The sequence below is a fragment of the Theobroma cacao genome, chromosome 7 (assembly GCF_000208745.1).
Source record: "Theobroma cacao cultivar B97-61/B2 chromosome 7, Criollo_cocoa_genome_V2, whole genome shotgun sequence".
Lineage (NCBI taxonomy): Eukaryota > Viridiplantae > Streptophyta > Magnoliopsida > Malvales > Malvaceae > Theobroma > Theobroma cacao.
The window spans coordinates 5,293,369-5,365,457 of record NC_030856.1 but is presented as its reverse complement, the minus strand read 5'-3'; the positions used below and the strand labels follow the sequence as shown (position 1 = coordinate 5,365,457).

At 33.8% G+C, this 72,089-nt stretch overlaps 5 protein-coding genes, 1 long non-coding RNA gene and 2 pseudogenes across 7 annotated transcripts in view; 6 read left to right on the top strand and 2 right to left on the bottom strand.

The window, feature by feature from the left end:
* The window catches only part of LOC18594005 (probable bifunctional methylthioribulose-1-phosphate dehydratase/enolase-phosphatase E1), an 11,660-nt gene extending 4,801 nt beyond the window's left edge, over positions 1 to 6,859 (top strand). The window contains exons 3-12 of the mRNA XM_007021446.2: positions 2,721 to 2,816; positions 2,959 to 3,078; positions 3,487 to 3,576; positions 3,862 to 4,044; positions 4,277 to 4,432; positions 4,918 to 5,067; positions 5,146 to 5,247; positions 5,799 to 5,908; positions 6,015 to 6,133; positions 6,618 to 6,859. Coding sequence (XP_007021508.2) covers positions 2,721 to 2,816; positions 2,959 to 3,078; positions 3,487 to 3,576; positions 3,862 to 4,044; positions 4,277 to 4,432; positions 4,918 to 5,067; positions 5,146 to 5,247; positions 5,799 to 5,908; positions 6,015 to 6,133; positions 6,618 to 6,709 — 1,218 coding nt within the window. The 3' untranslated portion in view covers positions 6,710 to 6,859. The remainder of the gene's footprint in view (positions 1 to 2,720; positions 2,817 to 2,958; positions 3,079 to 3,486; positions 3,577 to 3,861; positions 4,045 to 4,276; positions 4,433 to 4,917; positions 5,068 to 5,145; positions 5,248 to 5,798; positions 5,909 to 6,014; positions 6,134 to 6,617) is intronic.
* LOC18594004 (VQ motif-containing protein 4) lies at positions 9,357 to 10,846 on the bottom strand. The gene has a single exon (XM_007021445.2). The coding sequence runs from the start codon at positions 10,523 to 10,525 to the stop codon at positions 9,797 to 9,799; it is 729 nt and encodes a 242-aa protein (XP_007021507.2). The 5' UTR covers positions 10,526 to 10,846; the 3' UTR covers positions 9,357 to 9,796.
* On the bottom strand, positions 18,407 to 23,396 carry LOC18594003 (dynamin-related protein 5A). Its single transcript, XM_007021443.2, has 8 exons — positions 23,024 to 23,396; positions 22,337 to 22,528; positions 22,021 to 22,227; positions 21,319 to 21,747; positions 20,781 to 21,008; positions 20,484 to 20,679; positions 19,248 to 19,941; positions 18,407 to 18,889 (listed from the first exon to the last, which is right to left on the bottom strand). Exons 1-8 carry the CDS (start codon positions 23,354 to 23,356, stop codon positions 18,703 to 18,705), a joined length of 2,466 nt encoding a protein of 821 aa, XP_007021505.2. The 5' UTR covers positions 23,357 to 23,396; the 3' UTR covers positions 18,407 to 18,702.
* Positions 26,090 to 26,581, top strand: LOC18594002 (protein GRIM REAPER). Its single transcript, XM_007021442.2, has one exon. The coding sequence runs from the start codon at positions 26,090 to 26,092 to the stop codon at positions 26,579 to 26,581; it is 492 nt and encodes a 163-aa protein (XP_007021504.2).
* On the top strand, positions 33,211 to 36,274 carry LOC108662731 (annotated as a pseudogene).
* On the top strand, positions 41,195 to 44,086 carry LOC18594001 (annotated as a pseudogene).
* On the top strand, positions 54,207 to 59,356 carry LOC108662973 (probable disease resistance protein At4g14610). 2 transcript variants are annotated; one of them, XM_018125151.1, is made up of 4 exons: positions 54,207 to 54,556; positions 55,359 to 55,492; positions 55,997 to 58,952; positions 59,076 to 59,356. In XM_018125151.1, exon 3 carries the CDS (start codon positions 56,011 to 56,013, stop codon positions 58,927 to 58,929), a length of 2,919 nt encoding a protein of 972 aa, XP_017980640.1. In that variant the 5' UTR covers positions 54,207 to 54,556; positions 55,359 to 55,492; positions 55,997 to 56,010; the 3' UTR covers positions 58,930 to 58,952; positions 59,076 to 59,356. The 2 variants fall into 2 exon arrangements, with proteins under 2 accessions (XP_017980640.1, XP_017980639.1); XM_018125150.1 differs by lacking the exon at positions 54,207 to 54,556 and having other exon boundaries at positions 55,254 to 55,492.
* Positions 66,558 to 68,374, top strand: LOC108662975. Its single transcript, XR_001928879.1, has 3 exons — positions 66,558 to 66,597; positions 66,900 to 66,958; positions 67,958 to 68,374. It is a non-coding gene; the product is annotated as an uncharacterized LOC108662975 (long non-coding RNA).

Genomic DNA, 72,089 nt, shown 5'->3' with positions numbered 1-72,089 from the left:
CCAAAATTCCTTTGGCAAATCTTTCTCAAATAACAAACAGCGTGTCATCTCCATCACTGTCCTATTTTTATGCTCACAAACTCCATTTTGTTGAGGGTTATAGGCAACCATCAACTTGTGTTTGATTCCTTTTCGAGCGAGAAACTCTTTAAACTCGGTTGAGTTGAATTCTCCTCCATTATCTGTCCTAAGAATCATTAAATTGCTCCCAGACTCATTTTCCACTGCTGCAACAAACTTGGTAAACAAATTGAACACATCATACTTGTGTTTCATAAAAAAAATCCAACTGTACCTTGTATAATCATCTACAAAAATCAGATAATATAAACTCCCATTCAATGATAGAGTCTTCATAGGACCTTCCACATCTGAGTGCACTAATTGAAGCTTTTGTTTTGCTCTCCAATTTCTAGATTTTGGAAAAGAGACTCGGCATTGCTTACCATATTGACAAGTGCTACAGATTCTATCTGTTTGAGTCAAACTAGGGAGTCCTTCAACCAAGTTGTTGGATATCATATGCATTAAAGACCGGTAATTTACTTGCCCCAATCTACGGTGCCAAATTTCAGAATTAGTGGACAAGCATTGGTAAGCTTTATGCTTAACCTTCATCCAATCTACAGAGAAACACTTATTTCTCATTTCAACAGAGAAAAGTTCCTTGCCTGAGGCATCAAGGATAGTGCAAGCATTGGTTTTAAACAACAAAATATATCCATCCTCAATCAATTGCCTCACACTAAGTAGATTTTGAGCAACTTCAGGTACAAACATTACATTGGAAATTGATTTCATACCTGCAAGTGTATGCACCGCAACTGTTCCTATCCCTTGAATCTGCAAATTAAGTCCATTTCCAATCTCAACCTGAGATTTATAACTCGTCCAAGGTAATAAAATTTTCTTCCTTCCCGATCATATGATTCGAACAAGCGCTATCAATCAGCCATGTGTGCTTCTTGTTTGAAACTTCAGATTTCCTTACCATGAATAAAAATTCATCAACTATTTCCTGATGTTCTGCAACAGTAGCCTTCTCCTTAGGTCTGTTTCCCTTCGATTTGCAAACTCTCTCCACATGTCCTAATTGATGGCATGACCTGCATTTAACATTTGGACGATATCAACAATATTTTTCAAGATGTGTTCTCTTTTTGCAATGAGAACAAACAGGATACTTAGCTCTCGGCTTGCCTTGTTTTCCATCTCCAGATGTCCTGTCCTTGTCTCTCTTCTCTGAATCATTCTTTCTGTTGTTGTCACTCCATTTCTCCTTTGTTCGAGTTATGAAGGCTCCTTCTACCGTGTTTTCTTGCCTAAGAGCTCGTCTTTGTTCTTGTGCTTGGAGAGCATTAACAAGCTCTGTGACAGTAAGGCGTGAGATATCCTTGGACTCTTCAAGTGAGGATATCTTAGCTTCAAACTTATCCGGTAGGCTTACTAGGACTTATTCACAATCCTTTTATCTGGAAGGTCTTCCCCAAGTAGCCTCAGTTGATTCACAACTTTTATTACTTTATCAGAATACTCCTAATAGTCTCATTGTCTTTCTTTTTTAAAACTTCAAATTCCCTCAACAAATTAAGAACTTGCATCTGTCGAGTCCTATCACTTCCATGGAATTCCTCTTGCAACTTGTCCCAAGCATCTTTAGGATTCTCGCAAGCCATAATCCTAGTGAATATGGAGTCAGATATAGCAGAGTGGATACATGAAAGGGCCTTGTATCTCTTAGCAACCTCTTCACTATGCTGCTTCAATTGTGCCATTGTAGGATTGGCATGCCTTTGAACTGGAGGATCTCCACCCACCTCCACAACTTCCCAGAGGTCAAATACACGGAGATAAGCTTTCATCTTCACTGCCCAAATTGGGTAGTTATCTCCGTTAAACACTGGTGGAGCTACAACATTGAAACTGGTGGAAGCCATAGGTTAAGTATTCTAATGGAAGATATGAGACAGCAAGATTAAGTATTCTAAAAAAAAAAAATTGCTTTCATAGGTCCCTTAAGAACACATGAAATGCTCTGATACCATGTTCAAAAAAGGAATGAGTTATACAAGCATTGAGACTTAATCAGGCCAAGAGAAAATTATGAAGACAAAGACACTTGCTGTTCTGTTTTTCATTGAATATATATATATGCAGTAGTTACAGAACCGAGAGAGAGAAAATACAAAACAAAAAACCAGTACATAACTAAGCAATTAAACCACCAATAACTGTTTAGCTGTAGCATGATATTAGTGGCTGACATCCTAACAAACACAACTCAACATGGTAAATCCATGTTGCTAAATTGACATAATTCTGAAGACAAAAAACTGAAAATAACCAACACATAAACTGCTACTTTAGACTAGTCACATGCTGCTGCTCGTGACCTCATCTCCACCTATTCAAACCATCATCAAGTCACCCTCCATTGAAGCTGAGATATATTCCAGTTTTAACAGTATTGACCCATCTGGAGTACAACTATTGATTCTTTTACCCAAATGTTTAGCTGCAGATCACTTGGTTTATTTAAGCAGTCAAACTAGTACTTTATTTGTCTCCATGTTATAAATGTCTAATTTGTGGAGATTATGTTAATGAATTATCTATGACAGTTGTCACTGAATCAGTCTTAACCAGAATGCCCCCTTTCCACTTAATATTTTTTTGGCTCTATCTTTATCTCTAAAAGGCTTTCTCCCCTCATAATTCAGGCATATCACATCCGTAATGCCGGAGCTGTTATCCATAGTCATGGGATGGAATCTTGTCTGGTAACGATGATCAATCCACTTTCAAAAGAGTTTCGTGTAAGTTTTTGTTTTGACTGTCAAATATTATTCTAAAGTGTGGTTCTATCTTTCTCCCACTTTTATTTTCCTTCTTCACTGCTCCACATCTCTCTTGCTATTTCAATGATTGATTCACTTGTTCTCTTTTCGATGTTTGCAGATCACTCATATGGAGATGATAAAGGGAATTCAAGGGCATGGTTACTATGATGAACTTGTAATCCCAATCATCGAGAACACAGCCTATGAAAATGAGCTCACGGATTCTCTTGCCAAAGCTGTATGTTTCTTTTGTGTTCATCTTGTCATAGAGATTATGAGATTGCCTTTCATGTTGATCATAGTTCATGTAGCTGAGTAAGATTAATGAATATTACTTTAGCAATGAGGAGTATGTCTATTTTCTTGTGCCACTTTGCTAAATTAAAGCGAATGATGTGTCTATTGCCTGTTACCACTTTGTTAAGGTTGATAATTTGCTGCCAAAAGGTAATGGAGGAATGGAAAGGTTTCCTTGGACCAGAAAGATTGGCCTTTCAGTGTGAAGGAGTATCATCCCATCGAATGGATGATGTTGCAACTCTCTACAGAAATTTATTCTGCTTTTGTCAATCCATTATATTTTGGTTGAATCTATCCATGTAAATATTTCCTTCACTCAATTGAAGTTGGCTTTAATGTTATTCAGATAGAAGCCTATCCTAAAACAACTGCTGTGCTTGTTCGCAATCATGGCATATATGTATGGGGAGACTCATGGATCAGTGCTAAAACTCAGGTTTGTAAAACTTATGGAAATGTTTGAATCCAAACTGGTGAAATTTTTAGAATGTCACTGGAGCTTCTTTTTCTTATGGCTTAACTATGGCTTATAGATGTCTAAAGTTTACTGCTGTTGACATGCATACAGTATGATAAATTTTGCATTCATGTGAATGAGAACGTGAAAAGAATAATGAAAAACTTTATTAAAAGTTTAATTGTCTCCTAGTAATATAGAGGTTCTTACATGTTTTATTGCTCATATTGTGTTTCTTACTTCGGCACTGACACACTATTTCAGGCTGAATCTTACCATTACCTCTTTGATGCTGCTATTAAACTTCATCAACTAGGCTTAGACTGGTCTACTCCGGATCATGGCCCTATTCAGAATGTTAAAGGAGTTTCAGGCATCAATGGCAGGATAAATGTGTCTACGAAGGCTGGGACTGTGGATTCAAATTACAAACTTGGGTCATTTCCAGTAAGAAATTTACATATTTTCCCTTCCATTGGTAAATTCAGGTTTACACATAATAGTATTTCCCTTTTAGCAGATATAGTGGATTGTTAAAATGGGTAATCTGTTTCTTTACTCTTTAATGTGAATGGGTGAATGATGTTCTGGTAGACTCTGACTGTTTAAATGGGAAAGAAGATTGGTCCATTCAATTGTCAGGAATACCTTCTTACTCTTCAATTTTATTTTGTTGCAGCATTGCATTGTGCTTGACATTGAAGGAACGACAACTCCTATTTCATTTGTAACAGATGTTCTCTTTCCCTATGCCCGAAACAATGTTGGGAGGCATTTGTCTGCAACATATGCTACTGCCGAAACCCAAGATGATATAAATTTGTTACGTTCTCAAGTAAGATTTTTATTTGGACTTTTGAACCTTTTGTGATGTTGTACTGGCATCATGATACAAAATTGCTTGCTTGGCTTTCTCAGGGCAATTACTTTCTAATATCTAGATGAAAGAATTAACTTTAAGAGTTAGGTTGCAAGTTGACTGTCAAATAAATAAGAAATCTTACATTCTTCCCGAGATGCTTACTGACTTGGATACAAATCATAATTTAGACTCCTGTATTTTGGTACTGGAAACTAAAGAATTTGGACTTGCACGTATGTTTCACTGGGATCACTATTTCTGATAGATGCTTCTTACTGAAATTATATGCTTGCTTCTTTGGTATGCTCTAGCTAGGCAAACAAAACTTCTTCACCTCTTTTCCTGTAGTTAAGGCGGTGGGATTGTTGGCCTCATAAATTAGCAACCATGGTAGTCCAGAACTCAAGATTGACTCCTAAATGATATGTCTATATTGAATCACAACATGCTTTCCGCAGGTTGTAGATGACTTGAAGCAAGGTGTTCTTGGCGCTGTGCCTATCCCTTTGGAGGATGTGGGAAAAGAGGAGGTGATTGCAGCTTTGGTTGCTAATGTGGAAGCAATGATAAAAGCTGATCGAAAAATCACCGCCTTAAAGCAATTGCAAGTAAGCAGATACGAATTATAAAGAAGATACATTTTTGGAGCTTATCTTTGGGATTAGAGCTAATATGAGGTTAAATAGGGTCATATATGGCGAACTGGATTTGAGAACAATGAGCTGGAAGGTGTAGTTTTTGATGATGTACCAGAAGCTCTTCAAAAGTGGCACAGTTTGGGCGTAAAGGTGATCTTGCATTTTTCCTTCACTCTTCACTTTTTTATTCATTATACATTTTCATTTTCTGAATGTAGTTCTGGATACTATATTTCTCTATCTTTTGAGTAGGTTTTAATGCATTTGCTCCCAAACTCAGTATGATTGCAGTCCGTTTTTGGAAAAGAAAATAACTGTTTACGTCTGGAGTTAATATATGAATTGTGGACATCTATATCTGGTCATTCTGCCAAACTGAAGCCAAATTTCTTAGTAGATAGGTGTCCACTTGGAGACTGATCTGGACCTAAGTTCAAGTTAATGTATGTTCATGACCATCTGAGTGGTTGAAAAGTTGTATCGCTTATCAGCATAGTACCAGATACTTTCTCTTTTTTCTGAGAAGACAGACATATCCATTAGGAAAAATTGAAGCATCTTTGGGATGAGAGTGTTTCACCTTTTAGACATCTCTCAACTCTCCCCTCCCTTTGCAAAAGGATCCTTACTCCCTAACTTCCTGACTACGGATAGACAATTCCATTTTCAATGTTAATCACTCCTTTCTCATTTCACCACAGGTATATATATATTCTAGTGGTAGCAGGTTGGCTCAAAGGCTTATATTTGGAAACTCCAACTTTGGCGATTTGAGGAAGTATTTATCTGGATTTTTTGACACCGCAGTGGGGTAAGTTTGTTACTTTCACAGATATTTCAGTACTTAAAATAGATTTTCACTTAACACTTAATTTTAATTCAAAGTAACAATCCGTTTCCCCTTCTTTTGCTTGCAGAAACAAAAGAGAAACACGCAGTTATGTTGAAATATTTGAGTCATTGGGAGTTGATGAGCCATCTGAGATACTATTTGTGACTGATGTCTATCAAGAAGCTACCGCTGCAAAAGCTGCAGGTGCTTTTCTGCCCATAATTTATTTTAACAGTGACTGCCAGATAGCAATAATAATTTGGTTCTACTTTTTCGTTTACTCTATTGTCCAAATTCTAGACTTGTTGGCACCTGGCTTATATTGTTTAGAACTTACTTCTGCAAAATAAGTGATACTGTTTTTCATATTCTTTCTTTCTTTTTCTCTTTTGTTTGTTTGTTTGTTCTTTATCTTTTCCCCCTTAGACATGCTAGACTGTTAAAAGAAAATATCAGAATCCTTTTCCATGTGCAACAAGTTAGCATAAGAAAAATAGTAAATTACTCTGCTTATCCTTGCATAAGTTGTCAATTGAGGCCTGTGCCTTTAATGTTCAGTGGATTCGTAGACCACCTTCTGGTTTCAGTGTTACTCCAACTAGAAATTTAAGGCAATAAATACTTTGTCAGGTAGGAATAAATAAATACCATTTCTTCATTAATATTTTCATCATCATCCTTGTCGTAGGTTTGGAGGTGGTAATCTCTGTCCGGCCAGGAAATGGTCCTCTTCCCGATAACCATGGATTCAAGACTATCAACTCTTTCTTGGAGATCTGATACAAGTTCTGTAACTCCGTATTAATATCAACTGTAATAGTTTCTACACATAATAAATCACTTTTGGATGCAATAAATCTTGGTTTTGTTACAACCATTTCTCAATCTGTTGCTGTCGATTTTGTTTCGTATCATCATTCAAGAGAGTTATTTGCTTGTTCATTCTCTAAATATACTCTATAAGCTATGTGAATAATTTCTATCCTGTGGGCGACCACTAATGCTTAGGTAGGTAGCCTTGTTGAAGCAAACAACTTATAAGGTTTGGTGTCAAAAATCTCTAAACATGCATGTGTGGGCACATTTGTCACTCCATAAAGGATCGGAGGGGACCTCTACCAAGCATTGTATGCCATTTAGCTCTGTATGGGCAGTGATGCGGATGTGTAACGTTTTGAAAGGATGATGGTGATAAACTTGCAGAAGATGAAGCCTCAGATGTCTGCTGTGAAATGCACTAGAAAGTTCCAAACATTCCTCAACCAATACTGGTATAAAGAAGTCTTAACTTATTGTAGAGCAACCAAAGCCTAACATTAATTCTTCGACATGCAATTGTAGGGACCTCTGCCACACAATAAAGGGTCTGTTTAGATGTCTACCAAACTTCGTGTCCGAGTTATACTTTGCAGATGGGCAATGATGTTGATGTTTAAGATCTGGAAGAATGATGGTCGGTGTTAATATGCTAAACATGAATTCAGATGTCTGGTTCCAAACTTAATGTCCCTTACATCCCTTCTTGTTTCGTTTTTTAACCAATTTGCTTCGTCCCATTTTCCCTTCTTTAATACCAATAGTTGCAAGAAAAAAAAATCTTGAGAAGCAAAGGTGATTCGGAAGCTAGAGTTATTTCAAAATCTTGAATAGGGTCAACTAACATCTAATACAGCTGGGAAGGGTATGTATTTCTCTGAGCATTTGGTTCAGCTTTGCAAATAAAAAGCACTAAATGTGCTTGGCTACTCACTGACGAATGAGGTAGTTGAAGTTGCATGCATGCAGATACCGTACAAAAGTACAGACCAGATAACACAGCTCGTTTATTGATTACCAAATGTTTTTTCTCAGTACAACAGGAAAGATATTTAATTTTATTTTTGCTGCTTTGGCAATGAATGGACTTGGTTTCCAAACTCTATTAACCACACAAAAATTTGCTGGATTTTGCATAGCTTTTCCATTATTCAAAGTCCTTTTTAAGGGAAAAAATTAGCTTCAGACAATATAAAGTTCTATACATAGAAACAAAGCTTAGCCCCGTTAAGGAAGTGAAACAGCTAACCAAAAGCTATCTCCACTTGCATCTCAACTGGTACAAAGAAATGAACAGGTTGCAGGTCTTTGTCCAGTGACAAAACTGTTGGCATTCAAGCAATGACAAAGTAAAAACTTTGAAAGGGCGCAAAAAAGAAAAAGAAGAAGTCTTTACATTTACTTAGCATGGTCTTTTGTTCTTTTGTTTTCTTTTAACTTCATTTTCAATCATAATCATAATAGAAGTCCTACTTTTCCACTTTAGCCTGCTTAGTGTGTTCCCATTTCTTAAGTACTCTGATGAGTGATGTCTCAAAGTCAAGAAAAAGACTGTATTTAAAAGAAAAAAGAAAAAAAAAGATAAATAAGCCAAGCTGCATGATTGCATACTAAATCAAATTTAAATGACAAAGACTGCTCCTTCCATCTTGACAGAAGTAACAGATGTGGGTCATTAATCTCTGTTCTCCACAGTTTCTTACCTACCTTGCCTAGCCTTACATACCTAAAACCAATTTTTATAGTATACCTCAACTGCACTTTCAGTACTGCTAAGACAGATCAACCAGACTAAAACTGGTGGAGGTAGTTAAGGAAAGCAATTAAAGAAGAAGGGTTTTAGTTAGGGAAATGTAGAAGAACAACAGTAAAGCAATATACCAAGAAAAAAGAAGAAGCTGCATTGACATTTGCTGTTGATATTTCTTTTAACTTGCCTTCCACTTGAGTTTTGGGGTAGAAAAAAGTGAAAAGATTAGAGGATCCAATATGGTCACATCCTGTTTGATCCCTTTTTCATTTTCCTTCTTATTATGATCTCTTTTTGTGGGCCATTTTTATGAAAGGAAAGCTTGTTTGTCATACTATTAATTAACAACTGCCTAAGTTGGATACTTGAATGAATAAAGTTACAAAGACAAAGCAGCACTACTACATGGTACAAGAACTGGCAAAATTTCCAAAACCCAATTTTTCTTTTAAAAAAAATAAATAAAATGCACCAAAATTTCCATTAAATTGGACTCAACAAGGATACCCTTCTTACAATATGGTGGTCCATTCTTAAAAATGCAGCCAAAAAGTCTTCATTGTGCTGTGACCTTCCCTTACTTTCTGAAAAAAAGTCTTCCCCTTTCTCTTTTGCCATTAACTCAATCACAAAGAAAGAAATGAACATCCTTACAACAACTGCAATGGTTGTACTATATCTAGAGGTTAAAGATTTTAATTATTACGTTGATAGTTTGAAGGTACTGAGAGACAAGGTTTCCATCTCTGATATGTTTTCCCTTTTATCAGAAAGAACTAACAAGCTGACTTGCTTTTGATTGTACACAGAAATGAATCGCTATTGCATTTACATAAAACGAAAGGCAGGACAACCAAAAGATTAGGTTCATGTAAGTCAAATTATGCAAAGGAAAAGAAAGGTAGAAGTAAATGACCTGCTTCTTTCCTAGGCCAACACAACCGCCCAAAGAAAAAAAAAAGAAAGAAATTGACTTGTTCAATATGCTAAACAGAAAAGAAGAACTAGAGAAAATTAGTCATTTTTCTCATAGCATCTACGGAGAATTAATCTAGTTTTAATAGTTTTAAGTACGAAACCAAAATTAAGGAAAAACAAAAAAAGAAAGAAGATTTTGAAAAGAAGGTAAAAAAAAAGAAAGAGCTTTACCATAATCAAAGAGAGATCAAATCATACAATTGAAGAAAGATCATCCACCTCTTTTTTTCACTCAAATTCAGCCAAAACCCATTAAACCTCTTGATAAATCACTCTCGAATTACATAACCACCTTCTTCTTCTTCGTCCTCTTCTTTCAATTCTTAAGAAGAACCTGAAACTTTTGGTGAAGTAACTGGAAACAGAGGCAAAAGCTGAGGCTCAGTGTCTCTGGGAGTTGACATAGGTGATGGATGCAAGTAAAAACCTTTCTCAGCTATAGCTTTCTCTTCCTCTGACGAATTCCCCAAAGAAGGTGAAGACTTGTTGAAAGGGTCCATATTTAATGGCGTGACTGGGCTAAGAGCTAGCTTTGGGAAGTCAAGCAAGCTTGGAGAGAGGATCTCCGTATTCCTCGGTGAAGAAAAACTGCTGCTGTTTGTAACACTAGAAGGGAATAAAGTGTTGATCATGAGGGTGTTTTTGAGGTTACTGTTTCTTCTCTCATAAAGTTTGAAATTTTGTTTCTTGGGAGAGTTGGTTTTGATGGGAGGTATAGGAAAGGATGATTTTGATGGTAATGGTGGATCTTGCTGCTGCTGCTGATGATGATGTTGGTTTTGTTGTTGTGTTGGAGTTTTAGAGGAGGCCTGTTTAGCAGTTTCTGATGAGCCAGTGAGCATTTGGACAACCTGTTTGAAAGTAGTTGTGTCAGCTTGGACAAAGGTTGTTGGGTAAGGGTTGGTTTCAGATCTGGAGATTGGAATTGGAGTGAGGGGTGGGGTGTGGATTTGGACAACACCATTGCTGTTGTTTCCATTGCCATGTGGGGAGTTTAAAGGAGATGGGAGATTGTTCCTGTTCTCTTGTACTAGCCTTGTTGAATTCTCCATTGATAGGTCTCTCCAGCAAGCTAGCACCCCCACAATCAAAGACAGAGAGAGAGAGAGAAGGAAGGAAAGAAAGCAGGAAACTTTTGGGGTTAGTTTGGTTGGAGGAGAAGAAGAGATGATGAGTGAAAAACAAGGCTTGATTGATGAGGAGAGGGAGAGGGAGAGGGAGGGGGAGAAGGTTGCTTATTTGTTTTGTTTTCTTGTGTTGTGGCAGCAACAAGGGGTTAGCGTATTCTCTTTCCCTCTCTCTCTCTTGTTAGTCGCCTTTTCTCTTTACTGCTCTCTCTCTCTCTCTCTCCCTCTCTCTATTGAACTTCCATGCTTCATTTGGGGTTACTGAATTTAGCTTAGTTTAATATTAAAAAAAAAGAAAAAAAATACCCAATTGGGTTTTGGGATTATATAAAGATGAAAGGGTATTGGTTGAACATGGAATTTCTTTTGGCCATTAGCATCTATGCCACCTGTGGCAAAGTATTGGAAAAGATATGAAAAATATGTAAAAATGATAGTTTTTTAGATATAAAAATAGATTAATAAATCTATAAATATAGAGAGCATTGGGCATTGACTTCAGAGCCCTGAACTACATAGTAAGTGTTGATGGGATTGGAGATGATGGGAACATTTTTGATAGAACACCACACCACCACCACCACCACCACCACCACCACCAGCAGGAAGAACAAATTTTGTAGTTCATGGCACTTGAGGCGCGTGTATTACACTCCCCAATATAAATTCAACATCCTTTTTAGTGGATGTGGCTCCTTTTTTATGATTGATTCTGTCAAAATGTGAGTTTAGGGCCTTCCTTCAAGAGTTTCCCTCTTCCTTTCTTTGCTAACATTATGCCCTTAGTGAACCCAAATTTCAACATGGAAAGGTTATATGAAGAACAACAAAAGGTATTACTACTTTTATATTTTGCAAAGTAAATGTTAATATTTGACATAATCATTTCAAAGCACTTGAAATTATTCTTATCAATTTTTGACTTATCGATAAACGGAGGTGTTTTCTATCCAAAAATTCAAATTCGAATATCTTTTTTTTAAAGTCAAACCATACTCAAGAGTATCAAAAGAGCATGTATTACAAATTCACATCATAAGAACGAAGAGACGATCTTTGTATAGTGGAGAGGGAATAGGATCAATGCTTGTTTCTTAATCCCATCACAATATTTTGTAATAACTTGCAATGCACAATTATCAAAAGCATATATCTTGAACTAATGTCAAAGACCAACCTTGAAGTAGTACATACCTACCTTGATCCTTGGTTTTGGTACTTTTTACGATAAGTTTCACATTAATGAAGAGTTACATGAAGTATGATATCACTTGTTACGAGTTTATACTTTTAATTAAAAAAATATACTCATTAGGTGAAAAAATTTTTTTATTTATAAATTCGAGACTCATCTCTCATCTTTTACTGACATAAAATTTATGACATTTGCTGTTATCATTTTTGCTTGAAAGGTGAAACATAATTTACCAAGAGAACCAAGAGATGGGACATGTAACAAAGTGGACCAAAACTAAAAATTCTCTCGTGACATCATTTCATGACTTCTACCACTTGTCTTTTGAAATAAAAAAAGAAAAATGTGCTATGTTGTAAACTCAAAAAAAAAAAAAGACTTTTTTTTATCACTTTTTTTTGGCTTGAAAATACTAAACTTTCCCTGAATGAATCTGTTCGGATTCTCACTTTTATCATGGAATCCCAATTTCCAAATTGTTGCATCCATGTTAGCATGAGGTTCTTGCTTGAATTAGCAGAAAAAATTATTATTTTATTTTACGATAATAGAGTTCTTAAATTTCGTAAGTAGATTTATAAGATCTCACATGTCGATCAAATACATAGTTAGTGACATTATCACGATAGAGTTTTTAGATTTTGATAACACGGATAGAAGTGTTATATTAGGTTTATTTATATAAAATTAATAATTAATTAAATTAATTATAAACACGTGTCAATTTTTTAATATCCCTTGCGAGTTAATTTAGGAAATTTTCTAAACCCGTTTGCGAAAAGTCTCTGGATAAAATAATTTTTCTCAAAAAAAAATTATAAAATGAAAAAAGAAAGAGAAGAGAGAATCGAATTCTCATTTATAATGGGAAAGATAAGAAAATATATATATATCTGTCTGGAGAGGGGGAAAGGAAGGGTGGGGGATCAAAGTTCCATTATACCACTGCCTCTTTCTTCTTGAAAAGGGATCACATTCTTTCTTTCACAGCCAAAATCATTGTTGTCTGGATATTGTGGAGTGCCCTTACAGACCCCATTTATATATATAAAAAAGAAAGCGTTGGATTAATTAGCTTAAAGTAGTACAATCCTCAATTAAAGCACAAGCAACAAGCCTCAAAAAAGTTGGTCTCCTCCATCATATAATATCATTAGGGCATCATGCTCACACCTTCATACCATATCCAGCAAATTCTTCCCATCCATCCTAAGTTTCTATTTGAGATTTTTCACTATCTTGTTATAATGAAAGCTGCTTCACTAATTGTCGATTAATTTTAAATTAAATACCCATCTTAAAAATTTAACATAATATTAGGACAGACACGTGTTAGGTCCCTGCAAGTGGAAAGGAATATTAAATTTTAAGTTAGATATCCGTATAACAAATTCAACAATATCAACCTTCATATATTACTTTTTATCAATTAACTTAAATTAGCAGATATATATCACATAAACATAGAAAGGGGCAGATAAAGTTATAGATGAAACCAACCATGATATGTCCATAGAATCAGTCTGCGAAACTATTTCATAGCTTAAAAGTCAAAGAGAAACATTAAGGAAAAGAAAAAAAAAAAAAAGAAAAGAAGTCCTCTTAGTAGGTTTATGAAATGACATGGATTTCAATGAGCACCAAGCAAAATTGTTAAGTTGTGAGATCTTTCTTTCAACTCAGTCCAGATGTATTGAAAGTTATAATTGCATGAGAATGATTGGTTTTTGCTTATTCTGAGCGTTGAGAAAGTTTATCAGTGTCAAATCCTTGTCAATGCAGTTGAAGTATATATAGGGCTAGAAAAACTTGTCATCTTGTTGGTACCTAGCTACACTTTATGTTCCTTTTTCTCTCTGTCCCTCTCAACGCCCAATGGTTTTTTTTTTTTTACCAGAATTTGTTAATGTATTCGAAATTTATTATCTGAATTGTTTAAACTAATTCAAGTAAATTTTTATTTTTTAATTATATTTAATTAAATTTTATTAATCAAAACGTTACATATCATTTTATATCACACGATACTGATATACTATTAACATATCATGCTGCTTTGTTTTTCAACAACAAACTTGTTATAATCCAAAGAAAATTATCTTATAACCTTAAAGCTAACTTTGTTAATTATTACGTTCAATTAAATTTCATTCAATTAAATCATTATTTATGATTTTATATTACATTATATTGATTATTATTTATTAATTTATATTATATTATATTAACGTAACATGTTTACGTGCCATACTATTTTTCATTTTTTGACAAACTTGCTACGATCCAAAATAATATCCATCCAAGTTCAAAGCTGGCTTTGTTGATGATTACAGCAAAGGGACAAGACCAACTTCGGTCCAAAAATCAAACCAGTAGTAATTACTTAGCAAGTCAAATTCATAAATCTCAAACTAACAACTCATCCAACATTCAAACCAAGGAAAATTCCAAGAAAGCTAGCAATTATCAACCTGTCCCAGCATAATTTAAGGCTTGAGTCGATAAGCTGTTGACTTGAATTCACTGAAATTTCCAGGAAGAAGCATATATATGTACAAAGGCGACTTAAATAAAAAAGATTGATTATCAAATTTGATTATTAATTATGAATAAGTCGTAGGTCGTAAAGCATAGGAAACTTAATAAAATAGGGGAAATTTTAAAAAAAAATGTTGGGGTTTCTTCGGCCGGCTTGACTAGAATGCATAAAAAAGGGTAAGAAATAGGTGTGAATTAGGTTGCGGATTGATATGTTGGAATAGTACCGACCTTTTTGTTTTGGTTGGGAATCCTACTTTTGATTTAATTTTGCTTGCACTTTGTTGGGACCGCTAGACTTGGTCTACTTGTCTCTCACCCTCACACTCAACTCAAGCCTTTCGTTTTTTAGCTAAGAAACCGGCTACTTTAATTCCTGCATAAGTATTTCACACTTTGTTTTTATATTAATTAATAATATAATACATGTCATACTAAATAATAATGTGATACATTGATATAACATGACATTTTTAATATCCAAATCAACACCATGTGTATAAAAATCTATTTGATGAAAAATAAAAATATAAGAATTTAATTGAATGTAATTAATAAAAGAGTTTATTTGAATTTTTATAAACGGTTCAAGAGTTTTTTAAAGTATTATATATGCTTTGATTAATCGATTATTGTTGTTGACATTGAATTGATTATAACATAAGGACATGGCTGTGCCTAGCAATTAAATAATTGTGAATTTAGGAAAAAGTTGTACTTTCTTGTCACATTTTGGCATATATTTTTCTTGTTTAGATATTTTTGAATGAAGGGTCGTAATCTAAATTGTGGGTTTCTTTTTTTTTTTTTTCTTTTCAAAAGAAGGTTTCTTTGTTTTTTTTTTTAAATAAAGTTTCAATATAAAATTTATAAGTTTTAAATTCAAACTTAATTTCAGAATCACAAGGAGGGTTTGTATATATGTGCTTGATGATATGATAACTCCCCTTTAATTTTTTTAACTTAATCCCAGTAATTCTACTTATATTCTACAAAAATATTATTCTTCGTTGTCCAAATTTAGATATTTTTAATTTTTTTTTGAACAAGAAGCTTTAGAAGAAAAAGACATTTGACTTCAGTAGAATTAAAATTTTTTATGATTTCTAATAATAATAAAAAAAGAAATGTCAAAGTTCAATATTTTGGATCATATTAAATATTGAATACACCATTCCATATAAAATAAGGATAAAATGAAGAAGTTAACTTCCTTAATATATATAATTAAGCACCCGCTTAGTTTGGTCATCTAGAAAGTGATATGCCATTTATAGTCTAAGTAAAGGGTGTGAGAGTTCAATGGAAATCATTGAACAAGGATAGAATTTAATATTAGTTATTGTTATGTGAAAATTACAAAGGATGATGATACTGATAATGAAAGATGATAATATATATAGAAAATGGGGTTTGAAGAGAACAAAGGAAGAAAGTTTCTTGGTGGGTGTGTGTCTTGGTTGGATCTATAAAACATTTTGATTGACAAGAGAAATGGTAGGGAGAGAGGGGGGACCTTGACATTTGTGTCATTCCTTCCCCTTCCTTGATTACAAGAGATGAAAGAAAACACAACGGAAAACTGAGAGATAGAGAAAGGGGATTTGTCCATGACTTACGTGGCTGTAAGTCAAAGCTGCATGGTCCTACTGCCTACAACTATTTTTTGCCTTCTTTGAGTTTGCTCTCGACCATGACAAAAATGGGTTATCAACAGTTCTTGAGAAAGATAAAGAGAGGAAAAAAAAAGAAAATATTAAGAAAAAAAGAGAATGAAAAGTAAGGAATGAAAGAAAAACAAAAGCATTTGTTTCTTTTAGTAGTAGTAAATTTCCACTTGCTTAATGATTTGCATCATTGTATCTTCCATAAGCTTTAATTAAAATTTCTTCTCTTTTTATTGTTAGGCAGTTTCACATTAAAGGGTATTTGCAGACATCACATTTAAAACATAATCTAATCGTTAATCATGTTGCATTACATCTTTATGGTATTATTACCTTTAATAATTTTTGTATCACTGAATTATTGAATTTATACAATTATCTTCACTTAATGAGAAGTGTTTCCCTTTTTCTTTTTTTTTTTCTTTTGGGTTATTGGAATTCAATGCCACCGACTGGAATATGTCTATTCTAGAATAGAATCCTAATTGTGATACAATTGGTTTAGCTCAAGTACCTAGAGTTGCCCCTAGGCTTCCATAATGCAGCCAAATTGAGTTTCAGCTGGTCAATGGCAATTGGCAAAACAAGAACACATGCACGGTTGTTTACATTGAAGTACTTCTTTATCTAGGAGTTCCATTCAAACTCAACTTAGTCTGTGCTGACCTAATATATGCACTAGGAAAGTGGGTGGGGAGGTAAGTAACCCAAAATTTTCCACACAATCCATAAATAGAAGTCAAGTATTAGCAAAAGAAACTTCTTTGCTACACCCAATTGTTGGCAAGTATCTTTCATTCAACAAGGACATGAGTTATTTTCACTTGCAAACAAGATTGATATTTTTAAGGAAATTTCTTTCCTCTTTCTTGTTTATTGAAATAGAAAGGTTGGGTTTCAATCATATAAATTTTTTTAAAGTCAAAATTTGGACCAAACCGGCCTTTTTTGAAGATATTGTTTAGCCCTTTTCAGAAAACAAATTCAGCTGACAAAAGCACTAACCAATTCTTCTGTTTAGATGATTGCAGCAATGCACGAAGTACACCAAAAAAGAAAAAGAAATCTTGGGTTAAAGGCATGAAGCTTATGGAAACAAAATACAAAATAATTTATTTTTATTCTGAACAATTTTATTTATTAATTTCGAGAATTAGGTATCAGATTTTTAAATTGAAATCTCAAAATTTAACGACGAAAAATGATATTTTCTTTTACTATATTTTCAATATGATTATTGTAATTAATCCAAAATCTTATGATATGGGAGCAGTGATTATCAGTTTTGAGAGTAGGGATAATGTTGTAAACTTGCTTATGAAATTGTCTAAATGTTATCCTGTTGGAACAGGTCTCTTCTCTTAGGGACATTAGAGACAACAGTGGGAGGGGACCACTTGTAATCCATGTTACAAGGTTCATGAATATTTGACACAGTGCTGACACTATAGCTGTCTTTCTTTAATTTTATGTTCTTCTTCTGTTTTTCTTTAAAGTCAAAAAATTTAATCATCATTCATCATGAGTAACATCTAAGACATCACTACTGTTTGAAAATTCCATTTAAGTGGGCTATACTTTACAACTTTTTGATTCTCTGTTCAATTTTCAAACTTAGTTCATTTTTTTAATGAACATTTAAAATTTGAGTTTAATGTTATTAAATGGTTTAAAATTTATTTCATTTATTTTTTATATGAAATCGGTAACATTTTATCTCACTCAATTGTGTAATTTTATTGTTACTCATTTTAGTTCGGGTCTACCTTGACCTTACTATCTTTCCAACATCCTCGTTACTCATTTTAATTCGAATCTAACTTGACCCTACTATCTCTCATGAGAGATTTAATGTTAATGAGAAATTGAGTATGTTCTAATATTATTTTTCATGTGTATATATTTTTAATCTAAAAAACATGTCTATTAAGTAAAGGAAAACTTTACGTATAAATCCAAAACTCATCAAATCTCTTTCTTATATATAATTTTTGATTTGAGACTAAGGGATTCTGAATTCAAGTCTTATTAACAGCTTCTTTGTTGGTTTCTTCTTGACGTATGATTATTATGAAATACGACATACCTTATCCTCACTATCTTCTTCTGAAATTTTGCACTTTTTATGGTACATAAATCCAAAGAGTTCATGCAAGCTTGGTTAAAGGATCCTAATGAAGAATCTTTATAGAAAAGCAAAGAACCTTTTATGCTAAAGTTTCTTTAGATAGTTGATATTTCTTGTCCTAACTGCTCATTTTATCCACTCAGTAAACCATGGCCCATGGCCCATGGCCATGTACCTTCCCCTTAGCAGGGCTGTATATGCTTAGTGGCAGCAAGCTACTGACCCAGGTCCTATTGTATCGGGGGAAAAGGGTTAAAAAGTGTTAAGAACATACAAAATTGTGTTCTATCACTCAAATGCATTTCATTTGTAGTAACAGTATTCATTGGTTTTAGTACCTAGTTACCAATTCATCATTGAAGGAATCATAAGAGCAAGGTGTGTTCATGACAAATTAGAATAATAGACAACCGCTGTAAACAAAAATGGTTGCTATATTATCAAACAGCACTAAAGAGAAAATACATGAAAGGAGGGCTTTTCTTGATGTTCACTAGATGTGAAAACCCTTTGCTTGGAACACCATTTTGGATTGGACTGGTCACAGTTTTCATGGAGATGTTTTAGTGTCTCATCAAAGTGCTCGAGCAACATTCTTGAATTCGTTTAAGCAAGATTGGAGTATCTTCTGGCGCTTTTGAAGAGATTGTCGTTCGTTCTGCAGCACATCAATGGCGCCAGGAGCAACAAACATGTCCATGAACTTGTCATCATTCACTGCAAAGAGATCCAAGCCAAGTGCCACCACAAGCCTATCACGACTATCCAAATAAAGCAAAGAATAAACAAACTTTATTAGTTCCTTAGTGAAGTGAATAATACGATATGAGGGTACTCACTTCCTTAATAAATTGAAAAATGAACAAGAAAGTTTGAATGCCTACTTACTTGACCATTATACCAACATATTATTGTTATGAAATATTGGAAATCATTTATAAAGTTATATGCAGTTAAAATATAAGTTTCATGCAAAAGTTGGTTGGATCTGACATTAATCCGGTCCTTATGGTGCTTTACTGTTGTCAGGAAACCACCAACCCTTTATCCTTTTCAGCTTAAGGTATATATGTACTACCTACATGAATAATGATAAAAAGTAGAAATTGAAGAACTTACCATGGGGTTAAAAATCCAGAGTTCAATGTTGATGTCACACCGCGCTCAACAAGAACTTCACGTATCCGTGCAAAATGTTGTGCTGCTGATGAGCAGATTTCAGAGTAAGCTGAACTTGATCTTGAGCCACTATCACCATTACCAAATAAAAGACTACCGCCATTATGAACTTTCAATTGTTCAGTATTTCTGTTGCCTGTCATTCTTGCTATACGTTTTCTAGGTCCAACTTCAATGCAATTTCCAAGCTCCTTCTTAACTCCAGCATAGACCACTTCACATGGCTGGTCAGGAGATGGGGTCTCAGGCACAGTCAGTTGGCATTCTCGGAGAGCTTCTCTGGCTTCTGTGCCCTTTCCTGGAGTAGTTTGCTGTACATTCTTCCCTGGATTTATGTTCTCCTGATCTTTCATTGTCGCATCACAGGATTCTTGCCCACCATCGGACAACTCGAGACAAAAGGAAGCAGCTGAAGCTTGGTTATGTTTGTAATATGAGGTTGCACTTGAGCTAAAGCCTCCTTGAAAGTCATTCTCATAACAAACCTGAGAATATGGGCTTGTAACTGAATCAAGATGATGTCGAACTAGTTGCTTGCACTGTTTGGCCAAATCCTTTATAAAGCGATTGTATGCATGCCTTAAGGCAGCATGAAACCCAACATAACCATCCATGTTTCCAGTTTTCCTCCCATCTGTGCAGTCAAAAGAAATAGGGTAAATGATTAATTAAGGCATAGTTCACCAATCAATTTGGAACAATCAACATTCCAAAATCCACAAAGTCCAAAGAACAGCAAGATGTTACATATTGATCATAGATTTATTGAACAAATGTCATCAGTTTTCTCCCATTTGCCTTTTCCTTAATGAGATGTATAAAGACCACAGAAAAAATTATGATGGCTAAATATCTAATGTGATTTGGTCTAGAGTGAATATACACCCCAAAAACTTCTGATGTCTAAATTTGAGAGCTTATACTCTTTAAGGAGACACAATAACCTTACGTTATAAGGAAATCATAAAGGAGTTGGGTAAGGGATAAAATGCTCCATGCATATCATGCACTTGTTCATAGGAGTGGGATAACTAATACATTTTCTTTCGTGTCAGTAAATACCAACTTTTGGAGGATAATTACTCTCCAAAAATGATGGCTATAAAATTCTGTAAATGAAGGGAAAATGGCTATCAACAACCATTATTAAAAAAGGAAACTTCAAGTGCTTCTTACATTCTGATTCCCGGCTGATGTTCCTCTCTAGAGCAATGTCAAAAAGATTGCCTAAAACAAAGGCAAGCCGATCACAAGCAGTATCAAGAAGAGGAGCAAGCCATGATCGTGCAGCTGTGCGTGCAATTTCTGCAGCAGCCTCCGTAACTCCTCTACCCCCGCCTCGGCCAGCATGTGCAAGTAAGATATTTGCAACCTGTTTCAGGAAAATAAAACTATTTACCAGTTCATCGGTTATCAAACCCAAATGCTCAAACATCATATCCTGGGGTAAATTTCAAATTGTGAAATACCTACCTTCTCTCGTGATACCGGGGGACATTCAATGGAATATGCAGCACAGCGAAATTCATGCATTACTCTTTCAAAAGCAGCTCCGCCGTAAAGACGAAGAATAGCATTGGCAGGTTTTATATCAACAGTAACACCTGGCCAACTCCCAATCCCACTCTCTGATCTTTCCTCCTCTGTTGTTTTCCCCCACTGCTCTGGGGCAGGATCTGCTGCTCCATCAATCAAAACTCCCTTAAGCAGCAAAGTAGGATGAGTTTCTTGTTAGTTGAAACCACAGGCTTTATGACAAAAGCAACAGGTAAATTCTAACAACCCAAATCTCGCATGATGACTCAGGTTGAGAAACTGCTACATATTAACCTTAGCTGAAGAACAAACAGGGAAATCTGATGCTACCAGAAGTTGGACCAATAATGTAAGTGGTCCAATTGCAAAATGATAATTCATTACAAGAAGTGCAAATGATTTTCTCAAGTTGCTAAAATATCTTATGACACTGTTTATCTGCACCAATGAAAAACGTTTCAGAGGGATGTCTAACCACGTGATTGCTGATAGAAGCCGCATGCATCATAGCTGATCTTCGAAGATGGGCAACATCAGAAGTGGCTTGTATTTTGGAGTCCATTCTTGCCAGCTCAATGTTGACTTCACTGCAGCGCTGCTCAAGCAATGCCAGAGTTGCTGGAGCAGCCTCTTTGTACCTCTTCTGAAGTTCTGATTCTAAATACTCCCTCAAAGAAGAAAAACCAATATAGGGCCTGAACTTTTCTTCATCATAACCTCCCTTGATTCCATCATTCAGATGACGTAAAACTTCAGCATCCACTTGGGATATTTGCCTTCGGAATTCATCATTTGAGATTGTGTTCCTGTCCTTTGGCAACGCTACAAAAAATGGCCTAGTATTGTCTCCAAGATATCCACTTGCACTCAAATAACGATCCACTTCCCATCTGTCACTAAACTCCTGTGTTTATTGAATTATATCACAATTAAATGCCGCAATTTCAGATACAGATTTAAATTACCAACACAGAGTCGTATTATATCAAGCAACAAGCAATGCTTATTTTTTTCAAGCATGTCTAACTTCCAAGTTGTACTGCATATCTCAATCAGTCAATCCAATAAGTTTTAGGTAATATGTCAATGTAGTATCAGTGTGTGTGTGTGTGCATGGCCAGCTCAAGGTTACATCTCATGGATGAAAAAGCCAAAAAGGAAAGCAAGAAATCTGTACCTTTAGTCTGTTATCAAACTTGGAGACCACAATTACTGTTCTTCTAAAGGTTGGATCAATTTCACGAATGGCATCCAACCACAATGATGAGCACCATTCCACACTACTCTGCTGAAGGAACAACAGAATACGATGAGGAGGACTAGCTAGTGACTTCACCATGGAAAGAATTTCCTCAGGCGTGTTCTCTGGTTCTCCCTTCTTTGCCTGCCAAAAAGTTTTCAACCAGACATTTTAATTCATAACTAAAATTCTTATATTACAAAATTTCAAACAATCTAATTTTAATAGTTTTTCAAATGAATTGACAATCTACCTTTAAAACAAATCCTGGGGTATCGATGATGGTGAGGTTCGGACAATGTGCAAATTCAGCTCTCATTACAATTGGCTTAGGAGAAACTGAAGTTTTCGTCTTTTTCAACAGTGCCTCAGTTCTTGACTTAATGATATCTGCAATTGTTGATGCAGAAACAACTGGGCTTCCATACTCCTCAGAATCTTCTTCCTGTTTTCAGTTGTCAACTTCAAGTATCAATGAAAAAGAGAAAGAGAAAGAGAAAACAAGGCAAAAATATCAAACTGCAGAAATGGAGCATTTATTCAATGAAAAACACCCAGAAGCTAAAGAGAAAAACTTTTTGCTAGCAAAATAATTACAGTAATAAATCAAGACTCTTCACATCCAAAACATTAGAAATCCTTGGTAAATGGCTACATTCTTCAGAAAGGCTCTGTTGGTTGTTATTTTCACTACTTGCTCTTTGCTTTCTACAAGATTGTTATAATGTAAAAGCAAAATCGTAATTGATTGAAAACTCAACACCAATTTTAACAAACGAATTCTGTCTACATTCCATTTTAAAGAAATGCTTGCATTTGCAATTATTAATCCTCCAAATTCATAGTATTTCTTTTTATTATCCAATTTGCACTTATTCCATCCAAAATTCAACTATTCAATTCCTATAAATAAAACAAAATGGAAAAAAGAAAAAACTACCTGGAAGCGACAACGAGGCTCATGGGCAGAAGGGTCATGAACCATCTGCAAAATGAGAGGACGACGAGTACCCATCTCGACTTCGCGCACATTGAAACGAAACCCAAGCAAAGCTTCAAGGAGAGAGCTTTTTCCATCGGATTGACCACCGAGAGCTACAATCTCCGGGATCGGAAGCTTCTCCCCGAAGGCCACCGCCGCGGCTTGAAGGCGGTTGTAGGCCTCGAAACGGGAGAGAGAGGAGGAGGAGGAGGAAGAGTCATGTGAATGGTGGTGGGGTTGGGATCTTTTGGATTTGTCTGCTGGGGTTTTTGTTGCATTCGGGGTCGCCATCGAAGAGAGAAAAGAGAAGAAGAGGAATTGGAAAAACAAAGACAAGGCGCTCGGAATTTGAATTTAAAATTTTGATGGAATATGTACGTTAAAGCATTGTAGAGGGATATGGATGGGCTTGGGTTGGATTTTGTACTGGGTGGTAATGGTCTTGAGTGGCCCATTAAGTTTGGCCTTGGGCTTAACATGGATCAGGTTTTGTGACATTATGAGTTATTTTTTATTTTTTATTTTGTAAAAGGTTTTTGATAATATACCAATAATTTGTTTCTTTTCATTTAAAAATTGAATATTCACCTTTCGGTATGTTTAAGAAAATTTTTTTGGTTTTAGTTTTTTCTTATTTTGGAAATTTAATTTTCTTATATTTTAATATTTAGTAATGTTTAATGTAAAAAAATTAAAAAATATTCTTAAGTCGGAATTGTAGACATTTGATAAAATGAAAGAAGATAACTTATTAGTCCTTTTTTGGTTTAACGTTTTAAAAACTTCTTATATTATTTTAAAAAATATAAGTAAATTCTTATTTTTTTTATTAGATTCAATCAAACTTAGGTTCTTTTATTTTGAAACAAATAGATTCTTATGATTAATATTTGAATAATTGCCATTAGTGAAACACAATTTATTATTTTATACTCACATGACATTGACATGGTGTTGATGCAAACATTCAAATGTTATGTGGTCACGTTACCATTCACTATGTTAAGTCTGTATGTCACATTAATATCATGTGACATTAAAAAATTAGTGATGTTTTAAAAAATAGTAATAAATTCGTTAATTATAAGAGTTTATTTATTTCAAAATAAAAGTATATGAGTTGACTGAACGTAATAAAAGTATAGCTACCTCACTGTCTTCCTATATATCTGTAATTGAAGTAATTATAGAGAAAATTAACATGCTTGATGAAAGACATAATATTTAAAAAAAAAACTCTTAAATTATTTAAGAAAGTTCAAATGAACCCATATTTTTCTATTACGTTCAATCAAGACTTTGTATTTTTGTTTTGTATCAAAAAAGCCTTTATAACTATCATCAATTAAAATCTCACTTATTATATTTTATATCACGTGGTACTGACGTAATATATTAATATGTCATAACAGATGATGATATGATATAATGATAAAACTATATAATATTTTTTACGCTTTACGTCAACGTTATATGTGTATAAAATAATAAGTGATATTTTGATCAATGATAATTAATTAATTATGAATTATAAAAACTTATTTAATTCAAAATAAAAATATAAAAATTTAATTAAATGTAATAAAAAATAAAAAATTATTTAAATTTTTTAAAATAATACAGTGACTTTTCAGAACAATATGCCTTTACGAAACTAGCAACAACAAAACCCATGAATTTATGGCATGGTCAATGCTAACATGTCACAGGTAGCAAAATCTCATTTCATTGATTTTTCCATCAAGTTAGAGAAAAAATTTGAAAAGCCAAGCACGGGAAAGAGAACAAGGCAACGTATGGAAGTGAACTGTAAACCCCACAATAGAGGTCCAGGTGTCTCTCTGTGTGTGGATTAGCAACTGATATTACAAAGAGTCAACCGATTCCTCTACCCACAAAAATTGGTACTCATTAGGTGCGGTCGTGATTTGTTTTTGGAAGACTTTCCTGATGGGGGTTTGACATTCATTCACGACGAGGGAAAGCCAGCCCGCCCATGAGATTCAATGCCTGGTGAAAGAGTGAAGGGGGAGGGATTGTGAGTTTTGCACGCATTTCATGGCGGAAAAGAGGATCAGCTGCACGTGTTACAACTCCCATGTCTCCAGCAATTCTTGCCTGCTTTAAGCTTTGACTCTTCACACCTTTCCATTAGATCAAAGGCTGCCTGCTTTTTGCTAAATTTCAGCATTAAAAAACCCTTTCCTTCTTTGTTTTTTCAATTTGAAATGTACCCTTTCGTATATCTCAATCCTCAAAGATTATAGAGTCCCCTACTTCACAAATTCTTACCATTTCTTCATTCCCCACTTGATGTGGGCATCATGTAATGTCAACACTTTAACTACAATTATTTGCTCTACCCTTTGTTGCATGATGGAATACATGTGTATGATTAACGTGAACACTTATCACATGATACGATAAACAAATGTGATTAAAATATATTTGATAGGAGGTCTACCATATATATAAATGTTTTTAATTTATTTTTGACATTCTAAAATTATAATGTTTTACCAACGGAATCAATTTCGTCGGAAAAATTTATATTTTATTTTTTATAATAATGTCAAGGGAAATTATAAGTTACATTTCTTTTTGATAAAAAAAACTCCATTTGAAAGGTATTTTTGGATGCTAAAGTTGTGTCTGATTAATTCAAAACTTTGAACTATAATGTTTACTTTCATAATTATGTGCACGTAGGCTATTTAATTAGGACCTGTTGGATGCAGAGCAATATTACTATTTGATCAATACAAAGAACATTTATTAAGGCCAAATTTTCCCCATTTTATCGGTCAAACATTTAATTTGGTCCTACCTAGAATATAGATCACCAATTATTTTTATGCACTTAATTAACTCATTAAACAAGAAATTGCCCTGTCTTTAAATCTAGTGAAGACAGCATTTCCCTTCCCTTATATTATGGAATAATTTATCACAAACTGGCAGCTTAAATAACCCTCTTAGCTTAGCTTACACTCTTGTGCAAAACCTTCACCTCCATTTGGAAGAATGGCTACCACCATTCTCAAGCTCACAGCCATTCTCTCCCTTACTGTTTCTCTCCTCCTATCTTTGCATCCTCAAGCAACCTTCTCGTTCAGAATCGAAGATGATGGAGATGATGGAGGAGAATACTACGTGCTCGATCAACCTCTTATCGTCCCTAACCTCCGATCAAAAAGCCGGTTCCTGTCACATACATTGAAGAAAGATAGAATTCGAAAAGGTACACATTGCGATCCCAATTCTTATCGCAACATATGCAATGGCATCTCTGCGAACAATGGTACCAGCCTGCTCTATTGCTGCAAGACACATTGTCGCAACGTTCTTGGCGATTGGAATGACTGTGGCCAATGTGGCAATCGATGCAAATTTGGCCAGCGTTGCTGTGGTGGAGTATGCACCGATGTTATGTACAATGCTGATCACTGTGGCAAGTGTGACAACCAATGCACGCCAGGAGTTAAGTGTGAGTTTGGAAGCTGTGGTTATGCTTAGATTAACATGGATTTATCAAAGTTGCTTCTAATACGAGATTCAAAGAGCGTATGTTAGGGTGTTTTGATAATGAATAACACTTCATTATTTGATATTTAGTATAATGAGGAGAGGATATATATACGTTACATAGATTATGTAAAAATAAAAGAAAAGGTCAATTTCGAAGTGCTTATAATATTCAACAATCATCAACGCTTTTCATTTGTTTTATTGTAATTTTGTTTAATTCCTGTTGTTGTATATATAGATTTGGTTTTAGCCATAGTGTGACCCTTAATGAGATATTAATTGTTTATTTTTGGCTCTTTTTTTTCTTTTTTAATTTATATCTTTTTCCTTTTGCCTCGTATTTGGGTAAGGGAGGAGTCAAAGATTTGGTTTCTTTATAAAACTTGATTAGTATTAACCTGCAATTAAAGTTGCATGTGAAGTTTGCCCTTTTGTTGAGTATACTTATTTAATCAATTCATTTATTTAAATCAAGGTGGATCACTGTTTTAATTTGAGTAAGCACAGATACGTACGTTGTTAGCAAAATAGCAATGAATCCTTATTTATGTTAATTTCACATTTCGGGTTCAAATTATTTTGAGTTTAATATTGAGTTCAAAATTCAAATGAGTGATTTTTCAAATCAGTTTAGATTGAGTCGATAAGATTTTGAGTGGATTCATTTTGACACTTTTATTTAGTGACTCAATATGTCAAACCCTGTTCTATAAAATAATTACGACGCCATTTACATACTCAATAGAATGTTTGCATATTTAGGAAGTTCGAGGAATCGTTAAAAGACGATATTACCTCTAATAGTACCATTAAGTCGATTAAGCATCGAACTAGTTCAAATAAATATTTTAAGGTGAAATTAAGAGTTTCACAGTTCAGGGATGACTCAAAATGGTAATTCGGAGTTCGAGGATCAATTTGGAGTCAAACCGAAATTTTCACTATCTAGGGGCAAAATAATCATTTGCCACTTGGGGACAAAATGGAAATTTTTAGAAAAGATTTTTTTGGCCCATTTGACTTTTTGGAGTATAATTTGAGTATTGGAGTATGATTTGAAGTTTAGAAGTGAAAAATTTTAATTCCGGTAAAATTTGGAGTATAGGGACGAAATGGTAATTTTGTCATCCCGGGGGTAAATCAGTAAATTTTCACCCCCAACACTTGTCAAGACCAAGGGATTTTATTTATCATGGAAATGGATAAACATGAGAAATGTGTGGTGGAGAATTAAAGAATTAAAAGTCAAATATTTAAAATTTGAACCAATAAGAAAATGCCATGTGTCATATTTTTTATTATTTTATTATTTCTTTATAAAAAGGCAAAAAATCAGCCCATTTCTCCCATAGTGATCAGCCAAACCAGAAGAGAAGAGAAACCAAGGAAGAACAAACCCTAGGTGGGAAAAATTAAAGAGAAAGTGTTGGAATTCAAAGATTTGATCAAGTAAAGGTAAAATTTCTTTGATTTTGCTAGTGATTTACCTTACCCGTGCATTTTTCCTTAATTTCCATGGTTAAATTACATGTATTCATGATAAATTCATGGCTGGTCAAAATGGGTATGGAGAGAGAATGATCTTGGATTGGTTTGATTTTTAGGTATGTTAGTGTTTTGAGGTGATTAATGATGTGTAGTATGAAAACAAGTGAAGAAAACCACCAAAGGTTTGGAACCCATCAATAGCCGAATTCTCTAAGTGAATAATGAGGAAGAATGGGATGTTATTTTAGGTGATTTGATTAAGAAATAATAGTTTTTTGGTGTAGGAATTAATGAATTATGGAGAGAAAGTTAAGTAGGAAAAATCACGAAGTTAGTGTACCATTGTTGGCCGAAAGTTTCAAGAAGAAAAGTGAAGATAAATTTTGCCTAATTGTGTGTTAATTAGTTGTGCTTGGTGAATTGAGGGATTGGAAAAGAAATGGAGCAAGTTGGAGTGAAATTGGACGCATTGGCCAATTTATCGGATGAAAAATCGACTTAGGCCAATACTGAGTCTAGATGGCTACCCGTGCATTTTTCATTTCATATCATGCATATATATCGAGCCTGAAATAGCTTATGACTGTTAGACACAATTTAATTGGAGTATGTGTCATGGATTATGGCTAGGTGGTGAGCCATTGGATACGAGTAAAGGATTGCACCCGCGGACTGAAAATATGAGTATTTCTACTCCTAATACTGTGAGTGAACTTATTATCGTCTTAATTATCTAGAGTAGTTTTATACAATTGTGTGATTTTATGAAAAATGAGTTTAAATGGTAAATTGCTATGTTTTAGGAGAAATTGTGATTTTATAAAATGATTTTATAAATTTTCTAGAAAATCGAATACTGGTTTTGAAAATAGAGTAATTGGAGGTTGCCTACTTGTGTTGTAAAATTATGATTTGAATTAAATGGCTTGTGATAAATTGGCATGATTGGCTGAATTTATACTTGTGTTGAAAAATATGAACTGTCTATTTTGCCTTGATAAATTGGTTAGTAATGTAATTGCCATGCTATGCCATTGAGATTTGATCAATTGGTGAATTAAAGATTAGTTACTGTAGTGGTGGGGGGTTCCGTGGATCAGTCTATTAGAGAGGCACGGTAAACTCTTTTATATTCTCACCTCGGTCGTAGAGGCGCGTAGGGTATCTCTTGAGGTGGGCTTTTTGAGTGCACTTCACGTTAACCACTGCGTGAGAGTGAGACTCAGCCAACGCCAAGGAACAGCTGTGTGTCAGATGCGAAAACATGTTTATGAGTATAGGACATTTAACAGCCTTGGTGGTCTCAATGGGATACCTTGACGAAGGTACCCGCGAGAATGATTTTGGCAGGAGCCAAGTTTTGAGAAATTCACGAGCCATATTGATTATTTGGTTGAAATGAATATTCGTGTTGTGAAAAATTTGCTGAAATGAACTATTTTTAATTGTCTCCCTTTACTCGCCTTTAGATAGTTTAGATAGTGTCTGTTTACTCACTGGGATTATGTAATCATAATCTCACCCCTCTTCCTATCCATTTTTCAAGCTCAGGACAGTTTGTTGATAGTTGATTAAGACGAGAATTAATCTCGGAGTTGTATCCTAGAAAGTAAGGGTTCGTAGCCCTACACCTTCTTGGTCAGTTGGGGGCCCACGTGTCACTGTAAAAGTAATTTTATATTTCAGTTATTTAATTTAAAAGTATGTATGAACATAATTATCTTTTACACCATGTTTTTGGCGGGTTTCGGTATTTTTGAAAAATAATTACGAAAATACCCCCGTGAGCAAAAAAAAAATATTTTATTGTTTTGATTTGGAAACGACTTATGATTTTTTTGAAATGTGAGATTTAATAACTGTCGCTCACCAGGGAGATGCGGAAGCTGATGTTAAGCCTTGCGGGGTTTCGATCGGCATTCGGGATAATGAGTGCCTATCGAAACGTCGCGGTGGTTGTCACGGGCCCGATGAGAGTTTCGGGTCGTGACACAATATAACTAATTTATAAACTAAACTTCTACTTCTACATGTTAAAACAAAGTATATTGGACATATTGATAATAATATTATACATTTTGAGTTTGTAAACAAGATTAATGGGGTATTATTGTCATGGATCTGCTCCCTAATTTAAGAAAAATATATAAATAAATAAAAAGTTAAAAAATATGGTTAGGTGATTAATGAGCAAACCAGGTTTGCTCTTGGGTGGATGCCTATCACAAATTATAATATATATATAAAATTGAGTCTTGAACATAATTTTTTTAAATATTAAAATGTTAATATGAAATATATGTAGGGGTTTCTTGATCCAATGCACAATCACAAGCGACTCCCAAGCCACCTAGTTGATTTCTTGATCATGTAATTACTTCAATGCATGCTTCTCTTGGTTGCAAGTCTAGGCTACCAGACCCGGCACTATCGTTGACGACTATTCGTAGTTTATATGAACTTGAAGACTATATAGGGTCGGAGTTAGTTAAATTTTATTGAGAGGTCAAAAACATAGAAGAGTAAAAGTTAAAATTTTTTGAGGAGGCATTAAGACAAAAAAATATACATTTTGTAAAACAAAAAACAATATATATAATATATACAAGATTTTAAAAATTTTACACTAGGCTCCACCCCTATAGGATTTGGGATTTCCTCTATATGCAACAAGTTTGAATACCACAGCTACAATCGATCGGTTCTCTGTTGCTTAATCTTGGAAATAAATGTAGTTTAATGTAAGTGGCATATAACTAGAAATTACCTACTTTATATCGTTTGTTACTGAGAGTTAACTTATTCATGCTCCTTTGAGCTACAATCTAAGAGATGCAGTAAGAGCCAATGAAGTATTGTCTCAATGATAAGAAGGAAGTCTCGAAAACTTTAGGTTTCAGGTTCAAGTCTCACCATAACTTTGGACATGCATACAAAAATTTTCGAATGGAATCATTGCTTTCAGTCAATCAAGACAAGCTCAATGAACATAGAGCTCTCTATCTATGGCATAAACTTTTGCTTGGATGCAACTTTTCTTCTCATGGAGGGTTAGCATCTGATACATTTCTTGTAATGGAGAAGTGGCATTCAGCATCACCTTTACTTGAAGTAATTAAACCTTTCTTTTTCCGCTGAGTATCATGTCTCCAGCAAGCTTTGCTACATCAGATATACAAGTCTATTTCTTCTACATTGAACATATTTAATTTGGTTGATTCTGATATTTCTAATTACTTCTTCCCTATAGCTAGTGCCATATCCTCTGAGTTTTCACAAAATCTTTGAACAATAAAATAAAAAAAAAAACCAACAATTTCTTCTGTGGTGGAAAGAGCTGAAATCATTGTTTCTTTTTCCCAAGCTTCTTGGGTCATTCCAAAAACACGAGAAATCAAAGCCCGGTATGTTTTCTGTTGTGCCATATTCTTTCCAATTCCAAATTGTATCAAGGACACATGTTTTACTTCCTATTGCCACATTCTTGTTTGGAATTTTTTTAGCACTTTAATTTTTATAACAAGAGAATTCATTGCTTTTTCAATAACAAATAGCAACGTAGAAAATCATTCATTGCTTTGAAACTGGCATATATAATAATTGGTCTCAAGGCTCCATATGCTGATTTTGTAGTTGATTTCCTAAATCATGCACAAAATTTTCATTGTTCCAAAAAAGTTTTAATGTTGTCACCATATTTTAGGATGCCATGTTTTGATTGATTTATAATTCATAATCTAATATCTAAACCTTCCAAGTGAAGTTCTATGCCTTGCAACCGAGACATAGGGACACTGGGTTCATTTCTGGTATAAGATATAATTACGGACAAAACCAACTGATATTCTTCAATTTCTTAGTAAAAAAAAAAAAAATATTAAAATGGTAAATTACAAAGAAAACTCTAAAAAATAATATCATTTTCATATAAAACATTCTATTTCACAACAATGAAATTAAAATTAATATTTATTCCAAAATCTTAAATCCAACTCCATTTAGAAAATTAACTATAAAACTATAGTTTAACAAAAAAAAAAAAAAATTCATTAAAACGATATTGTTTTAGGCTCCTCCTAGTTTTTTTTTCCCTTTCTTTTGCCCCTTCCTCTTTATCTGTTTCTTTCCCTGTTTCACCTTCTCTTCTCTTAATTTTCTTTTGAAAAATTAAGATCAACCAGCAAGAAAAAGGAAATTAAGAAGAAAATGATAATAAAGAGGCTTTAAAATGTATAGAAGCACATTTTTGAGTCAATTAATTTTTTCTAAAAAAAAAAGGATGAAATTAAGGTTTTATTTAAATTGTTTCAGTTTTGAACATTAATAATTTGAATTGTGACGTCTTGAGATTTAATTTTTCATGTGAAATAGCTCACACTTTCTAAGATTTTCTAATGTATACTTTTATCTATGTAATTTATCTAATTAAAAATTAAGACCGGGAAATTATAGGTTTTCAGTAATATATATGAAGACAAAAATATATATAAAAAAATCAATTGAAAAAACATTACAAAAAAATTCATTTCATAAATATCAAGTTTTATTAGAATTTTTTTAATATTATCGTAACACATTAAATTCATAGTGGACGGTTTTAGTTTTCGAAGACATGATTCTCAATTTCTTTTTCCTTTCAAAATGTGTTATAATTCCACAAAATAATTTTAGCAATTAGCAATTGTCATGAAAAGAATTCAAAATCATAATAGAGCAAAAAATGAGATGGAGAGAAGGGATGGGAAGAAGAAGAAGAAAAAACTGTTGGAAATTAGATATTTATATTTAAAGTTGATTGAAGTTCCATTTATTTACAAAAATGCCATTCAATAGTTGACTTTGCCTTTTTTCTTTCTTTTGGTTCAACTTTTTACTCTTTTGATATTGAGATAAAATCCATAATAGTCTAGAAGTACTCGAGTTCATGAAAAATTAAAAATTTAAATTCGATATGAAAAATGACCATTTTACCTTTATAGTGAAAATTATCATTATTTCTATTTTCTTCATTTATTTTATTATTATATACGACATTAATTTATTTTTTAGGCCTATTTAGATCTTAATAATATTAAGAAAACCCACTTCTAAAAGCTCACCCAAAAAAATGATGAAACTACCCTTAAGCCATGTCAGATTCAATCCTATGTAAATTATGCCTAGGCTTATATTTAGTTCAGTAGACTAGCTTTAGATTAATTTCCAGCCCACAATCCAATAACCTTATGGACCAGGGCCAGTCCAAGTTTAACAATCCAAGGTCCATAAGCCTATGTAATTTCCTAAAATTTCGCAGACTCCCTTACTCATTTAGGCCTAACTCCTTTACATTATACCAAATCAGTAAAAACAATCCAACCATCTATAGCCTTATATAAAAAAAAGTCCTTATAGGACAGTATCACGTAGACATATCAATAAAAAAAATATTATAAATCAAAAGAAGTAGTTAAGTTTTTTACGTGATGTTGTCATGAACAGAGAGTTGTTATGAGGTTTGATTTTGAACGGACCACATCATTGGTGAACTGTATGAGTAGTAGACCGCAATTGACAAGATTTTGTGGAAATTTATGTAATAGGGGAAATTTATAAGTATTTGATGGGGGATGAAGTTAGAATGATTGGAGTGTGTGGGATGGGAGGAATCGGTAAAACAACCATTATGAAGCATGTTCATAATAGGTTGTTGAAAGAAGATAAGTTTAAGAAATTGATTTGGGCAACTGTATCCCAAGACTTGGGTGTTCGAAGGCTACAAAAGGACATTGCAAGCCAATTGAAAGAAAGCTTGTCGGATGATAAAAATACAACTATCAGGGCTGGAGAGCTATCAGAAATATTGAGGAAACAGGGGAGCTATGTGCTAATATTGGATGATGTATGGAGCAGCTTCTCTCTTGAGGAAGTTGGAATCCTTGAGCCAACTATAGATAATGGATGCAGGTTAGTGTTGACAACACGCTCAGAAGAGGTTGTTCGATCAATGGGATGTAAGCAAGTTCATGTGCCCTGTCTTCTACGGTTGAGGCAATGCAATTATTCTTAAGCAAAGTCGGATAAGACATGTTGCTTAATCCAACTTTAGAATCAATAATGAAACTTGTTGTGAGGGAATGTGATGGACTTCCTCTTGCAATCGTCACAGTAGCTGGCTGTATGAGGGGAATATCTAATCCTCTTGTGTGGCAAAATGCTTTGGAAGAATTGAGAGGTTACACAAGAAATATCAAATGTATGGAAGATAAGGTGTTTGCATGTTTAAAATTTAGCTACAATCGTCTGGAACAAAAAGACCAAGATTGTTTTCTATATTGTGCATTATTTCCTGAAGATTATAAAATCAAAAAAGAGGAGATAGTTGAATATTGGATGGAAGAAGGACTCATAGATGAATTGGGAACTAGACGAGCAATGCAGTATAGCGGTCATTCTATTTTACAGAAGCTTGAAGAAAATTGTATGTTGGAAAGGGTCAGGGCGGGTACACACATAAAGATGCATGATGTTGTGAGAGACATGGCGTTACATATCACAAGAAAAAGATTTTTGGTAAAAGCTGGTAAGCAATTGGAAGAGCTACCTGATGAGGAAGAGTGGGGTGAAGATTTGGAGAAGATTTCCTTGATGCGGAATTGCATATCAAAAATTCCTCAAAATATGCAATCTCCAAAATGTCAGAAGCTTGCAACTTTGTTACTCTCAAGCAATTCTTTGATAGAAATTCAAGAATCTTTCTTTGAAAACATACCTAATCTTAAGATTCTTGATCTTTCTTCAAATGGCTTTCTTCGGTACATGCCCAATTCTATTTCCAATTTAGAGAATCTCGCAACATTGTTGCTTCAGAGCTGCCACAATTTAGAGAATGTGCCATCTCTATCTAAGTTTCAAGCTTTGAAGAAATTGAATCTTGAATTGACAGGAATCAGCAAAATACCTCAAGGTTTGGAAATGTTGATAAATCTTAGATATCTCAATCTTGGATTTACCTTTAAGTTAAAAGTGATCCCGGATGGAATATTGTCAAAATTACATCGTCTTCAGCACTTGATCATACACCCAGCATCATTAAGAGCGGAAGAGATGAAGACATTGAACAAGTTGGAAGTCATTGTAGTTTGCTTCAATGACGTGCATGACTTAAGCATGTATGCTCATCAAAGAAAAAGGCCTAACAACTACCTTATTTGGCTGAGTCACAAATTGATTGGTAACTGGGACTATGAGTACTTGGGGATTCAATTTTTGGAAAGAGGGAAAGTTCGAGTAGCTGATATTGGCAAGAGAACGCCTAGTACGCTTACTGCCTTTTCGAAGTTCTTGGAGAAGATTGAAGATCAAAATTATAGTAAATTTGTTAAGCTAGGGCAAATTAATATGGAAATTGAAGATCCAATCATACTTCCATCTGATATTCAAAGACTACATCTGTATGAGTTCAAATGTGGCAGACCAAGTTTTAATCATATTTTTGGATTAGGAGATGTAATTGGTTTGAAAGAATGTATAATTAATGATTGCAATGGGTTGAAGTCCATATTTTCCTCCTGGTGTGCATCATTCAAGACACTTGAGGTTCTTCTACTAAGAAGTTTGATGAATTTGGAAGTCATAGTTGGAGAGTCAATACAACCAGAGCCTGGTACTTTTTCCAATCTTAAAGTAATTCATATATGTGGGTGTGAAAAATTAAACAATTTGTTTTCAGCCAAGTGGGTTCTCCAAGATCTCCACAACTTGACAGAGATTGAAGTTGAATACTGTGAAGAAATGGAGGAAATAATAGCATCAGAGAAAGAAGGAAAGAGTACAAAAACAGAGAAAGAAGAAAAGAGTGCAAAAACAGGGAAAGGAGGAAAGAGTACAAAAACAGAGAAAGAAGGAAAGAGTACAAAAAACAATGTCATGTTTACTCTTCCCAAATTAAAGGAATTGAAATTGGTTGAGCTGCCAAAATTGAAGAGCATTTGCGAAACAAATGAAGTAATGATTTATGATTCTCTCCAAAAGATTAAGATATGGAATTGCCCAAAGCTAAAGAGGATCCCTCTGCATCTTCCCGTGCTTAAAACTGACAATCGTATAGAAATCTGTATACATCCAGAGGAATGTTGGGAGTCAATGGAGTGGGACCATCCCAATGCTTAGAATGTCCTTCTACCTTTGCTCAAGTTCCAGGGATAATGTATGGAAGTGCCAGCTGTTTGATGAACTGTCTTTAAAAGCATAATGTGAGTCTTTCTTTATCATACAATTGCAAAATCTGGTTTCATCTTATTTTCTTTTCATTTTATTTTCTGTGTGTAACATATACTAATATTACTTATATGGTTTCATTCTTTGCTTGATACATACAATGGGAAAGAAGGTTTTAGTCAAGCCCAAATGCTGAAGTAGAATCGCAATTCAAACATCTTGCTTTCTGATGTTATATGCTTTGGTAATTCTAGATTCAATCCATCCCTTTTTATTTACCAAGTAGCGTTTTGTTTGTTGAACTCTTTCAAATTGTAATTGTTAAGTTCTATTTCACACTCTCAAAATAAAGGGTGTTGGTTTTCTACCACCAAAACAAGGAATTAAGCTTTGCTGTACGATTTGAAGTAATTAAGGTTGTTAACTACTTCATTCAGTGTTTAATGTATGATTAGAAGGTTTTTATTATCTTTGTTTTGCTTTTGCATCCACTCACCCACGGGCAGCTGCTCGGGTGAGTTCAACGGTAGACTTTCCCTTCCTTGTAGTAAAATGTAGAGGCCCTTTTGCCGACAGTAGGATTGGATCGAATTGGTAGCTCACCTTTAATCTTCCTTTCCTGCTAACTGAGACAATATCTCCAGTTTTGAGAATTGTTCCATTTTTTGTAACATTGGCCCGTTTTACACAAACAAGCAGACAACATTTAAGTGGTCTTCCGTAGGTTTTCGCCAAAATTTCAATGGAAAATCAAAAACTTTTACAGGTCAAATATTTACTTTGATTCTCCCATCAGATTGAATCAGTGTTGTTTTGAATCGAGAAATTATACTAGTCAGGGGATCGAACAGGGAGAACAGGGGAGAAATTGTAAAATGGGGTTTAGGCTCTAAGGTTCCCAGAATTGGGGAAATAGAGGAATAATGAAAAGGCTAGGGAGGCGTTGCAACTCTGTCTACCACTCCTTGATGTTTTTGAGATCTTGTTTGGATTGGCCCATGTGTTTGTTTTGGTGCTGATTTTCTCTCTTACTACTTAAGAGTTCTAGTTGTTCAAATTCAGGGTGTTTTGTTACTGGTTTAAGATCCTTTGCTGGCCGTTTGTCTTTCTGTGGACAGAGGCTTTTTTGTTTGTTATTGCTGCCAAAGGTTTTCTTGAGCAGCTTCTTTTGTAAATCGTAGGTTAACCCTTTCTAAAGCTAGCTAGCTTCTTATGTCAAGAGGAGTCCTCTACCGGTCTGGGTGCTAAACTTATTATGGCATCTAGCTTCGACTCAATAAAATTCACTTTTCAAAAAAAAAAATAAAAAACAAGTTAACATAGGCTTGAGGCAAATGCACTCCTAACCACGTAGGTGTGCAGAAAATCCCCATGCTTGATGGTACAAGAGGCAACACATTTTGGCATCTGCCGGGGCTCACAGCCAGGCGGTCTAACTTTAAAACTACGGCTGGTGTTTCGGCAATAATTGTATATTTCATGCCTAAGTAGGATGTCTACATAGGGGAACAAATTGCAAAGCATACTTCATTGCCAAACTGAATCACATAAAAATATACCATTTCTAGATAAACCTTTTAAGAAAAAGAAACAGTTTTCTACTGATAAGAGTAATGAAAACTGTAAATTCTTCTACTTTAGCTCAATGGGTATCTCTATTTATAAAAAAGTTTGCAACAAAACCAATCCAAATGAAGTAAAACTCAAAAACGAAAATCAACAAGAAAACAAAAGCCAAATAGACATATGAATCCATTTCAAAACCTCAACTTCTCAGTGGAGATTGAACCGGAAAGAAGCAACGACTTCCATAGAAAGAAAGGTTTCTGTTGATGTGAAGAGATTGAGAGAAAGCCAACGCTTGAAATGCTCTTTGGAGAAGCTGATCGGTGTTTCCTAAATTATTTTTTTTAAATTATATAATAATAATTTTTTTAACTAATAAAGGAAAAAAATATTTTAGTGTTAACCGTGTTTATACTTTTGAGGTGGAGTACTCATTTAAAAAACTAATGGATCCGTTTAAAATTTTGATTAAAACTTAATATATAAGAATATTTTACCTTAATCTAAAATAAGACTAATATTATATTAAAGTCATTCAAATTATTTTAATTTTTCATATATATATAATTAATTAAAATAATATTCTAAATAATGTATTTGATAGAACTTACATTAAATATGATAAATTTTGATTTTTAAACTTAGTTTTATTTAAGCATTTTTAATTCTTAAACTTTAATGATTTTAATCAAAGTTTCAGGAATTATCATATTGACAAGCAATTGCTAGCATTTTAAATGTAATATTTTATAAGCATTCGTAAGGCACTTATTGGCATTTATCTTTTTTAATTTAAAATTTAAAAGATAATAATAATAGGTGGTGCAAATTATACATGAACAAGAACAAAGTGGGCTGAATACTATTATGACAAGGTCAAGGCCAATTATGAACGGAAAGATAAACCAAAAACCTTAGATAAGATTTGGATTCATATTCAAAACTCAATTCTTTATTGATGTAGATATGTCTTCGTGAGTTATATTATAATCTGAGGTAAGCTCAGATCAAAGGATATCCATCTCTTTTATAGCTAAAAGAACGAGTGAGATCGTGACATATATACTATTATCTTCAATTATGTTTATTGTGATAAAAAATGTATAGGTGATTACTTGAGGATAAACAACAAAAATTAATGTGATAAATGATTTGAACTTTGAGGGAAAAGGTGTAAGGAGGAGAGAATAGAAAGACAAGGGGCCTTTTTTCTTGCTTTGTTGATGGGTTCTAACTATAAGCACATGATTTTGGAATATGTAGGGTAATTAATTATTTGATTCAAAAAGTTATTAGAGTACCATATTTTCCAACATGTAGGGTCATTCATCTTATAATCCTATTCAAAACTTTATAATCTATTAAAGCACCATTGGTCTCTTACCATTATTACTGCAATTAATTTTCTTTATCATGAAATTTCTTAACTTATATTTATTAATACTTTTTTTTATTTGATCGGATGAAGGTGAATCCAATTTTTTGAATAAGAAATATATGTACATCTCGACTAATTAATAATAAGGATTAATACATTGTAAAAGAACATATTAAATAAATTACACCGATTAAACATATTAAAATTGTGGATATTGTTCAATTTTAGGTGTATGTCTACCTTACTCAAAAGCTTAGGTTTCAATTCCGCTTTCTCCAAATAAGAATTAAAATAAAATAAAAATACTTGTGGATAATCTCTAAATGAAAAAAAAATAGAAATATGATAAATACTTCCCTCATCTCATTGAGTGGTATAAATTTGTAAATATAATTTCTTTTGTTTGCATAAAATTCAAGATAAATAAATAAGCACGATAATGAATAAATTTTTTTAAAAAAGTTGTTTAATATAGAAGATGTCTTTTTTAAACTAGCAGCATATAAAAACAAGTGGGGTTTGCCATACTTCATTCAAGAACCAAGAGCCATATCCATAGCCATACTAAACTTCTACTCTAGGTATTGCAGCCTCTTTTTCCTAACCATTTTTCAGTTTTTGTCCAATGGGAAACAAAACAGAGCTTCTGCCCTCTCCCAGCTAAAAAGGAGGGCACCACAGCTGAATCACACTCAAACAGCCACCGTAACAGTTAAGAGTGAAGACGCAAAAGATCTTGAATTCTGTCAACTCCTGATTAGGCAAGAATGTTTCAGCTACTTTTTTAACCCTGTTTGGAATTTTGATTACAAGTTAAGAGAGTGGAGATATTTTACCCATTATTTAATTGTTAGGTTATAACATTTCATAATTTTAGTCTTTAATAATTGTCATGTCTGAATTCAGAAATTTCATTAGCAATCTCTAAAGTCAGACCCTGTATTTGCCAAGAAAATGTCCAAAGAAAAAGTGGAATCAGCCAAAGGCTGCATTATTTCTCTGCTATTTCCTGAACAGTTTCATTGACTCCCCCTCCTACCTTTTCCTTTCTTCCTTTTTCCGTCGCTTTTGCAGAGAGCATAAAAATTAGCTAGGAACATTAATTGCTGGTTCTCATCTCAGCCTTTCCAGTAAGTATCAGCCTGCTGTAACAAGCTCTTTTCTTCTTCTTTTGATTCTCCTAAACTGTGAGTGCCTTGCTTACTTGATTCCTTGTCAGGCAATTTCTTTACACAGAACATTAATGCAGTGAATCAGTTAGCAATTGTCTTGACATATGAACTCTAACCTTAAACATTTTCCTTTCTTTCATGTAAATGTCTTCTAGCAGAGAGCTAGTGTGCAGATAGGCGCAAGGAAGTTTGCCGCTTAAATTACTTTCAGGGCCTTTGTTCTCTGCATCTTCTACTATTCTAGCCAATATCTTCCAATAACTATTTATCAGTCAGGACAGGTACTTATTTAACTTCTCATTATTTTTGATTCCCATAAATTGCAAGAATGTTTTACCTTCTTCAGTAGTTTTTATTTTTATTCTTTTTAATTCTTTTGCTTTTCATTGTGGTGTAGATTGTAGAATAATAACACTAGCTCATGATTGTTAATGTCCTTATTCTTTCTAAAATAAGAAAAAAAAAAGAAAAAAGGAAAAAACAACACTGGTCTCAAATCTAAATTCCTTAGCCAAACCTAACTGACCACAACCACTTGAACTAAGCTTGGCTTTACAGATTTAGGGCTGAGGATTTCATATCAAATGGGTGACTAAGCTCAAAATTTAATTTTTTGTTTACATTGGTACTGCATAATTTGATTTTTTCCTAAGTTAAATTAATTGTTTAATTTCTATCTACTACTTTATGTATCTTCAATGGATTTACTTTTCAATTCCTTTACTTCATAAACTTGATATGCCTCTGCATTCATTCTTCACGAATCAATACCACAACTTGGTGCAGGGACAAGCTAATATGAACTTGATAGGACCAATCATTGAGGTTATTAAGTTCATTGGTCAACCAGCTACAAAGTATCTAAAATACCACAGAAAAGTCAAAGAATATGTGGATGATTTCAAACAAGCTCAAGCAGATTTGCATGATCGAAAAGCAGATACCCACAAAAAGTTGGAAGAAGAGCTTCATTTGGGGAAAATGCCAAAGCTGGAAGTTGAAAGTTGGTTCAAAAAAGTAGAGAAGAAGATTAGTCAGGCACAAGGTGTTGACGATAAAGTAAATAAAGGCAAATATCTCCTGCGTTCTTGCTAAATAAAGTAAATAAAGGTTGATGATCCTTCAACCTTAAGGGTTAAACTGCCAACACCGGGGTTAGCAGGGACCACTACTATAACAGAAAAAATTTATGAATACTTGATGGGGGGTGGAGTTAGAATGATTGGAGTGTGTGGGATGGGAGGAATAGGAAAAACAACCATTATGAAGCATGTCCACAATAGGTTGTTGAAAGAAGCTAAGTTTACTAAATTGATTTGGACAACTGTATCCCAAGACTTTGATGTTCGAAGGCTACAAAAGGACATTGCAAGCCAATTGAAAGAAAACTTGCCGGATCACGAGAATACAATTATCAGGGCTGAAAAGCTATCAGAAATATTGAGGAAACAGGGGAGATTTGTGCTAACATTGGATGACGTATGGAGCAGCTTCTCTCTTGAGGAAGTTGGAATCCTTGAGCCAACTATAGATAATGGTTGCAAGTTAGTGTTGACAACACGCTCAGAAGAGGTTGTTCGATCAATCGGATGTAAGAAAGTCCAAGTGCCCTGTCTTTCTACGGATGAGGCAATGCAATTATTCTTAAGCAAAGTCGGACAAGACATGTTGCTTAATCCAACTTTAGAATCAATAATAAAACTTGTTGTGAGGGAATGTGATGGACTTCCTCTTGCAATCGTCACAGTAGCTGGCTGTATGAGGGGAATATCTAATCCTCTTGTGTGGCAAAATGCTTTGAATGAATTGAGAGGTTACATAAGAAACATCAAAGATATGGAAGATCAGGTGTTTGGATGTTTAAAATTCAGCTATGACCATCTGGAACAAAAGGACCAAGATTGTTTTCTATGTTGTGCATTGTATCCTGAAGATTATGAAATCAAAAAAGAAGACATAGTTGGACATTGGATGGAACAAGGACTTGTAGATGAAATGAGAACTAGACAGGCAATGCAGGGTAATGGTAATTCTATTTTAGAGAAACTTGAAGAAAATTGTATGTTAGAAAGGGTTAGGGAGGGCACGCACGTAAAGATGCATGATGTTGTTAGAGATATGGCATTGCATATCACAAGAAAAAGATTTTTGGTAAAAGCTGGTATGCAATTGGAAGAACTGCCAGATAAGGAAGAATGGGTTGAAGATCTTGAGAAGGTTTCCTTAATGAGGAATTCCATATAAAAAATTCCTAAAAATATGCAATCTCTAAAATGTCAGAGACTCACAACTTTGTTACTCTCAAACAATTCCTTGAAAGAAATTCCAGAATCTTTCTTTGAACACATGCTTAATCTTAAGATCCTTGATCTTTCTTTGAATTCTATTCGGAGTTTGCCCAATTCTATCTCCAATTTAGAGAATCTCACAGCATTATTGCTTCATGAATGCTACAAATTAGAAAATATCCCATCTTTGTCAAAGAATCGAGATTTGAAGAAATTGAATCTTGAAAGAACAAGCATCACCAAATTCCCTCTAGGTTTGGAAATGTTGATAAATCTTAGATATCTCAATCTTGGATTTACCTTTGATTTAGAAGAGATCCCAGATGGAATATTGTCAAAGTAGTATCATCTTCAACACTTGATCATTCATCCAGCATCATCAAGAGCGGAAGAGATCAAGACACTGAAAAAGCTGGAAGTTTTTGAAGGTTGCTTCACCAATGTGCATGACTTGAGCATGTATGCTGGTCAAAGAAAAAGGCTTAATAAGTACCATATTTGGGTGAGTCACAAATTGATTGATCATTGGGTCTACAACTCATATAGGTCTATTACTTTTGACAGAGGTCATATAGGTCTATTACTTTTGACAGAGGTTATAGTCGATTGGTTGCAATTTGCGGTTGTAATATGAATGCTGAAGATCCAATTATACTTCCATCTGATATTCGGCAACTACAACTGTATCATTGCAAAGGCAGGGGATCAACGTTAAATGATGTTTTCAGAACTGATTTGAAGGAATGTACAATTGAAAGTTGCCATGAATGGGAGTCCATTTTTACCTCATGGTGTGCATCACTCCAAACACTTGAGGTTCTTCAACTAAGTGGTTTGTGGAATTTGAAAGTCATATTCGGAGAGTCAATACCACAAACGCCTGGCACTTTTTCCTCTCTTAAAAGTAATTTATTTAACTTCATGTGGAAAATTAAAGAATTTGTTGCCAGCAAAGTGGGTTCTCCAAAATCTCCAAAACTTGGAAGAGATTGAGGTTAGGAATTGTGAAAGAATGGAGGAAATAATAGCATCAGAGAAAGAAGGAATGAGTACCAAGAACAATGTTATGTTTACTCTTCCCAAATTAAGGAAATTGAAATTGTACAATCTACCAGAATTGAAGAGCATTTGTAAAACAAACGAAGTAATGGCTTGTGATTCTCCCCAAGGAATTGAGATAATGTATTGTCCAAAGCTAAAGAGGATCCCGATACATCCCCCCCTGCTTGAGCTTGACAATAGTCAACCATCTACTCCTCCTGATCTCAAAGAAATCTGTATACATCCAGAGGAATGCTGGGAATCAATGGAGTGGGACCATCCCGATGCTAAGAATGTCCTTCTACCTTTGCTCAAGTTCCGGAATGCCAGCAAAACGGGATGGGTGAAAGCTATTAGATGAACCGTCTTAAAAGTAAAATGTGAGTCCTTTTTCTATCCTACAATTGCAAAATCAAGCTTCATCTTATTTTCTTTTCATTTCATTGTTTTCTGTGTCTTTGTAACATACACTAATATCACTACTCTTATATGTTTTCAGTCTTTCACTAGATACGTGCAATGGGAAAGGAGGTTACAGTCAGGCCCACATGCTGAAGTACAGTCGCAATTCAAACATCTTGCTTTCTGATGTTTTATACTTTGTATATCTAGAATCAGTGCATCCCCATTTTCTTCACCAATAAGTGTGTGTTTGTTGAACTCTTCCAAATTGTGATTGTTGAGCTCTATTTCACACTCTAAAAAAAGTGTTGGTTTTTCATCATTAACTTTATTTGTAATAAACTTTATTTATATAATTATAATTAATAACTTTATTAATTATCACTCTAATTTTTATAATATATTGCTTATAATTAGATATAATGTATACAAACTTTGTAATATATAACATTATAGCATATAAATTGTATCATTAATTATATATAATAAAATAATACATATAAATATATATTATATAAAATTAATGTACTACTTATATTTATTGATATATAAATAATTAATATTTTACAATATTATATAATATTATATATTAATGTATAATATAATATGAATATTTAAAGATATTATTTATTTTTATAATGTTTATAGTTTATATAGTACAATTTAATATAAATATATCAAAATTTATTGTTACTAAGGATTATTCACTTATTAATAAAATATTAACTCAGATACTAACCCCATGGCTCAGTCACTTGACCAACTTCATTTATGAAACTATCATCCGAACCCCCTTGCCCCTTGCTTCCCCTTCCCATACCGTGACCAGACGGCTAAAGCTTCCTTTGCCGTGCTGTGCTTCTCTTTTTATTTTTTTCCTGTTTGGTTACCAAGAAATATGAAGGAAACTGAACCAAAACAGATTTTTTTTTTTATGTCTGTATTTGCTTAAGAGTACTGAAGCAGTAAAGCAGGGAAACTCAGACTGATAATAGCTGTGTTCCACCATAGTTTAGTGATGTACTTTGTCTATGGCCAAAGTCAGACTATAATCTTTCATTTCATCACTGCAAAATTTTTTCACTGTTTCTTTTCTTTTTTCTGTCCAAAGTTTGACCGACCCAGAACTCAGGCCTGCAGTCCTGCATTGAGAATTTTGATTTCTGTTTTCCAATATGGATGCAGAGCTTTCAGAAAGTACATGTAAAAACATTGAAAAAAAGGCTGCAACCTAGCAAATCGAGAAGTGCCTTTTTCTTAACTAATGACTTATTTACACCAGAAAAACAGATTCACCTTTCAAAAAGAGAATACTTCATAACACCACCACCAGGACTCCCAAATGAATTAATTATGTTGATTCAATCCTCCTTGTAACAGAAAATAAAAAAATTGTTTTTTCTTCTTTTTGGCTATAGTAAATGAGGAATAAACTCTTGGGAGTCATAAAATGTAGTAATTTTTCTAATTATACGGGGGACTAGGAACTATGAATAAGTGAAAGTTATGGGAGTGTTCAGTTTAATTGAAACATCCCATTTTGATTTTGCCAATTTATAATTAAACCAATAGAATTATAGGAAGATAAATGTATGTATGTACTCCTTTGTCCAACAGGAAATTTTAAACTGATGGAACATGTAGGGACCGGACCCTTGATAGGAATATATATATATGTTTCACTAAGAAAATGAATGCATCTTATAGTTATTACTATGTTTGTTATTCAATTAAATTATAACTTTTTGTTTTTTATTAATTGGTATCAATTTTTTTATTTACTCTATTATTTTGATGTAGGAAAAATTTGTTTGGTCTACAAATCAAGATGTTTTGGTTCGAAGGATATGGGATAAATTTTGTTCTGATCAATTAAGAGACATGCTTTCAGAAGAGAGGAACAAAGCAATGACATATGCCAAAACAAATGACGTTAGGGACTGCAAAAGCATGTCGAAGGAATAGATCACAAATGAAATCTAGGATGCCCTTATCGATACGATATGGGGTACAGAAAAATAGCAAAACAAATCGAGAAAAGCAAGGCAAAACCTTTTAATGCAAAAATAAGAAAGCATTTCAAAGCATACTGATAACTCAGTTCCATTTATTGTTCATGCAAAAAGGATTGCATGAATTAATCTTACTTGGCATTTATATATATGGTTTTTTGTAATTTTTTTCAAATAAAATTTAATTTGTATGTTTAGTAATTTGACTTGGGTTTTTTTTTTCATGTTATTTATATATATGGATTATAATTGAGTATGTATAGTTGTAAATAAATATAAGCAATGGAGATGGAATGAGATATTAACTTTTTGGAAGTGTTCAACTGCACCCATAAATGTTTAGTGGGTTGCGGTGATTTTATAGACAACAAATCTAAATCTACCTATGTATTTGAAAAATTGATTAATTTTTACTTCAAAGTTAACGATATAATTGAAAACTAATCCCTTTTTTTTAGTAGGAAATGTATAATTTTGCAATATTGTAGAAGTATGATAAATATTCATCTCCTCAGCCAGAATTCGATTTGCATTCTTGGATTGAAGTAATTGGAGGGATGGAGACTAAACGTACTCACGTGTATGGGTTGGTACTTGGGTGCTTGTTATAGCTGTACTTAGTGCAACACACAACAATACAGCAACATCTGAGTCAGGACGTGGTCCTATCAACTCAAAAGCTATTAGTTCAGCAACTGCATTGGAAAAGAAAGTGAAAAATCTATCAAAAAACTAGGGTAAGATATGTGAGGAAATACGCGAGGAATTAGGAAGAATAATGTAAATTGAATGACAAACATGAAGGAAGCAATGACGGAAGGTATGAATGAATTTATTGCACGTATGGAAGCAATGATCATGCGTAATGCGCTTTCGAAATAGGGAAATATGAGTACTTTAAGTTCAATCTTGACAAGTAAAAACACAACATTTCATGATATGATACTTCTTTTCCGTTGTTGGACATGGATACTTTTTTAGTATGGCATATAATAGCACATTTAGCTTTATGTTTATATTTGTTTGACATTTTTAGGTATTGTTTGTTTATGACAATTTTTAATTGTATGAACTTGACTTTGAATTTTAGATTTTAATGTGTAGCTTTCTTATAAATTTTGAATGTGAATTTTGGATGTCAATTGATAATTTAGTCATTACCCACAAAATTTTGTTGGCAATTTTCGTTGGAAAGACATTATCGACGGAACATTCTGTTGGAAATTACCAACGAAATATTTCGTTGCAAATGCTTTCCAATGGAAATTTCGTAAGAAATTTCCAATGAAATTTCATCGGAAATGCTTTTCCAAAGGAAATTCTGTTGAAAATTTCTAACAAAATTCTATTGGAAATTTCCAATGGAATAACCTATCGAAATTTTAATCTATTCCAACGAAATTGATGTGGTACAGCCAACAGAATTATGTACTTTTTTCGACAATATTCCATCGAAAATTCCGATGATGCTCGGTCAAAAATTCGTGGGAACTTTTTTTAAGTCTTCCCTTGTTGATGTATGGGATTGTGGAACTTATTCTTGGCTAACTAGGTTATACAAAACGTGCAAGAGATTACTGTTATGTATTGTGACAAAATAATATCATTTGTTGAAATAAAACTTGCATTGAAAACCACATCAATGCATGCTATTAACCTTAGGACCATATGTGACCATTTTGTATTAAGACAACTAGATTCCTATCATATTATGATAGCTATGCATCTAGGGAATGACTTATGTAATGATTAGTATGTATTCTTGTGCCTAGCTACTGATCAAAGCTTACTTGTTAAGTTTTGCTATGTAAAAAAACTAAGTCAATGCATATAAGAAATATCAAGCTTCTGTTATTCCAAAAAGCTATCTTTCACTTGCTCTGCTTTCATACTCATCATATATCTAGCAAAACACAACACCATTAAATTTACTCATCCCATACTAAGGAAATTGGCATTAGCTAATTTACCTGAATTGAAGAACATTTTGAGTAAAGTTTAAGTGATGATTTGTGATTCTCCAACACATTCATATAGGTTTGTCCAAAGCTAAAGCGGATTCCTCTATATCTTCCCCTGCTCAAGCTTGACAAGAGAAAACCATCACCTCCTCCTCCTCTCTAGGAAATCTACTTGGATTCAAAAGAATGGTGGGAATTAGGAAATCTACCTCTGTACAAGTATGTTGTTCTAAAGTTAACAATCACATTGAGTCAAGTTTCTCTAGCTCTTTTAATCCAAGTCCACAAAAGTAAGTGTCCGCACTCACCACTCTTGCACACAGGGCAAATCCTTTTTCTTTTCATCTCAGTGGTCAAGGGTTCTAATTTACGTATTTACCTTTTCAAGGTGCACAAACGTGGAGGTGTTAGGAGATCAATAGATGTAACCCGTTATTCAGGTTATGATGAGCTCAAACAAGATACAGCTTGTAAGTTTGGCATAATGGGGCAGCTAAAACACCGAGGGAGAATAGGCTGGAAAAGTAGTCTATGTGGATCATATGAATGATGTTCTGCCAATTGGAGTAAGCCCTTTTATTCCTTTTCTCATCTAGAGCTCTTCCCATCTCTTGTTTTCATTTTTGGCCCCGGTGAATAAAATCTGAGCCATATATACATGTGTGTGTGCCTATATGTATAGCAAAAATCCAGGATTTGCTTGATCCTGTGATTTTCAATTCATTTAGTCCTTTTCTTGACAGTTTTAACATCTGGTCCATTTCAGGGAGTTTGTCTGCGGTGTCTGATGCATCAAGATCCTACCCCCTCAGGAACTCTAGGTCCGTCAAATGAGTTTGGAGATTTTGAGAACTATTAATCAATCCCGTAGCAGCTCTCGACCATGGGAATGCATAGACTAGTCTGGCAACGAGTAAATGATTCTTAGTTGTTGGTGTTCATAGCTTTCCATACGACGTATTTTGATTGTTTCTTTTCCCTTCAGTAACTTACCAGTTTGAAGAAGGAAAAAAGTTCAAGAGATGATCTTTCTGCAGCAAGAAAGCTGTTCGTTTACAATTTTGGCTGAACTTTGTGCTAGAAAAGAACAGATACATCATAGATGTAGAAGAAAAGGAACCTGTCGCCCTCTAAATGAAGCCTCTCTCCACTCCATTGGAAGAGACAGTTTAACTTTTTCAAGAATCCAGTTTGGATATATGCTTTAAACTATTAATAGGTTGATTCTGTCTCCTTTGAATTGACATTTGGTTCCACTACGAAATTGATATTTGTTGTGTAATTTCTTGGATTGATGCACGTTGTTCATGATCTTATCAGTGCTTTTTCTTTACTTTCTTCTTACATTTGACAAGGGTTCAGTTACATGCAATTTATAGTACATTTTTGTTGCCTCTGCCCTGCTTTAAAACCAAAGAAGAAGTGTTTTACACTGTCACAATTTAGTAACACATACCCCATACAAAATGTTGAATTTAAGAACAACAAATATTAAAAAACAACAATGGTAAGTGAAGTCAAAAAATGAAGAAGAAAATTGCAGAGTACGAAACTGGAAATGTCACATTCATACTATTACATACAGTAAACTGCCAATATTTAAGTAAGCCACAACAAAGTGGTTTTTCAAGGGGACCCCATAATCTGATGCACTACCTAAAAAACAGGAAATAGGCCGCGTGGCCATTACAACTACCAAGGCTAACAGCCAGAGGATAATAACAAGCAATAAGAAAATAAAAGAAATAAGAACACATGCCTAACATTGGATCAGATAAGTAAAAGACAGCATGTGACAATCACATGATTGTCACTTTACCAAACGGTTTAAGAAAGCTTTGCACCATTCTGCAAATCAAGCTTCCACTTCTAACACTCCTCTTGGAAGATGACTTTGCAGACTCCAAGCTTCATCTTCAAATACTCAAATTTGTCTCTGCTAAGAGCCTTACTTAAAATATCAGCCAACTGGTCATTGGAGCAACAAAACTTCACTTGAATCTCATGGTTCTTGACAGCTTCTCTTATGGCATGGTATTTAACCCTTATCTGCTTTGTTCTTCCATGGTTTACAGGATTTGAAGCAATGGTTATTGCACACTTGTTATCCATCCAAAGGACAGTTGATTGTTCTTGAATCACCTTCAGGTCCAATAAGATCTTTTTGAGCCAAAGTGCTTGATTTGTTGCAGTAGATGCAGCTACATATTCGGCCTCTACTGAAGATTGTGCCACAATTTCTTGTTTCTTAGAGTTCCAGGCAAAGACAGTAGTTCCAAAAGAGAAACAATAGCCACTTGTACTTTTAAAATCTTCCCAGCTCCCTGCCCAGTCACTGTCTGAGTAGCCTTGCAGTTCCAACTTCACATTCTTACTGAACTTAAGGCCATAGCTTAAGGTTCCTTTAACATATCTGAGGATCCTTTTAGCTGCCATGAGATGAACTTCAAGAGGTTCTGCATAAATCTAGACAACAGACTAGTAGCATGCATAATATCTGGTCTAGATGCAGAAAGATAAAGCAAACTTCCAGTGAGTTTTCTGTAATAAGTCTCATTAGCTTCTGCACTTTCATTCTTCAAACCAAATCTGTTCTCAGTGACCAATGGTGTTGCCACTGCCTTACAATTTTCCATTATGAATTTCTTCAATAATTCTGAAGCATATTTTTTTTGGTGCAACAATATACAATCAGACCTCTGTTCAATCTGCAAACCCAGAAAATATGACATTTTCCCCAAGTCATTCATATCAAACTCATTTTGCATCTTTGCTTTGAAGTCATTCAAAAGTTCACCACTTGGTCTTGTGATGAGCAGATCATCCACATATAGAGAAATTATCAAATAGATGAGGTTACTTGAGGCGTTGACATACAAAGTATGTTCATTCTCACTTCTCACAAAACCTTGACTAAGCAGATAGCTATCCATCCTTTCATACCAGGCTTGTGGTGCTTGCTTAAGGCCATATAGTGCCTTTAGCAACTTGCATACTTTATCTTCTTTCCCAGGTTGAACAAAACCCTTAGGCTGCTCCACATAAATATTTTCTTTGATAGTCCCATTAAGGAAAGCTGATTTGATGTCCAAATGCCATATCTCCCATCCTTCACAAGCAGCAAAAGCCACCAGTAGCCTGATTGTATCATGTCTGGCTACTAGTGCAAAGGTTTCAAAGAAATCTATTCCATACACTTGAGAAAACCCCTTCACAACAAGTTTGGCCTTGTATTTGTTGATGGTTCCATCTGAGTTAAGTTTTGTTCTGTAAACCCACTTAACTCCTATTACCTTCTGCTTCTCAGGTCTGTCAACCAAACACCAGGTATTATTTTTTTTAATCATCAACATTTCAATCTCCATAGCTTGTCTCCAATGCTCATCTGTAGCAGCTTCTACATATGAACTTGGTTCTAAGATAGAAACATGACACCTTGAATAACTATCTTCCAGAGGTCTAGTTCCTCTCACAGGAGGTTCATTAACATTTCATCCAACACTGGTTCATCTTCATTTTCAGATATGTAATCTGTTAGAATATGTTGACTGTATGAACTTTCCACAGCTTTAGTATCCCAATTCCACTTCATGCTTTCATCAAAAACATCTCTACTGACAAAGAACTTCATAGTCATGACATTCAACAGTCTATATCCTTTAGAAACTTCACTATATCCAAGATGAATTGCAATAACAGACTTTTCATCTAGTTTTGTTCTCCTAGCATCTGGTATTTTAGCATAACATATGCAACCAAAAATTTTTAGGTGATCAATAGAAGGTTTTAAACCATACCATGCTTCATAAGGAGTTTTGCTCACCAGGGCTTTTGTTGAAGATAAATTGAGCAGATAGTTGGCTGTGTTCATAGCTTCAGCCCACCGTGTCTTTGGCAAATTCCTTTCAAAGGGTAAACACCTTGCCATCTCCTTCAATGTCTTGTTTTTTCTCTCGGATACACCATTCTGCTGAGAGCTATAAGACACTATTAATTGATGTATAATACCAAACTTGCTCAGGTGACCTTCAAATTCTTTAGCTGTGTACTCAGTCCCATTGTCACTCCTCAACATTTTAATGGTCAAATTTGTTTGATTTTCTACTAATGCTTTTTACTTTATAAAAGCATTAAAAGCATCAGATTTCACTTTGAGAAAATATACCCAGCTAAATCTAGTATAGTCATCAATAAAAGGCAAATAGTACCTGCTTCCATTCAGTGATGAAGTCTTCATAGGACCTCCCAAATCAATATGCAATAACTGTAATTTCTAAGTAGCATTCCATCTTCTGACTTTGGGAAATGGTACTCGTTTTTGCTTACCAAACTGACAAATATCACAAACCCTGTCAGATTTAGAAATCTCAAGCAAACCAACCACCATCTTATCTGTGCTCATCAGTTTCAGTGAACCATAGTTCACATGACTAAACCTTTTATGCCAAAGGTCATTTGCAGTCATAGTACAGTTGTAAGCAGCATGATTAACCTTCATCCAATCCAGAGGAAAACATTTGTTCTTCATTCCCACAATCAATAGCTCAACTCTAGTAGGATCTTTAACTGTACATGCCTTGTCCTTGAACACCAATTGATAATTGTCATCCAACAGTTGCCTTACTGAGTAGATTTTGACTAACATCTGGTGCATAAAAAACATTTGATATTGACTTCAAACCATCAAGTGTCTGTACCTCTACTGTACCAACTCCAAAGATCAAAAGAGATCTCCATTACCAATTTCCATCTTTGTCCTAAAGTTGCCATCAAAAGTTTGAAAAATCTGCTTGCAACCTGTTAAATGGTTTGAGCAACCACTATCTAACAACCAAATGTTTTTCTTTTCATCAAAGTCTGCTTTCTTAACCATAAACAGAACTTCATCCTCCACCCGATCCTTTTGCTCAGCAACTGCAACTTTCTCATCAGCTTTAGTTCCTCGATTCTTGCAAACTTTTTCCACATGACCTTACTGGTTACAAGCTCTACATTTGACGTTAGGTCTATACCAGCAAAACTTCTCAGTATGGTTGGTCTTCTTGCAATATGAGTAAGGTGGAAAAGCTCCCTTTTGATTTCCTTGCTTCTTCTCATAAATTTTCTTTCCTTTGTCTTTTCTTTCATTCTCAGACTTTTTGTTATATCTGTTGCTGTGTCGTTTATCTGCATTTCTAGCCATCAAAGCACCTTCAACAACCTTATCTTGCCTCAATGCCCTTCTCTGTTTTTGAGCCTGTAAAGCATTCACAAGCTCATTTACAGAAATCGAACTCAAATCCTTAGAATCTTCCAAAGAAGAAATTTTTGACTCATACTTCTTTGGTAGACTTACTAAAAATTTATTTACTATTCTTTTCTTAGATAATTCTTCACCAAGCAGCCTTAAACGATTCACAATCTTGTGCACCTTTTCTGAAAAATCTTGAACAGTCTCTTCATCATCCATTCTCAGAGTTTCAAACTCTCTCCAAAGATTCAAAGCCTAGATTTGTCTAGTCCTATCATTTCCAAAAAACTCCTCGTTTATCTTATCCCAAACCTCCTTTGGGGACTTGCAATTCATAATCCTCGTAAATATAGAATCAGAAATTACAGAAAATAGAACAGAAAGGGCTTTGTATCTTTTTGCTACCTCTTCGTTGTGCTATTTCAACTGAGCAATCGTTGGATTAGCAACACTCAAAACAAGGGGATCTCCTCTAGCAGCAATGATCCCCCACAGGTCATAGGCTCTTAAGTAAGCCTCCATTTTAATCGCCCACATCTGATAATTTTACTTTGAAAAAATTGGAGGAGCAGTAACGGTTATATTCGAAGAAGCCATTTGAAATAGAGAGTTTAAAAAACTTAGCAAATAGGAAATCAATATTAAAGAAAAAAAATTTCTCACAATCCCACAAGATCCAAAAAAGGCTTTGATATTATGTTGAATTTAAGAACAACAAATATTAAAAAACAACAATGGTAGGTAAAATCAAAAGATGAAGGAGAAAACTGCAGAATAAGAAACTGGAAATGTCACATTCATACTATTACATATAGTAAACTGTCAATATTTAAGCAAGCCACAACAAAGTGGTTTTTCAAGAGGACCCCATAATCTAATGCACTACCTAAAAACAGGAAATAGGCCGCGTGGCCATTACAACTACCAAGGCTAATAGCCAAAGGATAATAACAAGCAACAAGAAAATAAAAGAAATAAGAACAGGTGCCTAACATTGGATCAAATAAGTAAAAGACAGCATGTGACAATCACATGATTGTCACTTTACCAAACGGTTTAAGAAAGCTTTGCACCGTTCTGCAAATCAAGCTTCCACTTCTAACACAAAACCATTTCTCTGCTGGAAAACTATTGTTGTCCAGGCTCATCAAGTCTCAGCCGTGCTGGAAGTTTTCTTTGTCTTCCATAATGATAGTATAAACGGAAAATGGTGATCTAATTATTAGGTACCTGCTTCTTTCTTTCTTTGCATTTTCTCTGATCTGATGTTTTTTCAATTACTAGTGAGGACTTTCAGATGGGTGTTTTCAGCTTTGCTATGACTTGATTCCTGTGGCACTGTCTACTTTGAAACTGTCTGTATTTGGTCTGAATCATCACTTGGAAAAGGCTCCTTGTTTTTATTTTCCTTGAGAAAAGTAAGATATTGGTGAAGGAAAACGAAACAAGACTTCTTGGTTTAATTATTCTGTAATTAGTCAGCAAGACTGCAACTAATTGATCAGGATTCTGATTAAACAAAACCAAACATGGTCAAGTGGGAAATATATGAAACCATTTTTAACAAAAAAAAAAAAAATGTTTGCCGACACTACAATAAAATAACCCAATTTAGCTAAGAATCTAATAACCAAGAAACTACTAAACAATGATTCGAATAAAATTGACTTGCAATCATAGTCATCCAAAATCAGGACTACCATTCAATCATAGCAATATTTTAAAAGAGCAAAACAATGAACTATGAGCAAAACAATGAACTATGTTTTGTCTTTTAATCAAACAGCTCACATTTCAGGAAAAAAAGAATAGCTGAAATGAGACATTACTTGGCCAGATTATTAGAAGAAATTTCGTCAATATGAAACTGGCAATCAGACAAAATCAGACCTTGTATTTGCCAAGAAAATGTCTAAAGAAAAAGTGGAGTCAGACAAAGGCTGCTGTATATCTTTGCTATTTCCTGAACAGTTTCATTGACTCCCCCTCCTACCTTTTAATTTCTTCCTTTTTCCATCGCTTTTGCAGAGAGCATAAAAATTAGCAAGGAACATTGATTGCTGGTTCTGCTCTTAGCCTGTCTTCAATTCACTGCCTTTGTTCTCTGCATCTTCTACTATTCTAGACAATATCTTCCGATAGCTATCTGTCAGTCAGGAAAGGTACTTTCTTAACCTCCCATTATCTTTTATTCCCATAAATTGCTAGCATGTTTTACCTTCCTTTTTTAGTCTTTTTAATTTGTATGCTTTTCATTATGGTGTAGATTGTAGAATAATACTGTCTTTCCTTATGTTCTTGCACTTTTGACACATAGCTCATGATCATTATGTCTTTTTTCTTTTAAAAATGAAAAAGAGAAAAAACAACACTAGTCTCAAATCTAAAATCCTTAGTCAAACCTAACTGATCACAACCACTTGAACGAAGCTTAGCTTGACAGGTTTAGGGCTGAGGATTTCATGTAAATGGGTGGCTAAGCAAAAAATTTATTTTTTGTTTACAAAGATACTAAGAATATGATTTTCCTCGTTAAATTATTTATTAAATTTCTATCTACTACTTCATATATCTTCAATCGATTTCCTTTTTAATTCCTTTATTTCATGAACTTGATATGCCTCTGCATCCATTCTTCAACGAATCAATACCAAAATTTGGTGCAGGGACAAGCTATAATATGGACTTGATTGGACCAATCATTGAGGTTATTAAGTTCATTGGTCAACCAGCTAGAAAGTATCTAAAAAACCACAGAAAATTTAGTGAATACGTGGATGATTTCAAACAAGCTCAAGCAGATTTGCATGATCGCAAGGGGGATATTCACCAACAATTGCAAGACGAGCATTGTTTTGGTAAAAAGCCAAAGCAGGAAGTTGAAAGTTGGCTCAAGAAAGCGGGGGAGAAGCTTGGTCATGCTCAACATGTTGAAGATAAAGTCAGAAAAGGGAACTATCTCTTTCGTTCTTGCTTAGGGAAGCTTGTTGATGAAACCACTCAAACAATAAAGGAAGTATATGGTCAAGGTCATTTCTCTAATGGCTTGGTGGTTGATGATCCTTCAATCATAAGGGTTAAACTACCAACACCGGAGTTAACGGGCACGACTACTATAACAGAAAAAATTTACCAATACTTGATGGGGGATGGAGTTAGAATGATTGGAGTGTGTGGGATGGGAGGAATCGGTAAAACAACCATTATGAAGGATGTCCACAACAGGTTGTTGAAAGAAGCTAAGTTTAATAAACTGATTTGGGCAACGGTATCCCAAGACTTTGATGTTCGAAGGCTACAAAAGGACATTGCAAGCCAATTGAAAGAAAACTTACCGGATCATGAGAATACAATTGTAAGGGCTGCAAAGCTATCAGAAATGTTGAGGAAACAGGGGAGCTATGTGCTAATTTTGGATGATGTATGGAGCAGCTTCTCTCTTGAGGATGTTGGAATCCTTGAGCCAACAACAGATAATGGATGCAAGTTAGTGTTGACAACACGTTCAGAAGAGGTTGTTCGATCAATGGGTTGTAAGAAAGTCCAAGTGTCCTGTCTTTCTATGGACGAGGCAATGCAATTGTTCTTAAGCAAAGTCGGACAAGACATGTTGCTTAATCCAACTTTAGAATCAATTATGAAACTTGTTGTGGGGGAATGTGATGGACTTCCTCTTGCAATTGTCACAATAGCTGGTTGTATGAGGGGAATAACTGATCCTCTTGTGTGGCAAAATGCTTTGAATGAATTAAGAGGTTACATTAGAAACATCCAGGATATGGAAGATAAGGTGTTTGGATGTTTAAAGTTCAGCTATGATCGTCTGGAACAAAAAGACCAAGATTGTTTTCTATGTTGTGCATTATATCCTGAAGATTATGAAATAAAAAAAGAGGAGATAGTTGAATATTGGATGGAACAAGGACTTCTTGATGAAATGGGAACTAGACAAGCAATGCAGGGTGGCGGTAATTCTATTTTACAGAAGCTCGAAGAAAATTGTATGTTAGAAAGGGTTAGGGAGGGTACACACGTAAAGATGCATGATGTTGTTAGAGATATGGCATTGCATATCACAAGAGAAAGATTTTTGGTCAAAGCTGGTATGCAATTGGAAGAGCTTCCTGATAAAGAAGAATGGAGTGAAGACCTTGAAAAGGTTTCCTTGATGAGGAATTCCATATCAAAAATTCCTCAAAATATGCAATCTCCCGAATGTCAAAAGCTTACAACTTTGTTACTCTCAAACAATTCTTTTGAAGAAATTCCAGAATCTTTCTTTGAACACATGCTTAATCTTAAGATCCTTGATCTTTCTTTGAATTCGATTTGGAGTTTACCCAATTCTATCTCCAATTTAGAGAATCTCACAGCATTATTGCTTCGTGAATGCTCCAAATTAGAAAATGTCCCATCCTTGTCAAAGAATCGAGATTTGAAGAAATTGAATCTTGAAAGAACAAGTATCAACAAAATCCCTCAAGGTTTGGAAATGTTGATAAATCTTAGATATCTCAATCTTGGATTTACCTTTGAGTTAGAAGAGATCCCCAATGGAATATTGTCGAAGTTGTATCATCTTCAACACTTGATCATTCATCCAGCATCATCAAGAGCGGAAGAGATTAAGACATTGAAAAAGCTGGAAGTTTTTGAAGGTTGCTTCACCAATGTGCAAAACTTGAGCATGTATGCTGGTCAAAGAAAAAGGCCTAATAAGTACCATATTTGGGTGAGTCACAAATTGATTGATCACTGGTTCTATAACTCATATAGGTCTATTACATTTGACAGAGGTTATAGTAGAATGGTTGCAATATGGGGTTTTAACATGAATATTGAAGATCCGATTATACTTCCATCTAATATTCGGCAACTACATCTGTATCATTGCGAAGGCAGGGCATCAACTTTAAATGATCTTTTCAGAACCGATTTGAAGGAATGTACAATTGAAAGTTGCCATGAATTGGAGTCCATTTTTACCTCATGGTGTGCATCACTCCAAACGCTTGAGGTTCTTCATATGAGGATGTTGACGAATTTGAAAGTCATAGTTGGAGAATCAGTACCACTAACGCCTGGAACTTTTTCCTCTCTTAAGGCAATTTATTTAGCTTCAAGTAAAAACTTAAAGAATTTGTTGCCAGCAAAGTGGTTTCTACAAAATCTCCAAAACTTGGAAAAGATTGAGGTTAGGATGTGCGACAGAGTGGAGGAAATAATAGCATCAGAGAAAGAAGGAATGAGTACCAATAATAATGTTATGTTTACTCTTCCCAAATTAAGGATATTGAAATTGGTTCATCTGCCAGAATTGAAGAGCATTTGTAAAACAAATGAAGTAATGGTTTGTGATTCTCTCCAACGAATTGAGATATGGCATTGTCCAAAGCTAAAGAGGTTCCCTCTGTATCTTCCCCTGCTTGAGCTTGACAATAGTCAACCATCTCCTCCTGCTTCTCTCAAAGAAATCTGTATAAATCCAAAGGAATGCTGGGAATCAATGGAGTGGGATCATCCTAATGCTAAGAATGTTCTTCTACCTTTGCTCAAATTTTGGGATAAGCGCAACAATCAATGGAAGCAAGCTGTTTAATAAACTGTCATCAAAAGCATAATGTGAGTCCTTTTTTCTCATAAAATTGCAAATCTAGTTTCATCTTACTTTCTTTTCATTTCATTTTCTATGTTTGAAACAAATACTAAGATTACCAGTCTTATTCGGTTTCTCTGTTTCGCTAGATACATGCAATGGGAAAGAAGGTTGCAGGCCCAAATGCTGAAGTAAAATCACAATTCAAACATCTTGCTTTCAGATGTTCTATACTTTGTATTTCTAGAATCAATTCATCCTTTTTACTGTTTGTTTGTTGAGCTCTTCCCAATTGTGGATGTTAAGCTCAAATTCACACTCTCCAAAAAAAAAAAAGGTATTTGGTTTTTCTACCATCAAAACAAGAGACTAAGCTTTGTTGTATGATTTGAAGTAAGGTTGCGAACTACTTTATCAGTGTTTAATACATGTCTATCAACATTACAAGGTTATTATTATTATTATTATTTTGGTTTTGTATCGACTCACCCATGAGTGATTTATAGGAATGTTTCTGTAGTAGAGAAATGCCAGATTAGATGCAAGATCTGGGCAATTTGGAACAAATCATTGTGTGGGGTTGTGACCGAATGAAGGAAATAATAGCATCATAAGAGGAACAAGGAATGGTTAGCAGTAGCATCAAATTTACTCTTCCCAATTTAAGGGAATTGGGATTGTGGCACGAATGGAGTAATGGTTTGTGATTCCTTGCTGTTTCTATGCTATGTCTATGTTTAGAATCAACTGCCTATTGCCAACAAATATGGTACTGTCGCCTGTCAGTTAAAATCATTAGTAATTTCATACTATTATACAATGACAAGGGCCAGCGTTACGCAATCATCATCAATATTGAAGAAAAGTATAACCTGTTAATGTTGATTTTATTAACCTTCATTACCACTATGCCATCTTCAAGTCTCCTGCAGGAACTACGAAAGACTGTTCATGGCATAAAAAGATGGTAAGAGCTTTGAGAATCTGTACAATTACAAAAGATTGCTGCCACAAAAATGAAAGCAACCCCAGTCGACAATCACCTAAACACCAGCAACACAGTGCCCTTTGGACAAAAACAGGGCTTGCCAGTGAAACTTCAACCCATAACTCCCCCTGAGGATTCGATAACAATAGACAAAAGGTCAAAGAAACATCCCCTTTTCACAATGATCAAACAAGAACAACAGAACCAACCCAAACATTAATGGCATGGAAGCTTGCGACTAGTCATCCTTTTTTCTTTCACCTCACAAATATCTCCATTTGGCTCCCAATGATACAAGTGCAACTGGTTTAACTCAACTGATCCATAAAATGAAGTCAACGGCAAACTTTCCCTTGTAGTTTTTATTTAAAGCTGAGAAGCCTAAACTAAAATGTAGAGGACCTTTTACTGGGCAGCAGGATCTGATCGAATCCATAGCACACCTTTTGTCTTCCTTTCCCACTAACCGAGACAATATCTCTAGTCTTGAGAATTGTTCCATTTTTTGTAGCACTTGTCCAATTTACACGCACATCCCCATTACTACAACAAATAGAGAACATTTGAGTGGTCATCCATACGTTTTCACCCAAATTTCAATGGAAAATCAAAAGCTTTAACACCTCAAATCTTTACTATGATTCTCCTACTAGATTGAATCAGTATTGTTTTGAATTAAAAAATTATACTAGTTGGGGGATCAAGGCTCGGGAGAGTTAAGGGAGACTAGGAGAGCAGGGGAGAAATTATAAAAGGGTGTTTAGGCCTTAATGTTCAACAGAATTCGGAGAAATTGAGGAATAGATAAAGGGCTATTATAGTAATTTTACACTCATCATATTACTTATATATAATAAAATGTTTATTTAGTTTAGAAAAAAACAGTGATTCAATTTTTCAGTTTGCTGAGAAAATTCTAATCTCGATAATCAATCGAATAACCGGAAACCATAGACCTTCAAAACCATCCCTTATACTCGAATTCAACTAATTGACCTGTCGAAACCAAACTATGTCGGTTCCTATTGATTATGCAATTATAATCGGATATTTGCTCAAACTTATCTGTTACTTGGTCTTGAAAACGATTGTAGTTTAATGTAATTGACTTATAATTAGAAGTACATACTTTATAATATTTCCTACTGAGAATTAACTAGTCTCAATGATAAGAAGATGAGCAAAGCCAATGAAGTATTGTCTCAATAAAAGAAGAAAGTCTTACAACATTTTAAGTTTCAGGTTCAAACCTTAATTAGAGCTTGTATCAAAATTTCCAAGTATCTGTTAAACCTTAATTAAACCTTAATTAGCATCTGTTACATTCCTTGTAATGGAGAAGTAGCATTCAGCATCACCTTTACTTGAACTAATTAAACCTTTCTTTTTCCACTGAGGATCATGTCTCCAACAAGCTTTGCTACATGAGATATACATTGAACATATTTTGGTTGATTCTGATATCTCTAATTACTTCTTCCCTATAGCCACTGCCATATCCTCTGAGTTTTCATAAAATCTTTGAAAAACAAGAAAACAATTTCTTCTGTGGTGAAAAGAGCTGAAAAATCATTGTATCTTCTTTCCTAGCTTCTTTGGTCATTTAAAGAACACAAGAATTCAAAAGCAGGTGTGCTTTCAATACTTCCTATTGCCACATGCTTGTTTAATTTTTAGCAAGAGAATTCACTGCTTTGTCAAGTAAATTAGCAACTTAGAAAATCATTCATTGCTTTGTAAGTGGCATATATGATAATTGATCTCAAGGCTGATTTTCTAAATCATGCACAAAATTTTCATTGTTCCAAAAAAGTGTTAATGTTGTCATCATCCTTTAAGATGCCATGCTATGATTGATTTTGTAATGCATAATCTAAGGTCTAAACCTTCCAAGTGAAGTTCTATGCCTTGCAACCGAGACATAGGGACATTGGGTTCATTTATGGTACAATATATAATTGAGGACAAAACCAACCGATATTCGTGAATTACTTAGATTAAATAAAACAAATATTGAAATGGTAAATTACAAAGAAAGTTCTAAAAAATTATATCATTTTCATAAAAAACATTCTATTTCACAACAATGAAATTCAAATTAAATTTTTATTCCAAAATCTTAAATCCAGCTCCATTTGGAAAATTAACTAAAAAACGATAGCTTAACCAAAAAAAAAAAATCATTAATACGATATTGTTTTAGGTTGCTCCTAGTTTTTTTTTTCTTTTCTTTTCCCCCTTCATTTTATATTTGTTTCTTAATTTCCCTCTTTCCTTCTCTTCTTAATTTTTCTTTAAGATCAACCAGCAATAAAAGGGAAATTAAGAAGAAAATGTTAAAAAGAGGCTTTAAAATGTATAGAAGTACATTTTTGAGTCAATTAATCTTTTCTCAAAAAAATGGATGAAAGGTTTTATCAGTTTTAAAAATTAAGAATTTGAATTGTGACATTATAAGATTTTCTAATGTATACTTTTATCTATCTAATTTATCTAATTAGAAATTAAGATCAGGAAATTATAGTTTTTCAGCTATATATATATATGTAGATAAAAATATATGAAAGAATCAATCGACAAAACGGTACAAAAAATTCTTTTCATAAACATCAAGTTTTATTAGATTTTTTTTATTATTGTTACATATTAAATTCAAGTGAAATTTACAATTCCCAATACATTAGGCAAGAGCAAGTTTTTAATTTATCATTTATCTTTATTTAAAATATATGTTAGTAAAACTTTTGACTGATGAAAACATATTGTTAATTATATTTTTATAGTAATATAAAATTCTGATTGCATTTATGATAATTTTCATTGAAAATATTCTTCGTAATTCTTAATAGTATTGAATACTTTACAATTCTCAATCTCTTCTTCCTTTCAGAATGTGTTATAATTCCACAAAATAATTTAAGCAATTAGCAATTGTGATGAAAAGAACTCTAACCTTAAAAATATTGCTTTCTTTCTTCATGTAAATCTCTCTTGGCATAGAGCTAGTTTGGGGACAGTAGCAAGGAAGTTTGCTGGTTATATTACTTTCCAAGCCGTTGTTCTTTGCATCTTCTTCCAATATTATTCATAACAAGGGAAATTACCATTAGCTTTTTTTTATTTAAACACTAAGATGCAACAATCATGTGAGTGTATCAAACATGAATAGAGAAACACGTCGCAATCCTATTTCTTCTACCCATCTCTCATATCTTGCATAAGTGTTAAAATTATATAATTATGCTCAACCTAAGCTTTGATATCACTAAATCTGTCACGTCCACAGACTTGAGGCACAACAGACGCCGCACACCTGCAAGATAAACCCTACAGGCATGTAAGGCTCCAAACATATATCTTAACCAACTAATTAAAATGTGTCAAATATATTTATGAAATATAATAATTCTCAAATTTATGATACTAAGATAAAATCCTGAATAAATGATTTAAGGTAACAAAAGGTTCATAACATTTAAACAATCCTGAAGCAAACTAACACCATATGCTAGCCTATGAAACGTCACTTCACGAAGTTTTCCACGTGTTTGACCAAATCACAACTTGAAAAAAAGTGAAAGAAGGAGTGAGTCCAACAGCTTAGCAAGTGACTAACATCCCTTTAGCCGGATTAAGCATGCACAAAACATTTAGGCTAAAACTTTTATTCTCATATAAATATCAAAACAGAATTTTGGGTAATTTGATTCGAATAACAAAACTATCTTAATTCCAAAATTTTAAAATAATAGATAAATATGATTTCATAATTATTATAGATTTTAATGGTCTCTCGTAACATACTATGGTCATACTTAACCCTTACGACATAGGTCATAATTATAGCAGAAACCATTATTAACCTTAGTGGCATGGGTCATTAGTATATTAGAAGCAACCATTGGTTGCTCTGAACAGATATCACAAATACCACTATTCTGTAACTGGTGGTGCGATTGAGAGATCAATTTCTAATCACATAATACATGTCGACACGGTCAACGTTTAACTCCCATTAGCAGGATCATGACATAGTTATACTATGAGACAAAACAAAATATATTTTCTGATTACTCAAGTTCACAAAACAATAATATTCACTTTGACAAAACTCATATCATGCACATCAAAAGCATATTTATTTCAAACTAAGTACTTATATATATAATCACAAAGATAATCATATAAGCATATGTTAGACAAAAATCATATTTATATTTCAAAATCAAAAATCATATTTGACAAAAATTTCACATTCCAAAATCCAACATACGAAAATCATATGTATCTATTTTGCATACTCAACTCAATTTTTACAAACCATAGGACAAAACATATTATACATAATATATGAAATTTAAATCCACATTGAGGCTAATTTTTAGGGTGTGAAAACACCGAGGGGATATTAGCTACTTACCTGATTTTGTCAATTTCACTTTTAAGCAGCATATCAGACAATCCTCCTAGTTGCCTAATATTTCAAGAAATATATACAAATATCAGAACTGAATTTGCAACGAATCCTACAAGGTGACTTCCATTGGCCATCCTAAGCATTTAGGGTGTGTAGTGACCTCTAGCACAATTTAAAAACATTTTCGATTAATAAGGTAATATTTTATTATTATATATATTTTTGAATTAAATAGAATTTTCAATAAAGTTGAGAATTAAACTTAAATCATAAAATCATGAAGGATTTTAATTTCAGATAGAGAGATAACACTAATTTCATTCATAAAAATCATATTTATAATTTTTCATAAATTTTTGATATTTTAATAAAATCTNTTTATAATTTTTTTTTCATAAATTTTTTTGATGTTTTAATAAAATCTACTAATTTAAGAAATAAATTTATAAAATATAAAGATATATACTTTTAGATATAAAAATACAGTAGAGATCACATATCCAATATTTATGAAGTTTACAACAGAATTTATCACATATTAATTAAAATCAAATTTCAAAAAAATTTCAAAAGGAATTTTCTATTTTTTGGAATTTCCATAACTTAGATGGTCATTTGGCATAGTTTGAGCTGCTATAACTTTTAACCTGAATTATTTCCAATGATGAAATCAACACCAATATGAAGTATTCATATCATACTACAACACAAAAATTTGTTTCGATTAAAAAGAAAACAAAATTCCCAAGTTTCAAAAGCCAAATCTCTTGAAATCATCACGAAATACCCAGATTTTTGGGTTTTCAGTATCAATGAGCCTATTTTGAGGCTTTAATTCTCTTAACACAAAAAGCCCCTAAACAAGCCATTGATGCCATATTAAACATCTCATTTATACTACAAAAGCCCTCAAAGAAATGACCAAAAAGGTCATCGGAATATGGAGTTCCGATGACCCAAAGTTGAGTTGTCAAAACTGTTGAAAATCAAGTTCCCAATTAACTTTAAAAATTTGTAACTTCCAAACCACAAAATCGAACAAGATGCTACAAAAACCATTAGAAAGATATTTTCAAGATTTCTGATGCTACAAAAACCGTTGCTATCACTTGATTTCTACGCCACTATCTATAATACCCCGTATTTTGATATGGTGACTAATAAAGTTTATTAGATGCCAATTGAGGTTAATTATAAAGTTTAGAAACGATGAAAGATGAAAGGAATAGTTTAGGATAAAATATTTTGCACACGAGGAAATAATAATAAAATAATAATATTTTTATCAGAGAAGGATTTATGAGATAAAAAGTGATTCGGAAGTTAATTGAAGCATAATAAGGTATTTTGGATACTAAGGAGACAAGAGGAGATAAGAGGAAATTTTTAAAATAAAATAATATTTTATTAATAAAATAATATTAAAATATTAATATTTTATTCAGTGTCAAAATTTTTCATGAAAAATGAGTATATGGTTAATCTAAGTGGGGGAGAAGAAGAATGAGAGAATTTTAGAGAAAAATGACGTTAATGGGGTCACACGTCTTTATTAAGTAAAGATAGCGCGGGCAAATAAATATTTTAAATATTTTGGGGACACCGCGTTGGAGTACAAACTTCATACTTTGTTTGTACATGTGTAAAAGAAGGTAATGGAAGAAAATTGGAGTTAAATGAGTGTTGGGAGAACTAAATTAAAATGGAAGGAAACAAAAAGGGTAAAACAGTCATTTTGCATCTCAAGTTAAAATTTTAAAGTTTTCGTGAACTCAAGCATTTTTAAACCCTTTTGGACCTTATCTTAGTGTCAAAGAAGTAAAAAGATTGTATAAAGGCAATGGAAAGATAAAATGACCTTGTTAAGGGCATTTTGATAATTTCATGAGAAAATGGATAAACATAAGGCATAAATATCTAAGTTTCTAGTGACTTCTTCAAATTTCCAGCAGTTTCTTCAAGCTTCCAGCAACTTTTTTCTTCTTCCTCACCCATCCAATGCCATTTTCGTTCCACCTCCATGAAAATCAAATTTTTCATGGGATTTTTTTCTTGTTTTCTTTTCATTTCTTTTCTTTTCCTATTCCTTCCTTCTCCTAACTTCTTGGGCACTAAATTTGCAGCTTCTAACCCCAATTTCCAGCACATCTAAACACTAGGAGAGAGAAAAAAAATCTCTCCTTGTTTCTTATATTTTCTATTTCTACTTCACTTTCAACAACACTTGGATTTTTGGGCTTCAAATCTTCATTTTCAAGGTTGAAAGGTATATATTTCCAACTTTTGGAATTCTTGAATTTATGGTTATATTTTCAGATTTATTCCCTAATTTTTTTCAAATTATTTTTTTTGGAAAGATTAGGTTCTTTGTTGATCTTCATGCCTCCAAGCTCATCCAAGTAACGAAATTTTAAATTGGAATAGTTGGCCAAATGGGTTTGTGAATTATACTAGAAACTTAGGTTAAATGTTAGGTTAGAGGGTAGATTGCCTAATGTAAATTCATTAGAATTATTAGATTTAATTTATGACTTAATTGAGGTTGTTATGGTTTATTGATAAATATAGGTTTTAATGGTATTTCGGGACTACTTGAATTAGAACCTTGGTGGTGCTAGTTTTGTCAGGTGAGTGAACTGCATTTCAAAACTTGTTTTGGGAATGTGAATGAAATTGCACAAACGTTTGAATGATTTATCCAGCTTTTCTTAAAAACAAGTGCCTTGGGACAAGCCTTTGGAAATTGCCTTTATGTTTGACATGTGGTTGGTTATGGATTTATGCACTATTACATTTTAGTGGTGTATATATATATATATATACATATATATATACATACATATATATATACATACATATATATATACATACATATATATATATACATACATATATATATACATACATATATATATATACATATATATTTATATATATGTGGTGTGCATGATAATTGATATTGTATATGATGATTATAACCGTGTGTGTGCACGATGTGGGGGAATGCACATGCCGGTTATGGCGTGGTGAGGGAGGTGGATGATGATAGTGCCCGTGTGTACGATGTGGGGGGATATACACGATGGCACTGACTGTGCACGATGTGAGGGGATGCACATGATGACTCCGGCTATGTGCACGATGGAGGGGGATACACATGAGCTAGGCGAGATGAGGTCTCCGGCTATGTGCACGATGTGGGGGGATGCACATGAGCTGGAGCCGATGTGGTGGTATGCTAATTGATATATGCTTAAGTATATGTACATGCAATAGAAAGATTATGATTATAAGATATGATTACATGGCATGATGAATCTTGAAAATTTTTCGTTTACTTGTGAATTGATTTTATTGCGGCAAGAAACATTCTGTTTATACTGTCTTGCTTGGATGATTGCTGGAAATCCTCTCTCTTTCCAATTTCATGCTAAATATGGTTCCTTCATTATGAAATGATTTAATAACCTGGGGTTTGATGGAGGGATTTTAATAAGAACGTGAACTAAGTTGCATTGTTTTCAAAGATGTGCATCATGATTTCTAAACCTTCCTTAAAGTTGCTTGTTCCCTTCCTAGGTTCACTCATTGAGTTTGTACTCACGTTTTCAACTTCATGTTTTCAGATTCATGGGTGGTTGAGACATAGATTGAGGCGTCCGCGTACTCCCATCTTTTGGCCAGTTACTTTGACATTCAGTAGCCATATCTCCCATCTAAAGTCACTCTGCTGACAGTCAAGTTTTAATTATGTGTATATGACTATTTGTTGTGAAATGTTGAAATTCGCTTGTCAAATTATATGTATGTAAATAATGGTTGATGATGCCATTATGAATACATGACTGGGTTTGATGAGTTGTTTTCAAAAGAATTGTAATTGAGCATTATGAAATTTCAGATTTTAAAGAAATATGGATTAACATATAAGATCATGTAAGTAGGCTTGCTCGGCCTTAGTGAGTTGAGCTCATTGGGTTTTTGCATCGATCATGGCCTTAAAATTGGGCTACGACACTATCTACTTTGAAAATGTTTGTATTTGATCTGAATCATCACTTGGAAAAACTGGATTAGGGCATGAGGATTTCATATCAAATGGGTGAATAAAACTGAATTGTACAAAAACTGATAAGGTAGACTAATACTGCCCTTATAATCATCATTATTAGCATAAACAATTTGTTTTTACTCATCATTATTAGTGTCATCATCCTGCTCTTGATAACAAGAAAATGGTTATGTAAACCTCTTGAGCTACTCATTCCAACATTCATTAACAATCAGCTACTAATTTTTTATGATATTTTATTTACTTGGTCAGTATTAACAAGTCATACTTTTACTTTGTAATACCTTTCAGCAAGTAAAAGCAAGTAATAGGATAGATATTAAGTAGCAAAAATAAATACTCCAAACAAAGTCAAAATTGATGGCTAATTAAAAGAAAAAAAAAGAAAGAAATTATCATTTACTGTAAATTTCATCTATGGTACTACCCATCATTCATTTTATATGGGATCCTGCATTTGCCATGAAAGTGACTAAAGAAAGATGGAATCAGACAAAGGCTTCATTACTTCTCTGCTATTTCCTAAAAAAACAAGAGATTCTCTGCATTTTATTGTGACAGTTAAAAGAAATACAAATAAAAAACAATTTTTTTCATGTGGATGGGGTTTCATAATCACGTCTCTCTAACAAAAAATAGCAGAGGCTTCCCAGATAAGAATATACAAGCATGGACAATATTGTGCACAAGAAGAATAACAGAGATAAGATAGAACAGAAGTAGCAACACTCTCGTAGAGATGAAAACAAAAGCAACCGCTCCTCTAGTCCAGCAAACATAATGGGTTGCCTTTCACCAGCAAGCATTGAATATGCTCGGTTGATCCACTCCCATTTTTGCAAGGGAGTCTGCGAAGAAGTTAGCTTCCTTGTATATCTGTCTATAAGTCACGTCTTTAATCAACTTCGGTAATCTGTCAATTTCAGAAAATATCTTTCACAGACTCTGGTTTTGATATCCATGAAAGAGCAACTCAAAAATCTGATTCTATTACTGAAGATATTACACCATTGCATGGAGAGGAAACAAAAAAAATGAAGGGCATTTTTAATTGCAAGAACTTCCGCATGATTGGACTCAAGCACACCTACGAGACCAAAGAAAAGACCAACTACGTTACTCTTTCTATCCCTAAGAACTCCTCCACAACCTGTTGGTCATGGTTGCCCTTTTTGCTCATCATCATTAGGGGGCATATATGCCACCTGTCTCTTAGGCTACTTGATAACTTGTGGCCTTGTGGCATTATTATGTGTGTGTGTGTTTTTTTAGTGTTTACAATTCAATTTTAATTATTATTATTATTATTTTTTAGTAAAATCTTAATTTTTATTATTTATAAAGAAGATGCGAAATAAAAATATCACTTATGAATTTTTCAAATTAGAATCTAATATTTCAAGAAATGGTAAAAAAAAAAATTACATTAACTGATTTCATACCAAAATCCATTAAGATAGAATTTTTTACAACTTTTGAATGTTTCGGTGATTAATTCAATTATCCTATCATTAGTTTTGATCAATCAAGTCATTTATTTGCATTTGAAACTAATGATGATATCAATTTTTTTAAAAGTATACACAAAATGGAAAGAAAAAAAAAATCAAAGCTTGCATTTCACTTTGGAGGGACAAATTATAATCTTTAGCATGTATAAAGCCAAGTTATAATAGAGTAAAGGACCCTTGGGAAGTTGGGGGTATGTCCCCTGGCTACTTCCGTCCTTGGATAAGAACTAAATGGTTTTCTTTTTAGATATGGAACTTTTGACAAATCATCTTCTTTGATCTCTAGCTCTCCATCTGCTATGACCCTTCTGATCTCCATGAACAACTTCTCCTGAATACAAGGATACTTCACCAAATTTGGTAGGATCCATTGCAGAGCTACGGATGAAGCATCAGTGTCTGCAGTAAAGAGCTCAGAGCACAATGCCACGATTTTCGGTTCTTCAAGCTTTCTTTTCTCCTCTGGAGGTTGTAAATCAAACAATGAGTGAACGTAGGGAAGGAATGGCTCATTGCCATTATTTTGATCCTTCTTATATTTCCGTGCTTCAACGAAAGGCAGCAATTCATTTTCTTGATTCCGTCGAAGCTAACGAAGCTTCTCCCAACGATTGCAAAACAAGATTTTACCGTAACTTGGAAACAAATTGAGTACTTAATCTAACAAATGAAAACTCAACCATTTCTAATTATAATGACAGGCAACAATTAATTGTGATCTTCCCCTGTATAGCTCGCACTCTGCTGGCTGATACTGGGATTGCAGAGAAAATCTAATACGATTTATGGATTAGTTGAAATGATAATTGACGAGCCATGTGGAATGTTTTAATTTGTTGGCATGTTAATTTTAAGAGTCCTAGAATTTGTTTAAGCTTTAATTAATTTGTCTCGGAAATGTTAATATCTTGGGCTGCCTCCGAGGAACAGAGAGCCAATGTAGCAGTGGCACTCTACTATGTATATAGCATGCAGAAGTGTTAAATTGCTGATATTCAGAATCCAGTTCTACCATATGAAACTCAGCAATTCTAATATTCTATAGATGCCACTAAATCTCCTCTCTCCGCTTCTTAAGTTATTTTTAATATTTATCTGCGACTTACAAAGAGAATAATTACACAGTAAAACATAGTCACAGCAAAGGAGCTGGTCTTCCGTTTCCCACAAGATATAACTGCGCGCAGATAGATATGGTGTGTGCTTTAGGCTCCAAACTTGGGAACCTTAGCCGTCGAGATTTGAGCAAGAAAGTGCTCGGCTACAATTCTCCGTTGGATTTTCCCGCTGGCAGTCTTTGGGAGAGCGTCGGTGAAGAAAACTCTCTTAGGGACTTTGAACGCTGCAAGGCTCTTCTTGCAAAATCTCTGCAAGTCCATAATGGCCTCGGACAGGGGGCGGAAATTTACGTTGTAAACATTTTAAATGTTTTGAAATTTACGTTTCCTCTCAAATTTTCATTTTAATAAAATACACAGTGTTTAATCTAACAAATTATGTCTTCTCATGTATATAAAAAAAATATAAAAAATTAAAAAAATGGGTTAAAGGATCCAAATAGTGCAATAAAATTAAAAAATAAAAAAAAAGGAATTGAGATAGTGCTATAAAATTTTGCGATGGACTTTTATTCTTAGATTCTTGTACAAACATAAATCTATTCAATGTATACAATTCTTCCTATATTTAACTCTAAAAAAAACAATAAAATATCCTTTTGAGATTAATCTCATATAATAATATTCTTTTCAAATTTATCTCATAAAAGAGCTAATTTAATAAGGATTTACATTTAAAAAAAATAAAATTTAACAAGGATTTAGAAACTTTATAAAATCTGCAGAATGAGAACATTAATGAGATCCGGTTATGTTTCTTCCAATTTTTCTTTGAGACAATTTCTTTTTCGATTGGTAAATTACAGAAAATCGTCATGCATTGTAAGGGATTTTGACTTTTTAATTTTTTTAATAAATATGAAAAATTTATCATTTTCAAATTTCAAAAGCACGTGAAATAACCGTTAATTGAGTATTGAGCGTTACTAAATACTCAGGTGAAATTCAAAACCTCATCCCCATATAGTTTTCCTTCAAAACCCAGGACTCAGAACACAAAGCCAGAGGCAGAACCATGGCTATCTCTCAAGCCCCACGCTTCCCATCTCTCTCTTGC

Coding starts and splice junctions, on each gene's coding strand:
- LOC18594004 (XM_007021445.2), bottom strand. CDS start 10,525: ATGGAGAATTCAACAAGGCTAGTACAAGAGAACAGGAACAATCTCCCA.
- LOC18594003 (XM_007021443.2), bottom strand. CDS start 23,356: ATGGCGACCCCGAATGCAACAAAAACCCCAGCAGACAAATCCAAAAGA. Junction 21,748..22,020: donor AGTTTGATAACAGACTAAAG/GTACAGATTTCT, acceptor CAATAAACACAG/GAGTTTAGTGACAGATGGGA. Junction 21,009..21,318: donor CTTCTATCAGCAATCACGTG/GTTAGACATCCC, acceptor TTGCTGCTTAAG/GGAGTTTTGATTGATGGAGC.
- LOC18594002 (XM_007021442.2), top strand. CDS start 26,090: ATGGCTACCACCATTCTCAAGCTCACAGCCATTCTCTCCCTTACTGTT.
- LOC108662973 (XM_018125151.1), top strand. CDS start 56,011: ATGGACTTGATTGGACCAATCATTGAGGTTATTAAGTTCATTGGTCAA.